This window comes from Chamaea fasciata, unplaced genomic scaffold, assembly GCF_029207755.1.
Source record: "Chamaea fasciata isolate MVZ Bird 193981 ecotype frontalis unplaced genomic scaffold, bChaFas1.0.hap1 SCAF_4, whole genome shotgun sequence".
Taxonomy (NCBI): Eukaryota; Metazoa; Chordata; class Aves; order Passeriformes; family Sylviidae; genus Chamaea; species Chamaea fasciata.
This window is the reverse complement of record NW_027094089.1, coordinates 12,332,355-12,385,599: the sequence shown is the minus strand read 5'-3', so window position 1 is coordinate 12,385,599 and position 53,245 is coordinate 12,332,355. Positions and strand designations below refer to the sequence as shown.

At 37.7% G+C, this 53,245-nt stretch overlaps 2 protein-coding genes across 2 annotated transcripts; one reads left to right on the top strand and one right to left on the bottom strand.

Annotated features, from left to right (window-relative positions):
- Positions 1-3,192: 3,192 nt before the first annotated feature.
- On the bottom strand, positions 3,193-31,096 carry PLGRKT (plasminogen receptor with a C-terminal lysine). Its single transcript, XM_066182288.1, has 4 exons — positions 30,922-31,096; positions 11,005-11,135; positions 9,947-10,056; positions 3,193-5,739 (listed from the first exon to the last, which is right to left on the bottom strand). The coding sequence occupies exons 1-4, from the start codon at positions 30,988-30,990 to the stop codon at positions 5,618-5,620; spliced, it is 432 nt and encodes a 143-aa protein (XP_066038385.1). The 5' UTR covers positions 30,991-31,096; the 3' UTR covers positions 3,193-5,617.
- A 9,162-nt stretch (positions 31,097-40,258) lies between these two features.
- LOC136288089 (programmed cell death 1 ligand 1-like) lies at positions 40,259-46,709 on the top strand. Its single transcript, XM_066180854.1, has 6 exons — positions 40,259-40,321; positions 40,977-41,327; positions 41,765-42,046; positions 43,244-43,354; positions 44,932-44,982; positions 46,630-46,709. The coding sequence occupies exons 1-6, from the start codon at positions 40,267-40,269 to the stop codon at positions 46,707-46,709; spliced, it is 930 nt and encodes a 309-aa protein (XP_066036951.1). The 5' UTR covers positions 40,259-40,266.
- Positions 46,710-53,245: the final 6,536 nt, after the last annotated feature.

Here is a 53,245-nt window from a genome sequence, read left to right as displayed (position 1 = left end):
AAGGACCACAGTTCAGCTCATGGGGGTACCCTCTCTCTAGCTGGGGGACTTTGGGCTCTGGGGCCTGTGACTCACACCAATGCCACATGGGAATGGTTCCTCTTCATCTCCTCTCTCACCTCTTTTATCTTTTCTTTGAGTTCCTTCACCACGGCAGAGACATGAGCCTGCATTGGGCCATTGATCACACTTTCATAACTCCTGAGCTTGTTGGCTACAGACCCCACTGTCTCTCGGTTGGCATCAGGATTGATTGTGGCAATGAATATGGCATAGTCACGTGATCCATGGGTTGCCAGTGTCCACAACACGTGCCCTGTGCATCTAACCTTGTCAGGGTCATTATCATGCTGTCTGCTCCTCCCAAAGAGTACCTCTAATACTGCCACTTCTCTCAGCCTTTGGATCCCCTCTTCAAGGGTCTTCCAGTCCATGTTATGATGGTGCTATGGCACTTTGTCTCTGTGGACAAACCTCTCCCTTATACTCATTAAAAGCCGCCCCCAGAGGGAAAGGGGGCCCGGCTCTCTTACAAATACCTGATTTATGCCTGAGTCTTGGGTCAAGGGTCCCAAATTCCTTGCCTCACTACCATCGAGTTGTACACCTGTATCCATAAGGGCCCAGACCTGAAGCAGCCAGGCTGTATAAGCCTCACCTCCCCGTCGTGCAATATCTTTGTGTAGGTTATGGAGACTTTCATATGACAGGGACTCGGTGATGATCTCAACCTCTGTTTCCCCTGCGGGTTGTGAGGGTCCTCCTTTCTTATCCTTATTACCTGGGGCCTCTGATTTTATCTTAGACTTCCTTGTTTCCATAGGGGCGACTGCTGCTGGCTGTGGCTGCCCCTGTGGTTCAGCTGGAACCTGCACGGTTGTAACATCTGTGGGTTCTATTGCTGCACCATCAGACTCTCCCTTTACAGGGGAAGGAGAGGGTTTTCCACCAGCTGGGGAAGTGTATTCCTTCAGCACCCGGTCCATCTCATGTATCTCCTTCACCAGAATCCCCACCCTGTCCGGGTGGTTAATTTCTGAGGTGGGCTGCAGGGCAGGGTCAGACTGCATGGCAGTATCCCTAGTCTCTGGGGTAGGTGTCTGTGCGGTGATCCAAGTCAGCCTCACCTTATCTCTGAAAACTATTGAATAGGCTATGACTATTAGCAACACTTGGATTAGCAACACTTGGGTAGTATCTAGAGAGAACTTAAACCCTTCAAAAGCTGGTGGGGTAGGCACAAAGAACTGGTTGAAGGGCTGGGAGAAAACTTCCCCTGCTGTCATTTCTTCACAGAAAGTACCATTCTAAAGTAATCCCAAAAATGTACACTTAGTGTGTGATAGCCATGTATCCATGTGCCTGCTTTCCAGAGGAAGTTAAAAATCCATGAATGCCTCACCTTATCCACCCATAAAACAAACTGGATCACAGCCACCGTAGCCTTAGTTATAGGACCCATGTTTAGATAAGGGCCTGCAAATGGAAGGAATACAGCCACAACCACATGCCATCCAAACCAGGGTGAGACCACACGATGCTGCCTAATGAGGTTTTTATATCCAACACACACAAAAGAAAGTACCAGGTTAGTTAAGAATCGCTATTTCCCTTGCCCTTTCTTTTCTCAGTGCCCTCAAGCCCCATACTTGGGTGCCAAAATCTGCCTTGGTTTTGGTAGGACAGGTTTCTGCCAGGTAAAAGCTGGAATTTCCTTTGGAATGGACAGTGTACCTCCCCCCCCCCCCGCCTTTTTTTTTTCTTTTCCAATTATAAATTTACAATCAAAGGCTCTTAGGCAAAGATTTGGGAAATAGGAATAGCAGTTCTTTACTAGTATGTACTACAAAGCAAACAAACAAAAAAACCCCCACCAAACAACTACAGCATTAATAACAAAAGAAAACAGTACCAAGAACCTTGAGGGCTTTGTTTCACAAAACCCAGGGCAGTTTGGTTTTGGTGTCCCTGCAGGATCCTCAGAGCACCAAGCTGAAACAGTGGAAAGTCTCGGGCTGGTAGCTGGGATGGCAGGGTGTCCCGGCAGGCAGGGGCAGGATGTCCCGGCAGCGCAGGGGGTGCAGGGTCACACTGTAGCAAGAGGAGCAGCGCTGAAGAAGCCGAAGGCGAGGCAGGGCCGGCCCAGCCTCCACGGGTGGCAGAGAAAACTCAGGACTCAGGCTGAACCGGTGATAGTAGATTTCCCAGGACTGGATCCCTTTGGCCACAGTGAAACTCTTCCAGCCAGCAACAGCCCAGCCATTCTCTCTCCCCGAATGCTGAAAAATGAACAGCCCACAGCTGCCTCAAGCTCTGTCCTTTACCTGCATTATCTCCTCATTCCAACTTTGTCCACCTCTTTGTTTTGGTTAAGTACTCTCAAGTATCCAACACTTGGTCTCCTTGGTAACTTATGAGGAAAAATTTCTTTAGAGAAAGAAGGAACAAACCTAACCCCCAACAAGAGGATACAATTTGGAAAACAGCATGTCTTAAGAAAGCTTATAATTAAAAAATTAAGAAATTCATTCATTTTTGCATAATGAAGTCCAAGGCTAATTAAGAAAATAAATAATAATGTCGAAACAATCTTATTTGTATACATCCACATAAGTACTTTCCTCTTCTTTTAAAAGCAGTAACCTGCAGTCAGCAATAAAATAACTCTAAAGCATGTAGAAAGGGGTTGTGACTTTCAGCTTTCCTTATTGTTAGGAAGGGGCCCAGACTGGACTCTCCAAAGTGACTTTGCTTGTTTCTCCTCAATACTCCTATACATACACTATCACAGCCAGATAAACAAGAGTGAGGTGGAGACACTTGTGGCTTGCAGGCAGCATGCACTTCCTTGGGCTCTGTACATAAGACATATCCATAATTAGAACACAAACAGCTTAATTTTGACATCCTAATCATGACTGACTTCTCACTTTTCCAGAACAATCCTGCTCCAAATGATACTGATTCAGGATATATGGCTATCAAACATTATAACCAGAAAAACCCAACAGAATTAAGGTGATAAGAGTAGTGCCTTCAAGCCAGAACAAGCTCCCCCTGGAGTTGCTCTCATTTTCTTCCCCAGTGATTCATGGAAAAAAGACAATTGTTGTGATATATTATAGTAAGTCTATGATATATTGAAGTAAGCCTCTAAGCTGAGGCCAGTTGAGCACAAATGACAGAAAGGAGCAGGATGTTTTAGGTGCTTTATTTATTTCTATAACAAGTACAATGATTATGGGCAACTTGTGCTGGAAACATGTATTTCCTCAAAGTGAACCTTGTCACTGATAAGGTCCTGTTTTCTTTCATTGTCCTCTGAAGGAAGTAATACCATTCAATTATTCTGTATCTGTCACTATGTGACAGATATAACTGCACACAGCACATTGAACATTTTGATTAATACGCTGGCAGTAGAATAACTAACTCTGCAACAAAGAACGAGCATCTTCAAAACAAAACCATACATTTTTCACAAAAAAAAAAAAAAAAAAAAAAAAAAGAAAAAAGAAAAAAAAAGAAAAAAAAAGGTAAAGCAAACAGTAAAAATAAGGGCAATAAAGGTGAGTAACCCTTAACTCCTTGATGATTTTTGACACATTCTATGTAGCCCATTTAAATCTCTTTCTGGGTTAGACTGTCTTGCTTAGAGGCTTTTCCTATTTTAATAAATTTGGTAAATTTTACTGATACTGTGTAATACTGAATTAAACTCACCCCATTTCTGTCACATTTTAGTGTGGAGTCTTGCAAGAGATTAATGTTATTGATCTAAATCCAAACTTTGGGAGAAAAAAATCCAATTTATTTTGGATGGAGTAATATATAGCTACCCTATTATCCCCTAAAACTCCTACCTGCACCACTATTTTGCTCCCTTAACATTGGCTTTTGATGAAACACAACAGCCAGGAATCTGTCACAAACACAGAGATATTGATTCCTAATTCACAGCGGATATGAATACAGTATTTCCTAATTTTCTAGATTTATAAGTAAAACTGTCATATGGTCTATTAAACCATTCTCTTGTGGAAATATCTTTCATAGGATTAAAATGTGCTCAAAGTCACAGATGGAGACATAGAAATACCCAAAAAGACTGGTTCAATTCTTTTTCTTTTCTGGAAGCAAAGGTTTCAATAGATGACAGATACCAAAACATACAAGACTTGTTCAAAATTAAAGGAAGGTGGACTTCAGAACCTGGAGGAAACATACCAAATGCTCTGTTATTCAAAACAAAATGAGAAAGTGGAGTACTTATGTTCATTTTATTACACTGTCTATGAAAACACACCACATTTGAAATCACTTACAGACTGTATGCATTGTTAACATGAAGAGGACAGAACCAATTACAGAAGTTACTGAGTGCAGAAGTGAATGCATTTTCAGAAGCCAAACTTGGAAACTGCTGTTTATTTCTTCTGTATTGCAAAGATTTTGTTTCACTATATATTTGCCTTAGTGTAACAATATTCTAAGTTTCGTTAAGTAGTCTTCAAAATCATATTTGGGGCATTATCTCCCGCTGGAATTTAATTTTTAAGTCAACAAACTGCCAGTACAGACTTTGGCTTACTTCATTTTTGAATGCTTTTTGACCATTTGTTTTTCACTCCACAACTAGATTAATGCTAGAAGAATTTCCATCCAAACCACAAAATCATCTGTTTGAAAACAAGATTTCTAATACAGAAAGATTATTTTTTTCCAAGTATGACATCAGAATATTAAAGTATACTAAAACTATATGCTCAGTCTATGCTAAAGGCATGCAAAAAATCACTCAGTTTTTCAGTGCTTGTAAGGCCACTTGGATCTACTCATTACAAAAACATACATTAATAATTTTGCTTGCTGTTAGCCTAAGTTAATATTCATCTTAGTGGTGAAACTCTGATTTCAATTATCAAAAACCAAATTATCCTGAGTTTCAGAATGTCAAACAAGCATGAAAAAGATTCAGGAAATAGCTACATAATTTGTTTCCTCTTTTTCAGAAACTATCTCTGCTCATAATTTAACGTAGTTTTCTCTAAGAGCAAAACACACAGTTAGCAAGTTATGTGTTTACTTCTGCACCTACTTCTGATAAAAGCTGTTTATTCCAGAATTTGAAGCAGAGATGGTGAGTTCACTGCCTAAAGAACAGCAAATAAAAAGTGTCTTATTTGTCACAGAAATTGACCGCCTGCTCCTGACTTGAAATTGAACTGTGTATCCTGAAATATATTTGAAATTGGTATATATTTATTTGTACAATTTATACATCTATGCAAACTTTTAACTACCAGTTACCATATCTTTATTGATTATACTGAGTTTGGTCAGTACCAGACATTTTTACTGCAGGTGAAAGTTATTTTCAGACTGAACAGACAATGCAAATCTAACATTTCATTATAAACAAGGAAAATATACTACATAATAATGAATATTTTAAGAGATACATATAACATGAAACCAATTGCTTTAGAAAGTACTAATTTTTAAAAAATTACTTAAATTTTGATTTTATAAGAGCTCATAATCTTATCAAATGTTTAATAATTTATTTGTGTTGAAATGCAGTATTATAATCACATTTCAGAAATATAGCTTCTTCTTATTTTTCTATGAAGAAATTGCTCTGAGATATTCTGATTTTCTCCAAATCTTCAAGTGTGAGAGGTCCTTTTGGCAATTCTAGCAAAGTGCTGTGTGTGTCAAGTATGTTCTCTGCTTCACCTTAAAAAAAGAAGAAAAAAAAGTTAATTTCCATGGCATTACAGCTAGGAAGCAAAGGAAGGGGAAAAAACAAACTTAAGAAATTGATTTAGCCATTCCTGTTTGGACCACATGAGCAAAACAGGAAGTCAAAGCTATATAATTTACACTCAAGCTGATGTCAATATACCAGCAAAGTTGTCTCTAAGGAATTTTGGACTGGTGGGGTAAATCGGAATCTGAGAAGAAAGTGGATCAGACATACACATAAGCTTCAACAAGTAAACTTGTACACAGTGTCACAGATGTACCATATTTGGGCACAAATTTCCTTCGTGCCTCAGGACTAGCCTAAAGGGTGCAAGAATGTGGGCAGCACAGGACTTGAAGAAGCTTTGGTCAAAACACACTGCTCACAAAAAGATTTGCTAAGACAGTTACCTAAACATGAAGCATAGCAGGGAAAAGTTTTTGAGTGCAGAATGCTCTGAGTAAGGCTGGAATGAAAACATCCAGGACAGAGAATCCAAAAAACAAAGATACAGACTGAATATCATACATAGGTTGTGGTGGTCTGATTGTGATATAAGAAGAGATAAAGATTAGGCAAAGAATGCATTTGTTTTGGCTGATGCCATTTGGCACAATGCCAACAATCTTGTTTATCTATGCCTTAAGTCCCAGCTTGATGATCCTTTTAGCAGTGGTCTGAAACTGTATTTATGCGTTATCAGCCTGACCAAATATTGCCATGCAGTCAAGACTGTGGTCATTCTACAAAATAGGTCAGAGTGCTGACATCTCCCAGTTGTAATTTTTATAGTACTACAGTGCCTGGGACCATTGGTAATATTCAGCACTGGTTACCACTCCCACAATGTCAGTCAGCCGCATATCGCATCTGATTTTGAAATAGAAAGAGACCTTGAGGATAGAATTGTAGATAGGCAAATCTCTGTGTCTGTCTCTCACATGTACTAGAGGACATTGCCCCACTCACTGTACAGGACACAAGGCCCAGCTACCTAAATCTTGGAAAAGGTAGCCAGAGTTCCGTTGCTTAGTGGAGAAGTTCTGTGCAAGTAGAGGCTGGCCATAAAATCCATCCCCACCTCTAATAATTTGTGTGAAAAACACCAGCAGTGTGTGCCTGGACTGGGAGGAAAAGCAAAACTGCAAGGCCAAGAACACAGACAGCAGGTCCATGACTGATTCTTTGTGTCCTCAGAGGTTTAGAACACTTAGTTTGATGGCTGTTCTGTAACACTGCCATACCGAAAATACTAGGTCCTGACACATGGCCCTGGAAACTTAGGGCCTTCCAACAGCACATGCAGAACTCATAACAGGTATTTTCCCTTGTCTTCAGTTTTGGATTTTAATTAGTCCAAGCTATAAAGCAGGAAAAAATACCATTCCAATATTTCAAAATATTTCAAAATGGAAGAATACTAAAATAATGAGATAATTTTTGGTCAAGTAGGCTAGAGACAGAAGAAAACTTAATTGTAAATAAGAACAGAGACAAGATGCCTAATGAAAGAGAAACAATGAAACCATTCAGGGGTATAAAACAATTCCAAAGGATGAAGGGCAGCAGAAGCAGGCCTATGTGATAAAGGTGGTTCAGATACAAGGTTCACCATGCAGCACAGAAATAATTGCAGATTATCTTAGGAGAGGGAATTGGCTATGAGGCTGATGATAGGTATACTCTGGAAGAAAGACCAGTTAAAGAACAGTAAAGGGAATGGTTCATTATTACACTGAAAGATTAGGCATGGCATGCAACAACAGAACAGAGAGACGACAAGCAGAGAGGTGGTTGCGAAGGCATGGGAGTGAACACGGGGACCAGTTGAGTACTGAGAATAAGCATTTTGGCTGCAGGTCAATTGTGTCATAAAACCTTCTCTTCAACTACGTAATTTTAACCTTAAAATAAAAATGAACTCCTGAACCTGATTTCCAGACCAGATTCATTCAGGCTATTCCACTTCCTTTTAATCTAGTGCTGATATTGGTAATTAGTTCAATTTCCTTCTCTTACTTTCCTTTATCCTATCCTGTAAGTAAGATCTGTAGACCCAAACCTCTCATGTCTTTTTACAAAGCTAAACAAATTAATCACTTTTTTTTTTCTCTTGCAAGGCAGCTTGTCATTCCCTAATAGCTCTTCAGTATAATTTCAGATTCCGTTTACAGAAATGATCCAAATTACATGTAAATTTCCACTGAAGTTATTATTTTCCTGCACCTTCCCATCTGTACTCTGTTTGTACTAAGGATTTGAAATATGCATCCCCAGAGATATTCAAAGACCTTTTGGATATTCTCCTGGGCAATTGGGTATAGATGATCCTATATGAGTAGGGGGCTTGGACCAGAAAACATTCAGAGATCCATTCCAACCTCAATCATGCTGTGATACTGGAAAACCTCACTTGATGTTTCTAGACTTTGCTCAACTCACAATTTAATCACACTATTGGATTATACTCATTCTGTGATCATCAGCATTCAAGTTTTCCCTTTTTCTACCATTTCCATCTGGTGAGCTCTGGTGGTAGAAATCCCTATTAGTCCCTATTTTTTTTATGACATTATGAAATTGAATCCCATTTTGTTGTCTCATTTCTTAAAACCATCAGTTCTTCTTAAACTAGAGTTTATTTCTTCTCTGTTGATAAACTTAATCAAGTTTGTCACCCAAAGATTTGATTAGGATAACCTACTCATAATTTCAACTATAAAACAAATGAAGATCCAGACCAAATCTTGAGGAATATTGTTACTAACGCTGCTGAAGTCTAACCTTCCTTTTCAAACACAAAATTTTTAAATTTCTTTACTCTGATGCTTACCTAATTTCCTTGTCTTTCATGCTAACTTAATCTTTAGGTAATACCACATCAAATGCTTTCATGAGTTTATAATGGACCTACCAAATTCCTTTAGGAAAAAAAAAATATTTTTCTAGAAAAGACAGAGTTAGTTTGGTATATTCAATTTTATTTTCTATTTGGCTTCACAGTTTCTTTTCTGCAAAACATTTTCACAAGTCTTGCATACTGCTGAAGTTCTCTTAACACAGCTCAAGTGATGAAGATGACTTTTCCTATTTGGAAAGCAGTAGGATACTACACTGCCCCTCTTCAACCTATACAGGACCACATAGTACACAGTAAACATGTTACATACAAATCCTAAATTCCAAGTGGTAATTCTGCTCTGTATGTAATAATCTCCTTTTCAACACTTTGATTTCCAAGAACTGCCATTTCTTCCCTATGCTTAGCTGACTCTTCCTATTAAAATCCAAAGAAGTTTGTTTAATGCTGTTGAGGATATGTTCATAGATATACATTCCTGCATCACCTAAATGTATTTGCACCTGCATGAAGCAGGAACAACAGCAGATTTTGTCTAATTAATCTACCACTATTTTCAATGAAGCATACAGAGTTATGAAACCTAAGTGTTAGATCTGGAGGCCTAAGAGCTGAAACAGATTTTTATTTTGTTTCAACATGGTTTGTGCCAGTAGTAGACAAGACAAGCAAGCTAGTTAACTAAGACAATTTGTGAAGTTAACAAGGCATGGCCCAGTGCTGTTTTCACTTACAGGCAACACTCACTGAGCCAGTCTACTCCACTAGGAATCACACTTAACATAAATGCATCTCCACAAACTTCAATACAATGTATATCACTTAATCACATAGATAAGGGACAACTACGAGGCAAGGCATCCCTTTCTGGGACTCACTTTTCTTCAGTCTTAGCAGGACACTGCAGTCATCACCTGATGACTGTGTTTGGTCATGAAGATGTAAGGCCATGATTCACGTCTGTATTCCTTTATTTTATAATCCCTAACCCTTTCCCCAAAAAACAGCATTGGAGTGGAAAACAGAAAGAAATCAATAGATCTGTCATTTCTCCCAAATATGCAATTCTTACATCAGCTGTATTTATAACCTTAGCATTCAAATATTTTGAAATAAGAGGAGAAAATGACAGTCTTAACTGAAAAGAAATGTTGTAAAAGTACAGTGAGTACCCTTGACTAGCAAAATATCTGATTTTAACAGAAGGAAAAAAAAAGAGACATAATATTTCTGTCAAAAAAGACCCACAAATATCTATTACAAGTTTTCTCCCAGCCATTTAAAAAACATAACAGGTATCTGAAGCTTGGTTCTACATGAGAACAGGACAGACTTACCTTTGATCCTTTGCAAGAGTGTTCCATAGCCCATTTCATAATGATAGGAAAATACAAAGCTTAGGGGAAGTATTGGCAGTAAAACTGCTGGGTTCTTTCTTTTTATTGCTCTGTGCAAGAAAAAAAAAAATTATTTGGATATTCAGCACATCAGTACTGTTAATTTAGGCTGACCTTGACTGTCTAGGACTTGTGTATCCTTCTAAAATCTCCAATCAAAGAGCAGGCCCTAATTTCGCCAGAAACATCTGTCTTTCTCAACCCAAGAGTATTTTAAACATGCAATAGTGATTTTTGAATACATCTAACAAATATGGGATGGTCTAACTCATTTAGCATGCACATGCAGTCACATATACCCAGCCACTTGCAACATGTAACAATGTAGATTCTACGTTCATTTCCAAATGCATCTGAGTCTACAGAGAACTCATAAGCATACGCATAAGCATAAAGGCATAAGGTGCATTTAATCTTCACTATGTACACAAAACCACAAATATTTCCTACATCCCCTCTAAACATGTTACAGCACAAGAAAAACATATTGTCAACCACAAGTACTGTAGGGCAAGTTCTTTCCCATGCAATACAGCTTTATTAGGCAGGCTTCTTTTTCCGTTGGGTCAGTAGATTCCAATTTAACTGAATAGACTTCAGAATATGTCCACTTGTTCACTACATTAAAAAAATTCAGACGTAGGATATATTACTCACTAACAGTTCATTAAATCTCAGCACAGACAAGAAAATTGCATGGTTTTTAAATACTCTCTCCTCTTCCACACACAACTTTTATTTCACACTGGACTTTTGGTACTTCAGATATATCATTTTATTGTCAGCTCATGTCTCTGCTTTTAAATAAATCTGCAGTTCAGACATAACCAAAACACATTCAGAAGCTGACAGAATTAAGACTCCATTTGTCATTTGATCAACCTCGGAGCAATTACTAAATAAAAATAACTACTTGTTGTCATGCAAAAGCAAAATCCAGCAAAACAGAAATATATAATGTAATATATTTATATTTTGTTAAGTAATAAACTTCATACCCAGTTGTTAAAACAACAGCAGCAAGTCCAAAAAATGTCCCAAAATATTTGAGAAATTCTCTTGTCCAAGCAATCTGCATGGCTGTTTGTCTCTCTCTCATCAGGTTCTGCAGTATTAGTTGCCTTTCCAGCTAAAGAAGGGAGACAGGTTAAACAAAATTAAATCATCCATTTATCTTAAAGATTTACTCAATCTCTCAGAGGCCTATAAATCCAAAACACTAACTAAGAAAGCAATTTTTCATGGCTTTTGATTGAGAATGGTCTTCTTCCATAATAGTTTATACCAAGAAAGCATTTAGGCCAATTAGCAAATGCTTTTATGCAGAATCTTTCTAATTGTGCTTTTCAAGGTCCAGACAAACAAAATTGCACTGTTAGGTTTTGAGAGGTACCCAAGTCTCAGCAGGACTCTCTAGATTCTCTGACCTTCACATTTCCATGGTGACCCAGAGAGTACCTGCTTTCCCAAATAATTCTTCTTAATTCTAATTTAGTTGTAGTAATTTTAGAGTCAATCTTGTAACCTCTTTGCTCTTTGAGGATTTCCTCTTCCTCATGATTCATCATAAAGCTAATAACTCTTCTACAAGACCACAGTTACAAATATATAAAAACACTATGAAGACAACAGATCTTTTATAGATACTGAATATATATCAAAAGTCCGTAAGGAAATACTTCTGTAACTAAAATAAAAAAATAATAATGCAAGAAGCACAATCTAGTCAATATATTCACATGTCCAACTAGAACTTTCTAGAAGAAAGAAAGAAGAATAATAAAAATCAGACTATTAGATTTAATTTTTTTAAAAATTTAATTACAGACCCCATCTAAACTTACTGGTATATTTTCATTAAGTAAGATAAATTCAGTATTTATCAAAAGTTCCTCTCAACTGTACAGAACTCAAAAAAATAATTTCCTTCTTAAAGTGATGAAAATAAAAAAAAGAATTGTGACTGTCATGGGTTTTGTAAAGAGCATATTATTCTATTCCATCTGGGTGGAGCAGAATTGCTTATCTTTGCTCAAATGGGTCAGTGTCCCTTATCAGATGGTGGACTGCTACTTATCTGTCTTCATTGTTTCACTACTTCCATGGAAATATCTTCTGCTAATGGACCATTAAGAGCTCATCAATGATATTACACATTACACTGCACTATTGTAAGCTGCTCCACACAGGGAGGAGGAGCCAAACCATCTTAACCTACATAAAAAGCAGCCACAGTCCCACCAGGTATCCAGTTTTTTCCACCGGATCCCTGGAGGAAGACCGGATCCATCTCACCCTTACTGGACCCTTTTTCTTCAACGGGACCATCTCTACTCCAACAGAACCACATCTGCCACTCCAGGAGAGCTTACTTTGGACTGCTTCCAACACCCTGACCAACAGGGTGTCAGGTTGCATTTCTGACTCTGTCAGGGTTTTCTAGGATTTCTTGTTTGTTTGCTTGCTTATTCTTCTGTACTACAACATCTGTATTTTTATATCCCTAGTAAAGAACTGCTATACCTATTCCCAAAATCTTTGCCTGGCAGCCTTTTAATTGCAAATTTATAACAATTTGGAAAAGGGGGGAGGGGCTTACATTTCAAGGGAGACTCCAACCCTCCCTGGCAGACACCTGTCTATCTAAACCAAGACAGTGACAAAAACAAGCAGTCTGAAACCAGAATGAAGAAGTTAGTTAACAGAGCAAGGTGTCTTCTCCACAGCAATGTTTATAACTCATCTTGTGGGGAAAAACTGAGTAGCTGGGTTTGTATGTCTAGGCCAGCTAACCAAGTTGGATGAAAAGTTCAACAAGGTACAGGAAACAGAATACCAGCTGCCTAAAAGAGTGTATTCTAGGGAAAAAAGAACAAAGAGTGAATTCACAAAGTTCTCTTTTAATGAATCTCCAAAAGTAAGTAAATATGTTCTTTCTCCTACTTTCTAATTCAAGAATAATTTAAAGGATTTGTAATTACTTAAGGTTTCCACCCATTTATTCATCTCCATTACTATTGATTCAGCCTGAACAGAACAATTTCTGTTAAATTGTTACTAATTATTTCGTCAGACTATGTTGATCTTGCTATCTTATTTACAAGTTCATTCAGTAACTAGATAGGTAGAAATAATTTTGAGACAGCATAATGAAAAAAGGACAGATCTAATTACATATAATTGTACACAGTAGGAAAAACAACATTCACTAAAGTCTCACAGTACTATTTAATTTGTTTGTCTTTCTTCAAGACTTACATTGCAACTGTTGTTCTCACAAAAAATATCAACAGGCTTTACCTTTCTGATAGCCATAATTTTCAGACTGCTTTGTTTTGCTGGATTTTTTTTTTTTCAGAAGAAGTAATTATATAATGGCTGACAAACCACTTAATAAAATATCAAAATAATTAGATTTTATTTTGTCACCTACAAGACAGTTGGAAATTCTAAAATAAACAAGTACACTGCCCATTAATTAGACCCATTTTGCTCCCAAATATCCTAAGCCTGGTAAATTGCTGAGGGCTGACATGATAAGATAAAATAATGACATGTAATATCCATTTAATGACTTTATTTTCATCTTCAGTGTGATTATAGATGTAGTTTCCACATATGTAAAAACTATTAAGGGATCCTTTGTTTGCCTGTCAGCACAGATAAGGGCCTTTATCTTGGCCATTCCAAGATGCACAGTATTACCCTAAATGAGCTTCAATTTGAAAAAGCACATGGTAAGGAAGTGGGACAAGGATATGCTGATGAAATATAGGTCTTGCTAAATGGGAACAATGGAGAAGAAGAAAAACAGACAGTTTAACATGCCCAGTGTTTAGAAAGAAGTAAGCATGGCATTAAAAAAGGCTGCGAGTTCAAACTTACAAAAGCAAACTAAAGTATCCTAACATGATTTCTATAAAAACAAATACACACATTCACAAACTCCCCCCCAAAAAACCCCAACAAAAATTCCCTCAAACTTGTTATACTTTGACAGCTCTTTAAAACCCAAGTGCTGGAAGAAAAAGATAAGCCACAAACAATAAAGTCAAAGAAACACCATGCTGCAGGAGACTGTCATATCAAATTCCAGAAGCCCAAGGGTACTTTCATGTATATCTACAAGTAGTTCATATAAATAACCTACTATAATTGAAAACAACTTGTTTTCTATATTATAGACAGCAGCCAGATAACATTATCAAACATTTCTTATATTCTTTTCTAACTAGATCTTTTTTCTTTGACTTGAGAGAAACAACCTTCAACTTTCTCCATCCAAAAACAAGTGGAGGAATGAAATGTATAGAAAAATACCCACAATTCCCTTCCTTTGAGCAAACTTCTTCCATGCAGATGTAAAATTTTAACCAGATGAACCATAATACTGTATTTAAGTTAATTTCTTAGAACAACAACAAAAAAGAGATGTGTTGGAGGGAAGCTTTATAATTATGGCATCTTAGAGATGAACATTCTCTGTGTACAAGGGGAAATGTGACAGCCAAAAAACAATGGTTTCAGAGGAATACTAATCCACAGAAGGCAGTAAAAAGCAGGTCTAGTGACATCTGGCTAAAAGGATAATTTCATTCTTGCTATTACTGAATTTTCATGATATTACAGTGAATAGTTCACAAGACCTATTTTGTCCATACACTTACAACGTAGCATCAAGAAAGCCCTGAGATATGTTTGGGGATCCTAAGTATGCTACAGTACTGATGCAGAGATTTGTAAACCATTTTTTATTTAGTCGTAATTTATACAGAGAAAACTGAGTAACAGGACATGAGCACATGCTCCAAAACCCCTTTGAACCTACGTCATTTTATGATAAACCCAGGACAACCTCTCCCAAATGCCAGAAGTTCCCTTTGTTCTGTAGTCCTTTATTGCAAAAAAAAATCTTTATTCATGCTTTCCATTTCCAAGATCAGTGTTGTTACATGCCATAGTTTCATCTTGCAAAACAAAAGACGAGAGTACTGTAGCTGTTAGGATTACAACAGGAATCTGAGTAATGAAGAGAGATTTAGTCTAAGTGTTCCAGGGCAATTCCACTGGATTTCAAACTCTCCTTAAGGAAAAACTGAGCAACAATTATGGCCAAAGTTGTCCAACTAGATACTGTTTCATCACACAATTTAAACTTACCAGAATAACTGTAGAAAAACCAGTTTGGAGCACACGTGAGCTCTTTTCAGGGAGCTCTGTAGACACTGTGTAGCACACAGGAGGGAACACCTCTCTGGCACATTCTGACAAAGCAGACAAAAGGCAGGGCACCTGCTTGCCCTGTGCCATCAAAAACTGCTTTAGCATGTCCAAACCTGACATCTGATCAGTTAAATAGGTTTAAAAGCAATGCTTGACTGTAAAAGAGTGTATACCTTTAAATGGATTTTGGATGATCTAAGTGTCAATATTAAAGACCTACATGGGCACTCAGACAACTCCTCTGAACTAGTCTTTTGAAAATTCAAACAATACATGGGCAATATGCTTATGCTTATCCATTTAACATGCCTATCTTAGATGAATATCTGGAGCTTGGGTAGTTTTGAATGACCAAGATATCCTGACATGCTGGCTTTACACTGGTGAATAACTGATGCTGTAGATCGTAACAACAGTGTCTTAAACAAAAATCTTAAACAGAAGTGTCTAAACAACAGACCTTAAAGCAAAACTAATGCCTTAAGCAACTGCCTTAAGTTGACACTAAACAAGTCAGGATTTGAAAACATACGCATACAGGAAAAGACTCAGGAGTCTACCACAAAAAAATGACTCAGAATTAGATGAAAGAAAACCAAATCCTGTTTGACTGCATTTCAAATCAATATCCCATTTTCAGCTGTTAATTTCCCAGTAATTGTGTCGTATTTTCCTCAGCATGTGTTCTATTGAAAATGTCAGTCACACTGGGATAGTAAAAGACTTTTGATCTATTAACATGCAGATTTTATGAAAAACACCAAGTCCCACTCTCTTAGGACTTAGTTTACAATAATTTTTAAAATCACTTCTTTTCTCATTATGGCAGAACAGAAGTAAGAATTAAGAACAGTGCTATTCATTTTTACTGCAAAAGATTTTATAGAAGTTTATAGGTAATAAGACAAAAAAAAGGATATCATTCAGACTTAGTAGAGATGGGCTGTAGTTTATTTAGAAAAGTCTTACTGATGGGAGAAGTTGATTATTGAGAAAACAAGCCACAGGTGCACATCACACATATCAGGTGAACAACCATTCACCATCCAAGTGCCATGTTTTAGGGAATAAATGCTACTTCATTTTAAGTACATAAATGGCCCATATAGCCATAAGAACTTCAGTAGGAATGATTTACATGACTATACTTGCACTAAAAACTACAGATAAAGGGTCTCAAGTGCAGCTTTAGCACAGGAAGAGGAGAGATAATGTAATTTTCTTAGCCAGGTTGCTGTGCATAGCACAAGAGAACTGAAGCTGTGATGTGGATGCATGGGTGCACATCCAAACATGCATTTCAATTACTTGTATCCTATAACAGTCAGACCATGATTTTATAGACAGAGTTAATATCATAATAAAAAGAGTGACAATAGCAACTTCTATATTGGCAAAAAATATTGATTGCATAATTTTAAAAATTAAGTATAGTATTCCAAAATAAACACGTACTATTAGCAAGTGACATTTTAAATTTTATAACACTCAAAAGGACCCAATTAGAAATAACTTTCCCATTTTTTCTTTAAATACAGCTAGTAGTTTCTCAACACTGTGTGAGCAACTGTAAGGGCTGATTGGGATTTTGAAGTCTGCCACATAGAAACTGTTATAGTAAAAGGAAATCAATATTACAAAATGAATCATGACAGATGAAGAGAAGTGAGGCACAGAGGGAAAAGGTCAGTTACCGTGAAACTGATAATGCTAATAAACTAGTCAGTGGTAGCCATCCTTATCATTTCTACTGATTATTCTTCAGAATGCCATAATGATGTCAAAACACATAAAAGAGCATTTATACCATCATTTCACAGATAAAAATCCAGTGGGAGAAAATTCTCATCTGAAATAATTTAATCGACTTTGACGATTTGCAAAAAAAAAAAACAAAAAAAAACCTGTCTGGATTACAAGCCACATCTTCACTAGACTAGAAATTTCTCATACTTTAGACTCTTAGTTTGTTTTCTCTCTTCCAAGTTCAGATGCTGTAGATGAAATGGATGCTACTTTGGTTTTGTACCTGCAAATGGGATGGAATGTGATGTACAAATACTAAATAGAAAAGAAGAGCAAAGCCAGTACGAAATGCTCTCTTCTTCACAGTCCATATGTTTTAGACATCATTTCACTGGTGTATTTTGTGTGAGCCTATGTGTCTATGGGGAGGAAGACACAGTAATCACCACTCAATAAAGAGTCAGTCTGCAACCCAATATGCCTAATGGCTGTCCTGGGAGATACGCTCTTTTACCCAACCTGTCTAATATATGGGGCTGGACAAACACTTAGCTTGAGAGCAGTCATGGCAGTAAGCCTATAGAGAACGTATTTCATGCCAACATCATTAAGACATAATTCTACTAACATCCTTGTAAACAGATATTTGGACAGGAAAGGAATAATCTACCTTATAAGAAATAATCAGACAAACACCATCTCTGCTTAAGTTCTGAAACTTAGTACCTAAAAACCCCTGAAACTTGAAGAAACTTTTGGAATACCCTTACACTCATGTTAAAAGAGCTCTCCAGGTCTGTCACAGGTTAACACATCTGTTACAGGCCATGGCTATTCTGCCTATAATAGGTTATTATCACTTACAATTTTTCAATGTACAGACACTCTGAAAGTGTTCTTTTTAAAATTACTAACTTCTAACTTCTGAGCACTCAGACCGGCAATGAAAAATAAGGCTTAATTTTTTTTTAAAAAAAGTGACAATAACACATAGAAAAATCCAGAGACCCCTTCCAAAACATGTATGAAAGTTAGTGTGCAGATAGTACAGCTACATGTGGCATTTCATCAGCAGATGAAAGATTAAAAGCTTGTGAAACTTTTCCTTGGTGTCATTCTTCCTAATGAATGGGTAAAACCAGACACTGCTGCAAATGGTTGTTTGGCAAAAATAATCAAAAAACAGAATAGTGATACCTATCTCCACACCTCCACTGTAAGCCACCAGAGTGCAATACAGAGATGACAACTTAAAATAATTACACAGTGTCTGCTTGGTTCTATGACCAGCATGACCACAGACATCTCAGGAAATGGGCCTCTAGATCACACAGTTAAAATAAATCAGACCTAAATGTTTTATCCTGCTGCTTCAAAACTTGCTTGCAGATATTTTTCACATCAAGTACACAGAGCAATTAAAATTATTAGCACTGCAAGAAATTGCACTCTTGCAAAAGAAAATTCAATCTTTAAAGCTTCCCCACAACAAGTCAGCTTATGAATTATTTACAAGCAAAAGAGTTATCAGGAAAAGAAAAGGGTCTCACAATACTATCACCACAAGCCAGAATATAAACTGCACTGAAAATAAATCACAAAGAATCACAAAATATTCTGATTTGGAAGGGTTCCACCAGGATCAAGTCCCAGCCCTAACTGAATGGTCAGGGATCAAACCCATGACCTTGAAGTTATGAGCACCAAATCCCTTATATTCCCTTTGTTGTCAATAAGGTACTGAAATTACACTCTGTATGAAGAGAAAATAATATCAAAAGCCCTTAAATCCATGTGAGATTTTGTGCTGCACAAACAAGAGACTCAATCTAATGGGCAAACCTTAGAGGTAAAATTTCTCGGCAGTAAGCCAGCATTCTTATTTTTCTCCTAGGTGGCTTTTAGGCAACAAACACGCAGCAGATGCAGAAGGGCATCCACCACCTGTATTTAATAATCTTATCTACAAGAGTAAGTGAAGTTTAAAGGTGCTGTTAACAGCATTCAGAATTCTCAGAAGTTTTATACAGGCTTTATAGAGACAAACCAAAGTCATTGAACAGCCAGTTATGTAAAAAGCAAGTATCAATGCTGTAGGAATAGTAAAATAGATCAAGACATATTAAACAAAGAGTTAATGTTACAGTATCAAGTAATTTCAATATCTGGCTAATAAATTAATAAAAGCTCAGGGTTTTTTTCAAACTTAACATTCAGGAAATAGTATTTCATAGAAAGCAAGTAAAAGACCAAATTTTACTTTATTGGACTTAACAAAAGACTAAAATGACAGCTTTGGTCTACTAAGAGGAAAGGACTTAGGGAAAATTTGTTGTGTCACAGGAACCAGCTTCACAAGACATTTTTTCTTTGAAGTCAGTTAAATTCTTCCAACAAACTGAGATTAAATATATAAGGTAAACTGGAGTTGCACCTCCAAGCAAGACAAAATTTGCAAGCTGCATTCACAATGATATGTATTTGTCACAGATATTGCCCCCCAAAAATATAATTGATTCTACTGAATAAATTAATTAATATTTGTCTCACTATTAATGCAGGAACCAGTCTGTTTTGCGTCTTTTGCTGGTAGTCATTGCATGTTAGAAATAGCTATTAAAATCTGCTCTTTGTTAACCACTTCATTTATTTCTTTACAGTGATCAGGCAGAGTATACAATCTGACAGCTAATACCAACCAAACTGGCTTTTTTCCTGCAAGACAGATGGTTCTAATCTTCCTTAGTACAGATATAATTTATCTTGTTCTGTTCCATTTGATGCGCAGAAACTAATAAGGATATAGAATTGTTACCAGAGAGCATTTATTTCCCAGAATTAAGCCCAGATCACCTAAGGGGCAATACAATTTATGTAATGCTTCAAGACAAATGCATTAGTGATGTCACAAGTGCTACTACTATCTTGTCAATAGAAAACAAATCTAGCTATTTCCCACCCCAAAGGGAAACAGATGGTAGTAATCTGGAAAAGCAAAGCTTGCTTACATTTTACTTCATGAGAAAGAAAGGGAACAATTGTTTTCATTTTAACAGAACTAAAAAAAAAAGTCCTTTTGACTAAATTTCACTGAAAACTTTGGGGAGGAAAAGGTTAGGGATTTCCAAAATCCTGAAGAAAATGACTCAGTGTCTGAGACATTACGAGAAATTAAATTTTGTCAGGTATCATCATAGAGGTGGTTGATCTTCTCCTAACAAAGATAAAGTGACAAATCTGTAGATGGAAAAATGTCATCACACAAAATTTTATTAGGCCAGGAAGGACTGCAGAACCCTGTGTCAGTACTTTCCCTTTTTTTATCAATGAAAGTGAAGAAACAAGAAAAATTTTTTCTTGTTCAAAAACTCATTGGCATTTTAACATTAGCCATTTTTCCTGCTGAGAGTCAAAACATAGCACACATATGCATTTCAAGCACCACTTCATTTTAAGATCTATTGATAGTATTTTGACTGAGTAATGGGTTAATTGAATTTATTAGGGGGAAAAAAACCCCAAAACAACAGAACCCCAAAATTGTATTTGTAAATAATCATCATCATATTTAAATAAAAGTGATGTCATCTCCCCCTGCCCTTACTCATATTTTCTCATACTCTCTATTCCATTCCTACTTTTAGCTCATTACTCAAAGAGAGTCCCAGGATAAAGGACCATGTGCAAGATGTGGGTCCCTACCAAGAACAAACAACTGGTGTGTGAGATGCAGGGCCAGGAGTTGGACATGATGATCCTGAAGGCTCCCTTTCACTCAGCAGGTTCTATGATTCTATGAATTCCTTTCACCTTAATAAGATGGAGTTAAGACTTAGCCTACTAGGTATCAAAAAGACATTAATTAATGTTTTGGGTTTTCAAAAGTTTCAGTTTTTCCTCATGCAATTTCCACTAACATTTTGCATTTGTCTTTAAGAATGTGGCTCAGTGTACAGTTTCTAATAAAACCCCTACTGACCTATCTTAATAGCATCTGTACATTCTCAACAAAATTTTAATTTTAAGGAATTTAAAACAAAATGAAGAGATAAGGTCAGAGGAGACCCATGAGCTGTCTGATAAATCAGGTTTTCTTCATGTCTCCTTCACAAAATTCTCAGTATCCGTAGTAAAGGAAGTCCAGCAAAATGCTATGTGTAGAACTCATGAGTCAGATCAAATATCAGAAAACCAATAACTAAACAAAGGTGTACATTTGTACAAAAACATTATCTTCTTAAATATGCAGATACAAATCCTGCTTGTACTTTATTTCTGCTAAATGTGTAATCTCATTTTTCACTTTAAGATGTGTTTAAAATGCTTCAGATGCCTCTTTTACTATACATCCTGTCACATACTACCATAGCAACCTCAGTTGGATATTTCTTAAGAAGTAAGAACTTCAAAAACCACTAGAGGGTTACCAATATTATCAAACAGATTACAATAAGAAACAAAACTCCTCCTGGAAGGTTCAAACTTATTTCTCACTGGGCAAATACAAATGTTGTGACTTCTTTGTACATTTTCAAAGAAACATTTAGATGAAAAGCAAACACCAATAATAAACAGTTGTATAACTGAAGTTACAACACCTAGTTTTGAGATACATGAGTGTCTGGATATAAACTGAAATGTTGCAGTCCTCTTCCATCTCTTATAATAAGTCTATATTTTTTTACTGGTTTTATGTCTTTATTTCAGAAAAAATGGATATAATTTATCCAAAAGATATGGTCAATTAATAAGCATGCTACAGGTTACTTCTACACTTTTATTTCAGATTTAAGGACAAATTCTTGAACGTGAAGAGAAAACTGCCCTGTTACTTTCATTTATTGCCATTCAAAGCAAACCTCTTAAGGCAATACAACCCTGGCAGGTAGGTAATGTAATCATGCTATGCTCTGCCTCTAACCAAGAGCTGACAGCGTAGAGGAAAGAAAACAAATGATATTAAGCTGCATTTATCTATGCTTTCAGTGAGTTTTTGATATTTTTTTCTCAAAACAGATAGTTTCATCACATACCTTTTGTAACATTAAATTACATTCCAATGATATTCATATTTACACATTAGTATATGTGATTAAATAATCTCCGAAACCATTTTCTTACAAAACTGAGAGCTTCAGTGCCATTTGTGGATGTAGAAAACACTCAATAGCAGTTTCACTTCAAGCTGATTTGTGAATGCATGTGATATGACTTGTGCATACAGTGTAAAATGCACACACGTTTCTCCACAGGCAAGAGCTGAAGAAGAGATGAAAGCACAGAACACTTGAAAGCCATTTTCAGAAGTAGAAATCTTATGATTTATAATTTGAACGAACTAAGTAAAAATGTTTTTTTCTGCAAAAGACAAATACATTTGGCATTTCCGTGTTGTGTCAAAAGAAAATTTCACTTACAGAAGAAAATGCTGCATAATTTGTTTCTATGAAAAGGCAGACTATGCCTTCCTGCACTAGAGGATGAGTTTCGCTAGCAATGTTTTATACTATCTGCCCACTTACTCCACAAATTTAGCTAACCGAGGAAGAAATGCCTTTAGTTTTTATTCCCTTTATTAATTTGCATCACTGCCAAAACTTCAAAAGAAGCTGTTAAAACAAAGCAGGGAAAAACAAATGACAGAAAAAGAAAAAAAAAAAAAGAAGAAAAGAAACAAAAAGAAAAAAAGAAAAAAAAAAGAAAAAAAGAAAAAAGAAAAAAAGAAAAAAGAAAAAAGAAAAAAGAAAAAAGAAAAAAGAAAAAAGAAAAAAGAAAAAAGAAAAAAGAAAAAAGAAAAAAGAAAAAAGAAAAAAGAAAAAAAGAGAAAAGAAAAAAGAAAAAAGAAAAAGAAAAAAGAAAAAAAGAAAAAAAGAAAAAAGAAAAAAAAAAAGAAAAAAGAAAAAAGAAAAAAAGGAAAAAAAAAAAGAAAAAAAGAAAAAAAGAAAAAAGGGAAAGGGAAAGAATATCCACTGAGGCACAGAACTATGGAGGATTTTCCATACCACCATCCAGTCCTCATTAGAATCGGGTAACGTAGTTTTATCACGGCTCAAAAAACCCTGGGATGATGTTAGGGACCCCAAAAGAAAGAAAAGATTTAAGTAGCCAAGGAAAGATTGCCATGGATTTTCAGGGGGAAAAAAATACTACCATAGCATTGTGAAAACACAGAAAAATAAGCCCTTACTTTTCCAGTTTTACTTGATCTTGACTTTTTTTAAACCAAGGAGTGTAGAATCTTTTCCATGCCCACACAGGGAGCATACAGGGAGCAAGTCTATAAACTCGCAAAGACTAAGTGCTATGAAAGCAGGTCTATTACTGTTTCCTGGCTATCCAATATTACCTGGGGAGAAGAATGCACTTTAGAGTCTGACATAGTACAATAGGGAGAGAAGAGGGATGGCAGCAGACTGGGATTGAGACTATCCAGAGATTCATGTTGTAGATAGGTTATTAATAAAACACTTTTATTATTGGTAAATAGAAGATCTGTCAGAAGTATATTATTTTTCTAGCCTCTTTATTTTCTTACAAGTTTAGTGGCCCCCATCCAAGATAATTATGGAGGAGTGCGTCTGACTCCTGAAAGCAATGATGCATTCCCACTGAGAAGTCTATCTTCTGGTCTGGCAAGAAATTTTCTTTCTGGGAAGGAAAAAAAACCCCAAAAGTCTACCAAAAACCCCTCCAAAACACTCTGAACTGCAACCCCAAAACAACAATAAAACAATGCCCTAAGCACTAACTAGTCTCTTTTCTTTCCAGCACTTTCAGTGATTCTCCTGTATAACTTATTCTTAAAAGTTACACTTTTCACGAATTTTAATCCTCCAGTCTGACCCTGAAAGACTAGCAGAGCTGACCTGCTGTAATCTCAAAGTAATACTTTTTAAATGTGTTTTTCTTAAATAACAGTTTTAACTTTTTACTGGAATTTCTAATTTCAACTGACTTATGTATGTGCTAATGCTGGATACATATGCTACAAACAGTGAAGGGGAAAAGTACCTGCTAATACAGCAAGATACATTACAAAACTTCCAAACTATACAGGAGATTGAACAATTCTTTTTCAGGTAGATGATTCCCACAAACAAGATTTCTGCTTTGTTTTTGCAATTTGACAGGCAGGGCACACAGAGGCTTTAATTCCCTTCTCCATCCCTTGTGATGTTATTTCTGTATCATTATCACTTAACATACATCTAAAGTCTGTCTGACAGCTGTCAGTTAAAAGTTAGACCAAGTCATATCTTGTTTCAACAGATTGCTGCTGTGCATATGGTGCTCAGTACGAGTGCAGACATCAAGCAGTAACTGCTGATAATTCTCAGTCTGGGAAGCAAGAGAGGTAAGAAAATCCTGCCTCACAGGATCCACAAAATACAGTGAGCCACAGCCTGCTTCCGTGGGAGTTAGAGCATCATGAAATAACTTGGGTTCAACCCCAGCAGTCCTGCTCAGAACAGGATCAGCTGTGCAATCAGACCAGGAGACCAGGCTGCTGAGGGCCTGTATCCTGCCAGGTCTTGAAAACCTCCAAGGATGGAAGCATCACTGAGCCTCTGCTCCATTGCTGGATTGGCCTTGCAGGGGAAAAGGTTTCTCCTTACACTCAGTCTGAACTGCTCCTCAAATCCTGTTCAATGTATAGCCATTACCTCTTGCACTTTCTGCCTCTGCTTTCTTGATTACTCACGGTTGGAGGGGGGCGGCCCTTGGATCCTGCACCCCAGAAGGCATTCCATCCCAGGCTAAGTAAGCACAGCTCACTTGGCCTCCTTCCAAGAAGCACTCCAGCCCTCGGCCATCATGATGGTCTGCTGCAAAAACTGCTCTTTTTCACCTACATTATTCTTGCACTGGAGAACAAGGGGGGCAAAAAGTGGATGCAGCATTCAAATGCATTTAACAAAGCACTGAACAGAAGAGAACAGAAAATTTTGTCAACCTACTGGCTTCACTAGAGCTTATAAAGCCCTCATTTGTCGTTTTGACTCTCTCTTCTGTCAGGGTACACTGCTGATTTACGTCCTAGTTGCTGTCTTCCAGTGTCCCCTGCATCTCTACCAAATTGCTCCCATTTTTCAACTCCCAGTCTGTGTTGTGGCCAAGGACACTTAGCTGACACTTAAATCATGTCAGCTTTCCTGAACTCCTTTATCCTTCAAAGCTCATATGGAACTTTGCTTACCAGCTTCCCAAGCAAGATGAAATCCTCTCTCCCAATGTCCAGAGTCTGCAACTCATCTTTCTACAATCAAGTGTGCCTCTAATATTACAGCTATCTGTTATTCGTAAATAACAAATTCAGCTGCGAATGATGGCCCTTGGGTGGCCCATCTAGTGCATACACACCTGTATCAAGCAGTTATTCCTCACATTTTGCAGAAATGTACTCAATTGCATATGTCCTCCTATTTATGGCACTTTCAGCAGATTTTAGGGAGACCACAGTCTCATGAGAATCAGTTAGTAATCCAGAGGCTTTCTTCAGTTGTTAAAAGAACAATTTGTTGTTTCTTCATGTATTTTGACACTTTGATTGGCAACCTGCAGCATGCTTCCTCAACAGTGTCAAGTTTTGCGGACTCTGCTTTGACCTTGACTCACAAGCTACACTTTCTCATCATTGGTATTGCTACTTATTGTCTTTCCTGCCCGTCTTACCTGAAGACCTAGTACCTGTCAGATATTTCAAGTTTCATGAGCTGTCCTACCACATCTCAGTTATTCCCATGATGTTGCAGTACTGTGACCAGAGACAGCTCTTGTTCCTCCTGCTTGTTTCTCAGGTTGTGTACTTCTGAGCTTGAGCATGTACAGGCTTCCTTTTACCAGAATCACCAACACTGCAGAAAATCCCAGCACACTGTCTCATAAAAGCTTCTGCAAGGACTAGATACATTCTAGACTTCCTTATTTAACATCTGCTGCAACATCAAAATGCTCTTATTGTGCTGCTGTAATAGAAACAATTTTTTTTAGGATGGCAGAATGTGATTTGTTTTTTGATTTGGAGAAAAGGTTTTTCATTTTCTGGGGTTTGGGGCTTTTTTTCAAAACCAGAGTAAAGTGCTCTGCAACAGCTTAGAGAATTCTTTGTGCTGTATTTACTACCCTATTTTCTTCATTTCACTAGGCAGGCCACTATGCAACACAATTTTCTCTTCCATTCCCTGACTGAATCAGTGCTTCTCTCCTCACTGCTTTTTTGTAAAGTTTTCCCAGAAATGCTTAGGTGAAAACTTCAATGGCTTGACAACATCAAGAGATGCACTTAAACCTTAGGTTTGATACATAAAAGTATTAAAACAAATCAGTCTTTCCACCCATCCCTTTCCACCAATCATCCTGTAATAGAGAAAAGAATGATACAACAAAATTACTAGTCTTCAATTCAGATCTTATTAATGATGCAGCTAATATGAGAAAGGGTAAAAAGGCCAGTCAATAAAGGATTCAGTGTATCACCAATTATTTGTGGAGTTCCAATGAAAAAATTCTTCTAATCAAGTAATAGAACCCTTATACAGTGAGATATAACTGAGAACAGTTATGAAGGATTTTAAATGCTACTTGGATTTAAATTTTTTAGTTATATGGACTGGGAACCACTGCTTACTATGCATTATTATTCTTATACACATCAAGATATCTTCATGTAATTCTACTCTTATAATACCACCGGAAAAATAACCAAAAACACTGCTATTAGAACAAAATCTCAGCTTCCTCCTCTGTAGGGTTACCTTTCAAGCAGTGCAGACAGGTATATACAGGAAAACTGTAACATGAATTGGTTTCCCCTGCGTAGAGTTACCCAAGGAAAGAAAGGAAAAGCAACTTTTTAGAGCCAAAAGCAGTGTTACCTCTATAAAAATAACTGCAGGACATAAACTAAAATCTAACTGGTGGAGTGGGGTGGAGTGTCAGGGGAGGGAATGGCATAATACTGACATGGGGTTCTGTTCAAAACTAAAGAAAGCACTTTTGATTCCTCTGCATGCGTTAGGAAACCTGGTTAAAGTCTGGCAGGAGAGCTTAGGCTTTTCTATGTCCGCATCCTAAATAAAAAACCTTTTAAATTGTGCTTAGAATATTTTACACATCACTGCAAAAATACTACTCTGAGATACAAAGTTAGGCTCTGCTTTATGCAATCGTAGAATCAAATTCATTAACAGAAAATAAAAATTTTAATCTGTACTGTGCTGTGACTTTCTACCATGATTTTGCTTCCTATCAGTCTAATTAACACTACACAGTATCCAAAATTGTTTTAGTCTTTTTTATATTATTTGAAGACAATGTTCTCCTATTATGTACTAACCAAACTTCAGCCTATTTCATCAAAATAAAATCTTTAGGAAGCATCACAGTATGTGAAGTCAGACAATTTCTTGTTAAAAAGCAACCTGTCAGGGTTCTTGACACCTGGTTCTACACAGAAAGGTCACTGTCTTCAAATACTAATAAGAACTATTTAAGGTGTTCTAATCCATACTGAAGAAAGCATAATCAGCCACAAATATTTCTGCATTCCTACTTGCCACTTACAGATATGTATCTTTTCCAGGCTGCCTTGTACATCTTAAAATGGCTTTCTTAGTAAATAGAGTTATTGCAATAGCTTTCTTAAGGTGTACATTTGGGATGTTAAATAAAAAAAAAAAAAAAAAAAAAGAGGACAAGGAATAAAAGCCTCTCTAGAACAGAAAGTACAGAACATAGCACTTTGACTAAAGAAATACATGAAATTCCCACATTTAATTGTGTTAAGAGGACACACAGAGCTCATTAAAAAAAAAAATCAGCTATAACTGCTCTATAGCCTGGAGCAGAGACCTCCTCCAACCCATTCAGCCTCACTAAAAGCACTTTGCAAGGCCATACACCAGTCCTGAACTGTAGATCTGATATATTAAAGTGTTTGAAGATAATTTTGCAAACTACATTTTAAGGAGCAGGCTCATGATAAAAATGAAGCCTCAACAAACTTCCATCACAAACAGTCTCCACTTGACACAGATTGGTATTTCATTCTGGAGCCACACAAAGACAATACAAACAACTTCAAACAATACAATAGTCCTTCAACATCAAGGCAAATAGTTGAGTTTTTATTATTCTTCCAAAAAGCATTAAGATGCAATTTACAAGGCCACAATCCCTTCTTTTCAGTGTTATCCCAAGAAAGAAAAAACAAAGTTATAAAGAAAAACTCCATGCACAACATCTTTTAATATTGTCTTATTCTGAAGTAGTCAAGCTGGTTTGGCTGTCCAGCACATATCAGAATGACTCTAAAACTGACTGAGGTTTAGCATGCACCAAGGTTTGGGATCTGGAGGGGCCTTTACCAACTTCTATCATGTTATTTTCGTCTTATTTCTGCAACAGTCTCTTTCCAACCTACAATCTTCCACATGAAATAAGTCAATCACTAAATAGCTTGGGATTTTCTCTCTACTAAGAGGAAAGCATACACCTATTTGGGGTTTTTTTTTTTGCTCTTAAAAAAGTGTTCTGTCACAGAAATTAATAGTACAAAAAAATCTTGTTCCAAGCACCTTACAGTAATGTTACGACACTTGTTCATCTGCAAAGGAGCAGGAGAAGCTTTACAGGTTCTTACTGTCTTACCAATATCTACTGTGTTTCATTCCAGGTCTACCCAAACAGTAACTAGTTCATTTCTGTTCACTGTCACACCATCACTGCTAGCAAGGAAGGCATTCTAGGTGAAACAATTTTGATGACTTCTTGAACTGCATCAATTGGCTTGGAGTGATAATTGAACCCTGTTCCTTTAACATCTTAATCATGGGACACTTTAAGAACACTCAGAAGCTATGAAAACCTCCAAGAAGTTTTGATCCCACATGTTGCTTTAAGGTCAATTTACATTTAAGCAATTTTTAATATCTTATAGTAAGTACATTATATTACTTCTAGTGTAAGCTTCTATTTCAATCAGAAATATGATGGTTTTCAGAGAAAGATGGGTGAATTGATAGCATCCAAGTCCCAGTGTTTCACCATAAGAATATATAAATGCTTTAAGTTAATCTATTTCATTCTGGTCCTAGGATGACCTAACTTCTCCAAGTATATCCACTTACAATTTCTGTCTAAAGCAAATAAATCAGGCTGTACCATTTTCTACAAATAGCCTGAAAGTCTAGCAATAAACTCCACGTCACAGGTTTTAGTCACATATGGAAAGACAAATGACAATCTTTCCTCTTCCCTACACTCTCCCCAAGCTTGAAGCAGGACTACATTCTTACATCCCAAAATGACATAACATTTAGTTCTCCCCCTGTCCCCACTGAATCTTTTTACACCCAATTCAACTGTACATTTCCAGCGTTTTCAAAACATAGGGGTTTTCCAACACATCAGGTGTGCCTGCAAACACAGTAGGAATCAGATATGATCAGGTGTTTATAGTGCTAGAAAGAAATGTACTATTTTGACCATAATAATTGTCAAAAATTAGAAATACAATGCAGGGGAAGTTCCTCAAGAACCATTTTCAAAAATTTTATATGTAATTTTGAAAGCATATTTTTGTAACTACCCTCAAAGTTTGTTTTATATAGAACTAGCTAAAGGAAATATTAGCATTTGAAGTCTGCAGCTACCTACAAATGTTAGCTTGAATTCAAGCTCTTCCCTCACTTCTATATGCCCAATAGAGAAGAAGTTTGTGAAGCAAGCTTCCACTTTCACTATCAATCCATCAAACTGAAAACCTTCCTGTTATTTGGATTTCCAAAAACCTTGGGGGTGGGAGGAGCACCTCTGTGCAAGAGGAAAAAAAAATTTGTACACAAAACTTGTGGTTGCATCTAAGAAACGTGTAACACAGCGCAGAAAGAAAATTATGTCTATAAACCATGCAAAAGGTTGCTTTTCTTTGAACAGTTAAGAGTTACCCACTGTTGTATTATATCCTCTTTCCTCATGCCATCTTTCTTAGACATATTTCCAAGGTCACCTTCAGAGTCCGGTTTACACGTGAGCATACAAAACCTACTATACGCACACTGCCTTATAAACTAGAATATGCCATCTACTGGCAGTTTAGTAAACTGAAAGTTCATCCATCACCACTTTAAACATTCTGAAAAGTTAATGTTTTAATTTTTTAGAATGTTTAAAGTGTGTTCAATTTAAATGCCAAACGAAAAGAACAAACTCCAGCTAAAATCCATCAGATTACTTAGCACTTAGCATATAAATATTATGTGTAAGTTACAAGATATTAAACAACAAATCAGAAAGCTAGTGCTATACTGTACGTCTACTCAGCACAACTTTCTGAACCCTAAGCAAAATGGTTTCCTTTTTATCTGCTGCTATTTTCTTATTTTATGAGAGGGAATAAAACATTCCCATACCCTAGTCTGAGGTTTCTAGAACAACAAATAGCTGCAGTTGTCTGATTGAAAGATTGAAAGATATGACTTTAAAGAAAAGTGTTTGAAAGACTTTTTTATAGTGGAAGATTTGAAACATATTTAACTCATGTATTTTAAGAGTATAAGATCCATGTTTCAGCAACTCCATTAAAGCACGTTCGCTTTAACACATATGTGTTTCTTAACGCTGCAGTGTTACAGTGCAGTAACACAGCTCAACTTCAACATAAAAGTACTTTTCAAAGCAGGTTTCCAAAGTTGTTTTTAGAGTCTGGCTACTTTAATGATGGTTTCCACTTCTACATTTTGTTAAGACAGACTGTTGAGGAAGTCCTCTGACACAGCTGAACCTGCTGCACTAGGTAACCACACCGGAACTGGTGAATCACGTAAATGGAGCACCTTTAACCCTGGGAAGCACAAAGCTCAGCAGGTGAAAGTGCCAGCCCAGCCCTGAGCAGGCAGCGAGCCGCGGGAGAGCTTCCCCCGCACCGCCGCCGGCCTCTCTGTTACCTGGAGCCGCATAAACTCCTGCTGCCCTTTCAGGCTGTCGTTCATGGCCTTCGAGAAGACGAACCCCATCGCACCCTGCAGCGCAAAAGACACCAGATAGGGGCTGCCGGCGAGCCGGGAGAATTGCGTGAGGATGAGGAGAACCGCCCCTGGGAGGAGCCTGCCCTGGGTCCCGCCCCCTCCTCCTCTCCTCCCCTTCGGCTTGAGAAACCATCTCAAGAAATTTGAGGAAACTCATTCCATTTGAATAGACAGACAGGCCCTGGTAGGCTCAGCACTCGAGTGTGATGTATCTAAGCAACACATGTAAATCAACAAGGAAAATAATTAAAAACGCCTTTGTCACTTAACACTTGTATCTTGCTCTGCTTTTCATCATGTGTAAGAATGTTTTCATGGCATCACCATCCATAATTACAGGCTGGCTTTGAAATCCAAAAAATTAAAATTTTCATTCTTAAAAATATTGAATCAGAAATTATGCTCTGTCAGTTGCCATTTAAAACAGTGATACAAATAAGTGCTAGAATTACAGAATAACAGAATACTCTGAGTTGGAAGAGACCCACACGGATCATTGAGTCTGACTCTAGAGAGAATGGCCCAAATGACGATCAAACCTACAACCCTGATTATATTAGCACCATGCTCTAATATCCAGGCTTCTTTTGGCACTAAAAAGTAACTCATTCAGTCTTCCAGTTTGAGTCTGTGAGGATACACAACACTTGAAACACCACCTCATAGTGCAATTTGACATCTTGTCTTACCACAGAATTAATGTTTTTCCAGAAACAGTCTACTCATTCAATGTGCTGACATCTTGACCTGAAAACGTTGTTTTTGCCAATACTTATTTTCTAAATTCAGGCATTTTTCAAATAGTTTTATTTTAAAAGAATACTGAGAAGACAGCTGTCTTCACATTTTTCCTCTCCTCCCCCCCTTTTTTTTTTATTACTGGTACAGCAAAAATGAGAGAAAAGTAAGGAAAAAACAATGATTTCTCTGTTGTGGAAACTTGTTTACCATTTTTACTTGAAGTAAAGGACTCGAAGTAAAGAACTTCTAAGAACTTGAACGATTTTAGTTATATTTTGAAAATGCCTATGACTTTTTGAAGTATTTAACAAGAATCTAATTTCTCCTCTGGATCTCTGATGCCGCAGAGATCCGGGGGAGAAATTTCTTGGGTATACTCCAGCTCCACGCAAGATGGCACTACTGCACTGACAGCTACTGACAGGTATTACTTTAACTAGACTTCATCAGAGAGAATTGTAGTTGATGGGTGTCTCACTGATAAATTTGCGAGAATATGATGTTCTTTCAAAGCAGGTTACCAGAGATACCATCCATCTTCACCCACTGAGCCCCTTGCAACCAAGCAAAACCTTTTGGTCTGTCCAAACCTTTTCTTGAGGAGAAAAGCGTTTCAGAGTGTAGTAGACCTCTATACTGCAGCTCTAGCAGACCTCTGTATTACAGAGGTCTGCTTTCTGTGGAGAGGTTAACACGATGTGGTAGCAGATTTCAATAGCACAGGAATAGATAAGGGACAGGTGAAGAGGCAGAACTGTGGCTTATTGCTAGGGAAATGAAGTAAGTATCTAGGATTTAAGAAGTAGCATAGAGAATGGAGGCTAGTTTCCATAGGACATAAGAAGCCACTGTGATTAATGCCTGTGAAAGGGAGGCTGGTTTTCAGCAATATCAGACTGCAAACACTGCCAGTCTGATATAGCTGAAACAGGGGCTGCAGCTCTTGCCTCTCTGTTGGTACCACTTGCAGGTCCAGATATGAGCTGAATTATGTGACTTCACTGATACTGTCAATATTCATGGCACCACACCGGGGGACATAGCCTCTCCTGTTTCAATTCCCAGTCTGTTAGGTCATGGTATGGAGAGCACAGAAAAAAATCAGACAGCATCATATATTGCATGGTGCTCTTAGATTGTCAGCATTTCTGAAGGCAGGCAGTGTTTCTCTAATCCAGAAAGCTACAGGTATTGCTGCCATTACAAAAGACCCATGCACAGTCATAAAGACATTTGATAGTAACACAAATATGGCAGCCATTAGAAAGGCACTTATGTCTCCCTTGCTTTTATCATTTTTTAAAGAATAATATTTAAATTATGTGTTTTCTCCACAAACAGCTGGTCCAAAAATAATTGAACCTTGGAAATGCTAAATGTGATACCTAACAAAAAAAACTGAGTCAACTAAAAATGGAATTAATTATCATTTGTGCCAATGCAGATATTTATTGGATAATTTATTTGCGATTTTTACATGATGAGGAAGAAAGAGAAAAATAGAATCAGAACCAGAAGAAATATTTGAAAGAAATCAAATGTTCTTTCTCCTATCTTTATATGTAGTCCACTTGGATGCACCAGTTTGAATTTTACCATAATGATTTGGATGTTAAGCAATTCATTATTTTCTTCAATTATATAATCCAGATTGAGAAGGAAACATACCATGCTAGAAATAGCCTGTAAAACTAGTATCTGGAAAATAGGTTATATCTGTATCAGTCTGCCTGATTGATTTCATTGAACTTGAAAGATCATCTACAAAATAAATTCCAAAATCTATCAATCAAAAAAGTTAGTTTGAAAGAAGTACAGATCAATGTCCTGAATTTGTAGTATTTAGCAAGCCAATTTTCTTGTTTCACCATAGTGTATTTACTTAAGTTAGAAGTGTACTGACTGTAAACATAGATGAATATAAGACATTTTAACCCCATAATAACTAATTATTTAACTTGTGACAATAACCTTTTAGGGTTTATTTTAGATTTTAGCAATGAATGTTCAGCAAAACAATCTCATTTTCTAATACTCTGTGTTAATGAAGAAAGATTATTGCAACTTTGGAGATTTTTACCTATTTTTTTGTTTTACTATTTGACTTCTGAAAATAGGAGTTGTGTGAAGGAAAATTCTAGCAGCTACACAGAGCTAAGATAAACCTGTAGCTTTGACACAGCATTTTTTGTTTGTTGTAGGGGAAGTTCCCATGTTATCTGATCTTCTTAGTTAACTTAAAGCATTTATCATAAACTAGAAGCTTCCACTTCATTCTGGGAATATTTTTGTAGTCATTTTTTGCTCTTACTGGAAAGAAACTTCACAGCTTGGTTTACGATTATTTTGTCTGGTTTTATGACTGTTTTGTAAGTCGTGTACACCACATAGCCACGTAAGTAAATTCGCCATTTACAAATGTCATGTTTAGTGCTAAACTATATGAAGCTTATTAAAATATGAGCTTCCTCTGAGTCCTTTATTTGGGCTGCTACCTGCTTTGAGCCCACTGTGCTCCTCTGTGCTTGTGGAGGTGGGTCTCCGTTGGGCTGATATCCCCTGGGAAGGGCCTGGAAGCAGCAACGACAGCAGTCATTGTCTCTCTGGGGGTATGTGTGAGGGGTGTGCAGAGGAGTTTTTATTGCATTACCTAATATCTATTTCCTTCTTTCTGAGGGACTCATGTTATATGGTTTTGGAAGATTTGAACATGATTAAACTGATGGTTGTTAGACACCTTCATATAAATATGCTGTATCAACAGAAACCCCAATGGATTCCAGGAAGTGATTCCTGTGGTTTCTCAACCACCTAATAGCTTATGGCCCATAAAACCATTAGCCACATATTGCAGGCGACAGTACCAGATGCTTAGGGCAAAGAGAGCATAGAGGTTTGGGTGTCCTTCCCCTCCTTCAGCACACATCTCTGAGATGTGTATGCTACCACGGATCGCAATTTTGTATTTGATTTGTATTTCACTCTGTAAATATACTCATTAGTAAACCATTCTCACAATGGCTCCTTGGTTAACAATGTCCTGAGTAATATTCCTATTTCAGGGTTGCTTTCTTGCAGAAAAAATATGGCTGAGATCTTGTTAGGGTTATGTTTCATAACATCAGAAATATTATTGCCGCAAAGAAGCTATACACAACATTGTATTTCCAGATTGTATTTTCACATAATTAAATTGGAGGTTTGTCTCCCAGAAAGCTCCTTAAGTGGCAGGGAATAGAGCTATTTAAATAAATTGCTTCTACATCTCTGGAGAAGCAGGATATAGCTCCTAGAATTTATGGATATCCTGGATGCAGTGTCATAATTTTCAGTCCTTTAACATCAGTCATTCTCCACATGAGTATGTATCAGCCATGTAAGCCATTCGTTTAGCAAGTGAACAGAGATTTCACCACGTTAAAAAAAAAAAATAAGAAAAAAGGAAAGGAAAGGAAAGGAAAGGAAAGGAAAGGAAAGGAAAGGAAAGGAAAGGAAAGGAAAGGAAAGGAAAGGAAAGGAAAGGAAAGGAAAGGAAAGGAAAGGAAAGGAAAGGAAAGGAAAGGAAAGGAAAGGAAAGGAAAGGAAAGGAAAGGAAAGGAAAGGAAAAGAAAGGAAAGGAAAGGAAAAGGAAAGGAAAGGAAAGGAAAGGAAAGGAAAGGAAAGGAAAGGAAAGGAAAGGAAAGGAAAGGAAAGGAAAGGAAAGGAAAGGAAAGGAAAAGAGAAAAGAAAAGAAAAGAAAAGAAAAGAAAAGAAAAGAAAAGAAAAGAAAAGAAAAGAAAAGAAAAGAAAAGAAAAGAAAAGAAAAGAAAAGAAAAGAAAAGAAAAGAAAAGAAAAAGGAGTGTAAAATAAAATACAGGATAAGGAAAAGGCAAGGGAAGCAGGATGGGGTAGGGGAGGTACTGATGCCGCTTTTGGTTTTGTTTTCTAGAGCTCTCGGCTTTCTTTTCGGAAAAGACAAGTTGCCTGGAGAACTCACTGTTCCGCCACAGCTGAAGCGCTGGGAAACGTAGGGCTTAGGAGCACGGCCCTGGGGGTTTTCGGGACGGGTTTCCGCGAAGGGCCGCGGCCGGGAGCAGTTCCCGGCATCGCCACGGCCGGCGCACCAGCAGCGGCGGGGGCCGCGGCCGGGCTGCGACACACCTGATCCGACAGAGGCCGGGCCGAGCTGGGGCGGGACACGCTCCGCACAGCCTCGGCGCCCGCGGAGACACCCCCCGGCAGAGAGGAGCCCCCAGGCAGGGAGGAGCCCCCGAACAAAGAGGAACCCCCAGGCAGGAAGGAGCCTCCAGACAGGGAGGAGCCCCCAGGCAGGGAGGAGCTTCCAGACAGGGAGAAGCTGGACAGCAGCTCTGCGGGACGCGGGGCTGCCGGCAGCGGAGACACATCCCGGTGCTGCACCGATCTCATCCCGCGCTGAGGCGACCACGGCGTCGGCGGCCGCCCGAGCCTGCCCGGGTGCGTTCTCCCTGAAGACATCTGCTGTCCTCGAGAATGCCCGGTGACAGGCAGGACTGAGATAGGTGTCTGGGAATTTTGTTGTAAAACAGGTGAAAAAACCTTAAAACTCAAACCCCACCACGGCAGTATAGAACTGTGCAGTAAAATGTGTTTGTGTGCATGTAGATGTGTATGTGTGTATATATATAGGAGTATGTGTGTATATACAACAAAATTAAACAATAAGAACAAAAAGAAACTCAACAAAACAAACCCCCTCTTGTCCTGGTCTTTTATTTGCTGCTAAACATTTATATGGAAAATGTAACCCTGTGACCTCGGAGCAAGAGACAAAAAAAGGCAGAAACTTCCTGACATTGACAGGTCACTGCATCATCGGCTTCTCTGATCTCACAGTATTTTATAAATGTGTTTCAGTTTCTTTCTGTTGCACCTTTTTCTTTTCTAAGACAATATAATTTAGCCTATTTTTAAGAGCAGCAAAAAAACCCCAGTGGAAATTAACATTTATCTGTCTCACCTACTGAAGATATCCACCCCCTCAATCTCCTAAGGTTGTTACAACCTAAGTGTTACATTCAGCTATTCTATATACCACTGTTTCCACATTCATCTCACACATCAAGTAAAAACATTAATCAGTTTTGTACATTATGTGGTTTTTCTTCCATGACAGATACAGTGAGCGGGCTGTCAAGTGGAAAGAAGAAAACACTGAAAATTTTTAGAGTGATCATTTCACAGTAATTTAACTCTTCTGAGAATTTCAACCCTTTTCTGAGGTATGTGAAGACGGCTCAAGAGAATGAATTTACACTGCAACATGTTTAGAGTTGTATTTTGTGCTGTTGACCCGGTTCTCCCACTACAGTCTACAAGTTAATGTGAGTACCTAATTTTGCTTCTAACACTTGAGGGGGGTTCTGTATTCTTAAATGACTTCTAGAATCAAGAAAATTAAAAAGACAGTGCTCTCTATTTTTTGCTAACGTAGCACACAGGATTAAGAACTCTTACTACACAGTAGCAAGGCAAGGGGCTTTCATTGTGTGCAAATCTTTGGAAGAGAATATCTGTCTTTACAAGAGGAGGGTAGAAAAGGCTTTTCCTGTTATTCCTATATTATTTCCATTCCTATTACCTTTACAGACATCAAAAACCTGTGTAGAAAATTCTAGTTGATGTTAGCAGCTGTTTGGCACTGTTTGAGATTAATAATCTAGGGACCCTGACTCTGTGTAGATTGCTGACCACTTGCAGTTGGTGTTCCTGGTACTCATATATAGCTTTGACTGGATTATATGTTTCTTAAAACGCCCATGGCATTTTATGTTCTAATTTTTGCAACATTTATGTCTTTGGTTACACTGAACCACTGTTAGCAATACAGAATTTTCCCTACTGGGGAACTTTCCAATAATGGGGAAGTTTCCTTAAGAAGTAGGTGTAGTTACGTAAACATTTAAGTGGTCACATGAAGTCTTTTGACAAATAGTTCTGTTTTTTCTGTCTTTTTCATTTGATTGTGGCACAAACATGCAGCAGCAGTACTGAGGAGCAATTTGCACAGTGAATATATTTTGCTTTTAAAAAACTATTTGCAACAGATGTTGGAAGCTGGCAGGAGGACAGAAGGGGCATTGTGGTAGGTTTTTTAAGAAAAACAGCAAGCAGGTAGCAAGGTCTCTAACTGATCCAGAGGATCCTTCTGCTCAGAGTAAAACAGAATGTTCTATAATGGTTATTGCAGTGGTTTTCTTTTTGCATGCGCACCTGGATTTGACCTGGACCTACATTTTTTCCCTCTGAAACTGAAAAATTGAATACAGCAGCAAACTTTCTCAGTCTTGAGGAAATTTGTAAGTATTAGTCATACTTCTTTTGTGTGTTGTAAAGCTTCTTTTCCTCTACAATGGGAGAAAGCATGCTAATAAATTTCAGCAATTGCAGGACATAAACATGGGTCTTAGGACTATAAAAGCTAAGTTGTCATCTGTCTTCCAGGAGTTAATTAGGACACCTCTCTTGGAGATCATGCTAACATTCAGTTTTCCTATCAAAAAGGTGGATAGGTGCAGGCAGGAGTGTGGGTATCTTACAGTATCCTGACTGTGGTGCACATATTGTTTGTCCCAAGCAGTGTACTAGTTCAGGTAGTCTGCTTTGTTCTGAGCAGTTTACAGTCTCTACTTCAAAACCAAAAAAACCCAAAAAAAACCCAACACCACCCCCCCCCCCCAAAAAAAAAAACCCAACCCAAACAACAACAACAACAAAAGCCACAAAAAAACATATTTTGACTCTGAGTGTTCTGCAACTCTGGTCATTCTGACATGGGGAGTGCACAATACCCAGTCAGTCTCAGTGGCAGGCTTGTCTTGAGAATAAGGGTGATTATGGCACATTTGTGAGATTGATATATCTCTATCTGGTTTGAGAAGCTTTACTTTGGAGCTTAGCTGGTGGTCTGGAGCAGGAAAATCATGATGGAGGCATTCCAATGCATACATGTTCAGAGAAGCTCCTGGGGACCCACAGTATTGGCCTGCAATTTTCTAGTGCTTTCAAGAACATCACTTCTGGCTAAGGAACAAGTCCGGTACCCAACCATTTTATGAAGCCTAGGATTTATCAATTAATCAGGTCTTTCACCCTAAGAACCTTTGTATTTTTCCTGCACTTTTTTTTAGATCATGTCTACATTGTTAACAATGTAGTAGATTGCCTTCCTTTCTCAGCTCCATATGCGTTGCTTGCTGCAAATCAGCTGTTGGGACCAGGTAGCAGCAATCCGAGGAAGAAATAGCTTAAATCAAATTGTTATAAGGAGTCTAGTTCCCTTAAGCCACAGCACTGTAAAGGCACATGTGTCTTATGAATTCAGAACAGTATTGTTTTTTCACTATCATCTTAAAGTTGACCATCAGAGAAAGAAGGACAAAACATTTTACAAAAATCGTGAAGAATGGCAGTCAAGATAGAATTTCATCAGTTAGGAAGTGTTGTGGGTAACACAGTTGTCTAATTTCTAATACAAATTCTGAAACTACCACTAGAAAACAGCTAAAAGCAATCCTTTCTTATTTTTGTGTATGTTTGGCTATTCAAAATTAGGACTTTTTTTAGAAAAAAAATTACCATTTTCTGTATTCATGAAAGATATCTGTTAGGGTGTTTGAATTTTTCTTAACAGTAATTTGAAAAATGATGGCACTACTGGGTATTACTATTGTTCTGACTTGAAATACAGATTTAAAAGCAGTGGGTGTGTGAAGATTAAATGTATGAGTTGATATTAATAAGCACTTTAAAATCTTTAAATGTTGGGTAGGACTATAAATCCTATGTCAATAAAGAGGGGAAAAACTTCTGACAGAAAAGGGAAATTACTTTTGTATTTAGAGGTAAAGCAGCAGGTATTCAAGGCAATAGGTTCTGCTTGTAGACTGGCTGGCTTTGTCACTGTTTTACAAAGGCACTATTCTGTGAATAGTTGATAAATAGTTGTTATTGTGTAAATACATGTTATGAGATTAACTACTGCATGAATTGTTTTCACAATAAATGTAACTTTGTGAGCCTTCTGATAAGTACTGTGGGACCAGGGTTAAAAAGCCGGGTGTATTCACTGTATGTTAAACTAAAGCAGACAGGTGGGGAAGAACCACGTTCTATTTCCTGCACTGACTGAGTATAGAAAATTCTTTCATTCTCCTATTAAGGGCAACATTCCCTGCTACAGTTACAGGAACAATTGGGTATTTGTGAATACTTATTTACAAATCAACAGATAATGATAAAGTATCTGTTTAGCTATAGCCAAGAACAGATGTTTAATGCAAATAAAGTAAAATTTTTTTCTGGACCCACCCATGCAGGAAGATTTTTGCCTGATTATCTACTGGGTGCAGTTTCATCCTGTTTTTAAATAAGGTGGAATTCAGTGTCTTCTGTCCAGTTCTTTGTGTGGACTGACTATAAAGTGTATTTGACAGTGCAAGTAAGAAAATGAGTATGTGTTTATATTTGTCTCTTATTTTATCATTTTAGGTTCAATCTACATCATGGGAAGGCCTTTGTTTTTGTATACATTTTTATTCTACTGGCATTTCCTAAATGGTAAGAAGCCAAGTCGTGAAAAGCAGTAGAACTGTTTTAGTATGTTTTCTTTCCATGTATAGGCACAGAAATGTTAATTTCCCCAGTTTTCCTTCAGCTGCTAGAATTTTAGGTTTTTCATTGATATTTTAAGTAAAAAGGTCTAAGTATGGCTTTACATTAAACCAGATGCATTTATTTTGATATGGGGCCAGGTTAAAATCCCTATCAGTGTTCCAGCAGAGGCACCATTTCCAGTAAGGAACTATTTGGCATTACACAAAAAGTTTTCTAGGCTCTGTCAAACCTGGGAATTGTTGTGTATTCTTTAACATTGTGGGTAAAAACAATTGGCATTTATACAAAAAGAACATTCCCATTGGAGGCACTAACACTTGCCTGTTACCACAGCAGTGTTGTCAAAGCAACAGCTGAGTGGCTGTGCATATACAGTTCACTGTTTCTAGTACAGCATCACAGTGCGTGTGTGTGCACAAGTGTGTGCATACAGCAGAGGTCTTGTGTTTTGTCACACACTTGGACAAGTACATACCAAAATGCTTAACTTTTCAGATACTTTGGTCCTTAAAATTTCCTATCAATATGGTAAGACATGACTTCAAAGATTAGGTGTATTATTGAAAAACTAACTTTTCTTCCAAATTTTGTTTTTCAGCTCTATTCACTGTTGAAGCTCCTCAGTCACTCTGCACTGTGGAACGTGGCAACAATGTGACCATGGAATGCACATTTCCAGTGAATGGGAAATTAGAGTTTAGAGATTTAAGTGTCAGCTGGGAAAAGAAAGATGAGTTGAAGCAGGTTTATGAACTTAACAAAGGAAAGGAAGACCTCAAAAATCAGCACAGTGACTTTAGGGGAAGAATAAAATTGTTGAAAGAGAATCTGACCTTGGGACAGTCTCTCCTTCAGATCAGTGATGTGAAGCTCAGAGATGCAGGGGTTTACCGCTGTGTTATTATCTATGGGGGAGCCGACTACAAGACAATCCATCTGAAAGTTAAGGGTGCGTGTGCTACCAGAGGTTCAATACTCTGATACTTTTTAAAGATTTCAGAGGAGACCCTGAAGTAAGACATATCTGGATTAGCAGTTAAAGAAACATCATCGGAGACAAGGAGCTGTCCGATGGTGCTTGCGCAGCTGTATAACTTGGCACAGCTGTTTAGGTTGAATCTGTGTTCTGTTCTTTAAGTCCCCAATGACATGTAAGGAATGGGGTTGCAAAATCATGTAGACAGTACAAAGCCTATTGAGCTTTCTAAACCACATGAAAATTGTCATAAATCCTGTACCTTAGTTACAGACACATTAGTGTTACTTTTCCTGTCAAAATCCAAGCTGAAGTTTGACCCTGGGGCTGGTGAAAAAGGTCTCTTGCATTTAATACAGGTTGTTCTTCTAGTTTCCTATTGCTAATGATTTTTTTTCCCGATTGTTTAGCTCCTTACAGAATTATAAACCAAAGAGTGGTGAGCACAGAACACAATGAATGGAAGTTGACATGTCAGTCAGAAGGATATCCAGAAGCTGAAGTGATATGGCAAAACAGAAACTACGAAGATTTGACTGATAAGGCAAACACAAGATTTGAAACTGGAAGTGACCAGTTGTACCACGTGACAAGTACCCTTACAATCAAAAGTGGAATTGATGAGATTTTTTACTGTATATTCTGGAATAAAGAGCTGCAAGAAAACACATCTGCCATTTTACACATAGCAGGTAACACTTCTAAATTTCATTTATGGTAATACACTTCAAGGTGCTAATGTGATTTTATCCCAGCCAAATCAGCCATGATTTGTTAATCTTTCCTAATTTTGAAGAGGCTAGAAAGAAATACCTGTGTGATTAAGTTTTGTTATTTATGTACACTTTCACATGCTAACATGTTCATCATGAATGTATGATCAGAATTCAAAGACAGCAATTTTGTCTGGTCTGCAGGTATGTGGAAATTGAGTCTAAATGTCAAAAAAGTTCCATTTTTGGAAGACATGCAGCTCAGCACCTGGATATTAAATCCTCCCATATAAATTAAAACATCTGCCAAGAATATTCTATTTTGTTGATAATTACTGTCACATAAACTTGAACAATATGGTCTTTTCCTGTCACTACAGCCTTTGCTTTGAGCATATTTAAAGTTAACTAATTGTACACAGATTTTTTTTTTGCTCATAAAGTCTGAATTGAAGGAAAACTCATAAATGGGCAGGACCAATACAATTCCTAATAGACCTTTTAACTGGGCAGCTCCTCTGCTGCTTTTGCTTTTGATTGTTCTTTTCTGCATTGTAGCCTGATCCATTTTCAACCAGACTGGAGATCTGATCCAACTCAAAAATAGCGTTTCTCTTTGTCAGACTGTCACTTTGTCAGGTCATTTCCCAGGTCCAGTTCATCACCTAGTTTTAAAAACACCTGTGAGGGCACACTTTTTGGGCCTGGCAAGGGCTTGAAACAGGAAGGTTAGAGTGAGAAAGCCAAGTCAATCTTTCAATGGGCAAGTTTGATTTTAACAAGAAAAATACCTGGGATTCAAGGAGACCATTTACCATTTGCATTTAGAGCTTTACCAAATGAAAGGAACTCTGTCCTCTTTTCCAATTAGCTTTTTTTCTGTAATCCTGATGGGAAACTAAACCAGATGTAACACTCTGACAAGCAGAATTCTGATGAGATTAAAAGCACTATCACATGATGCAGAGAACAAAGACAAATATTAATATGTTCTTCCCCTCCCTTTATTTGAAAAAAAGTTAAGTGCACCATTAGCACCTAACCTTAGATACAATCTATAATGTTGTTATCATGTCTTAACTGCTCATAGCAAAAATAATAGAGTGAAAATAAAAGGCAAAGGGAGGATCTTATGCAATTCTGTAATGTCTTATCCTCAACTTGTTTTTCTTGAAGATTCAACTGATGGCATTCTCCAGACTGAGAGTAGACGCTTTGTTGGAGCAGCTCTCATTGCTACTGCTTTTGTTGGATCAGGTCTTCTATTTCTGCTCTGCATAAGAAAAGGTATGCAAATTATTTATTTCAGAGTATCTCTGTTATTATCAATCTGCTCTGTTAATTCATCCTCGCTGAGTGGAATGAGACAATTTTTTACCACATTGTTTATTTCTCTTTGCTGGACTTAGGTAGATATTAGCAAGTTGACAGAGTGAAATAGGTTATCAGCCCCTCACAAACCACTTACTCATGCATGTCCGTTAATTTTTCTTATAGATAAGGATGTATAGCAGTAAGATTAGTGTCTAACCTATTCCAGTAGGAAAGCACTTTTTTTTAACCTACTGGAAATTGAAGATTCCTGTTGTGACCTCCCCTTTGACTGGGGACCAGAAAGCTGGTAGCAGACAGGGTACTGGAGGTCTTTTAGTGGTTGTTTTTCTGTATTCTCTGAAAATTTTCACTGAACTGTGAGCACCTGTTTTTTAAGAGAATATTCTCACTCAGTCTTCATACCATTTAATTGATTTCCTTACTCAGTTTTGAGCTTTCTCAGTTCATTTCACAAATTAATATTAGACATTATCAACATCACATTATGTTGAAAAGCTAAAGCATTGGCAGTAATTTATTTTCACTTGCTAGCTAACAAAGAGAAACTTGGAGAAATAATTTTTAGGTTATCTGAGTATGAAAAGAATATAGTTAGCACCCAAAATAAAGAAAAAAAGGGGTTTAAACTTGTTATTTAAACTGAAAGAATTACTCTTAATTTCTTTTTCATTCACAGGTTGGGTGGGGGAGCAGGGTGGCTATGAAAATGTCCTGAGAGAAGTTTTCATAAGCTTAACAGGCTCGCAGGTGATTCTAACAGGCTGCAAAAAAGTCTGTAGGTAATCCTGCAGGTGTAAGAATATACTTGCCCTAAGAACATGATAGGAATAGGAGCAGAACATGAAAGTGGAAGAAGGGATAGCAAAATCCTTGACTGCTCAAAAGAATCCCACTGGGGATTTCAGTGAAGGTCAGAAGTTTCCTAGGTTGCCTGAGTAATATTTATTGTTTGTGTGTATGTGATAATGTATATCACATTAGATTTCATGTCTATCTACATATACACACATACATGTGTGAGTGGTGTGTATGTGGTAAATTACAAGTTGATTCAAAAGCTAAACTAGTGACAATAGGTTTTTGTCTTAAACCCCAAGCTGTCCTGAGTTACCGGAGAAGTGATTTTCTCAGAACAGAATCTTCTTAGAATGTCAGCATTTTTCCCCTCAAAAAGCACTGAGAAGATGATCTGTTTTTTGTTCCCTGTTTTCTGATATGTTCAAATTCTGTATGAAGAGATGCAATGGGAAACCATTTGAACAAGTATATTCCAGTGATGTTAGTGTATAGTATCAATGAAGTTCTGGCTTAGAAAAAAAAAAAAACAACAAAGTTGCAAAGGAAACCAACAGACTGGGAGCAATGAAGAATTTATTTTAAAGTCTTTGAAGAAATCTAGTGTTTTGAAAACAAATGATTACACTGTGCTAAATGTGCCCCTCCTACCAATGTGTTTAAGCTCCTCATTAGCTCTAAAGCAAGTATTTTGGGTGGTTCTTTAAATTTCTTTCTCTTTTGTTTTCTTTCAGCTAGAGAAAATATGAGCAACAGGACACCTGTGGCGAGTTCATCAATAGCAAGTATGTACATATGACTTAAATCTAGCAAAGTGTGATTCTTGTGAAAATAATTGCTTGAGAATTAACTTTGTAATGGTGACAACCAAATGGCGATTAAATTCGATTTTGATTTTCCTTTCTACATTTCTGTCTTGGTTTAGATAGACAGGTATTTGCCAGGGAAGGCTGGAGTCTCCCTTGAAATGTAAGCCCCTCCCCCCTTTTCCAAATTGTTATAAATTTGCAATTAAAAGGCTGTCAGGCAAAGATTTTGGGAATAGGTATAGCAGTTCTTTACTAGGGATATAAAAATACAAATGTAGTACAGAAGAATAAGCAAGCAAATAAACAAACAAAAAACCCTAGAAAACCCTGGCAGAGTCAGAAATACAACCTGACACTCTGTTGGTCAGGGTGTTGGAAGCAGTCTAAAGTAAGCTCTCCTGGAGTGGTAGATGTGGTTCTGTTGGAGTAGAGATGGTCCCGTTGAAGAAAAAGGGTCCAGTAATGGTGAGATGGATCCGGTCTTTCTCCAGGGATCCGGTGGAAAACTGGATACCTGGTGGCACTGTGGCTCCTTTTTATCTAGGTTAAGATGGTTTGGCTCCTCCTCCCTGTGTGGAGCATCTTGCAATAGTATGATGTAATGTGTCATGTCATTGGTGAGCTTTTAACGGTCCATTAGCAGAAGATATCCCCATGGGGGTAGTGGAACAATGAAGTAACACTCCACCATCTGATAAGCGACACTGACCCATTTGGGCAAAGAAATGCAATTCTGCTCCACCCAGTTTCAACACATGGAATAGAATAACATGTTCTTTACAAAACCCAAGACAATTTCATTTACGTAACACCTATAAATTACAATTGAAGAGTGGATTTTCATGACTGTGTCATCCTTTTGAAAGGAAAATGTGGAAGAAAAGTGTATTTGTTCCAGGAACTGATGCACTCCTGATAAGCACAAGAAAAGGACAGAGCAGCATGCTGTGTTTTGGAAAGCCTGCAATAGGGACCAGGCTCCCTGGAATAGAATACCTCAGAATGGCATCACATCCTGATGTGCAAATTAGTGCTGCAATATGAACTGCATTGACACATTCCTCTGTTTTCTCCAGTATCATAGCATGCATTTGAGGGTCTTTGTCCCAACATTCATGACAGAGAGTTTGGCCCCATTGAGAGAAACACAGGGAAGCTTTAGTTTCTGTGTTGTGATATTGATGTTATTTACTATAAGCAAATCTCAGTGGAAGGCCAGTACCACCATGGCAGGTAGTACTGAAGGAACTGAAGAGAAGAGTGAAGAGACGTAATATTTACACTAGGAGAGAAGAGATTAAAATCCTTTTGCTGCCTCTCAGGATGATTAATGGTTGATTTATTTTTAATTTGTTGTATGGTTTTTTTGGAGACCACCACAAATTAAATTGTTGTGTGAAAATTAGTTCATGCTAGCCACTGGTGTTTTTTGTAAGGAAAACTCTCTTGAGAATTCTTACCCAAATGGACATGGATTTGGTGTTAATCTCATCCCTTGCTCTGCACTCAAGTCACTCTAGATCCTGTGTGGCCTGAGGTGGCAGTTTCTAACACAGATTTACCACTATAGAAAAAGTTAAAGCTATACTCACTGCTGTGCGTATGTATGTCCTTTGCTTACAGGGCTGTCAAAAGATAAGGATATACATGACTGCAGAGATGCTTCTTTTGAAGACAGAGAGCTGAAATGTAAGTATAAATGACAAAGGAAAAATCAGTAGCAAATTGCACACAGCATAAATCATCCCTGGTCACTGGAGCACTGATTCAAGGCTGGTTTATTTAGCCTATTGTTTCAACAGACAGAAACTTCAAGAGAAATACAGCCTCTCATTCTGTGTCTTACAAACTCACCATCGTAGAATCACAGAGTCACAGAATCACTAGGTTGGAAGAGACCTCCAAGATTATCAAGTCCAACCCAGCCCTAACCTCAACTAAACCATGGCAATTGTAACTCATTGTGTACTGTTTGTTACATAAAATAATGAATCTGTTTTTTAAAATAGAAAGTAAAGATATAAGGAAAGGAAAATGTGATGTGGAGATATATAACAACCCAAACCAGTTGTTTTTTCCAGAACTTGCATTTTTGCTATAGAAAGAGTTGTTCATACACACCTCTAAGGGTGGTGATTGCAATGAGGGAGGAGACAGGAACCCATCACAGCCACCTGAGCAGGTCCCAAGCTATGTGATTCTGTCTCAACAAAGCAAGAAAATATATGATCAAATATCTCAAATCTATGAAACAACCCGTGGTGTGGAACAGGAGGGTGGAATTACTGAGGTTTTTCTCTCACTTTCTTGCTGACTTCTTGCATTAATTGCATCCCAAATCCCTCCCTGCTACACTTTACTACATTAAACTTACAGGTAAGCCTGCTGGTCCTGCAGGTATAGATCTTCAAGTCAAAGAGTAAGGGCCTGGGGATATGCCACTAGATTATTGACAAATGGAAGACTAAATGTATTTGAAAGAATTTTAAAAGGTTTTAAAAGAAAGGGGGACCCAAGCAACAGCAATCTTACAGTATTTGCTAAAAAGCACTTCCTACAAGTATGTTTGAACTACCACTTTATTTCCTCCCATGATCTTTTAATTAATTTAATTTTAGATCTCAAATTTTGACAATGAAGGAGACATTTTGGTACCTCCAAACTCTAGGAAAGGGGCCCAAAGCTATGAATTGTTCTGTGCCTACATAATTTTGTAATTTTTTCTTATAATTCTTCCTGTTACAGATATGCAAATTGAGAAGACCTAGTGAGAGCAGGGGAAGATTATTTTCCTCTGTTGTGAAGATTTGACAGCTCAAATGTTCTGTGCTCTATTCAAGGGGATATTAATCTTTTTGTATTTATTGTTTGATGGCAATCTTCTATATTGTTGTAACACAGGAAAAAATGAAGTTAATGAAGTTAAAATAATTATTATAGCATAGAAAATTTCTGAATGCAGGCTTCTGTATATGAGACTAGATACTGAGGTATTTATTTAAATATTGAAATTTCCACCTTCTCAAGTTTAGGCAAATGTGTCTTTTAAAGACACATTTAGTTGAAAATATCTTTCAGGTAAAGCACTTTAGGTCCAAGACCATCATGAATTTCATTGCTAGTTTTTGATAGGTCCTCTTCTGAACCTTTTTTTCTTCCTTCTTCACCTGAGCTCTCAATTTCCTGCATAAAACTGGTTTTCCATCTTTTGAAGAATCTTTTAAATACTTTGATCTTCATAGAAGATGATGGAGCAACAAGACAAGATGCCATACATACAGGGCATTTTCAGTCCTTAAAATACCAGATTTTTCAGGCAGCTAAGCCTGAAAAAGATGATTTAAAACTCCTGGCAAATATAGCTTGGAAATTAAATATTACTGAGCTTTTTGATATCTTTCTTTGAAAAGCATTTTGGGCATTTAATTTCCTCATGATATAGCTGGCACTACTTGGTTACTGCTCATTGCTCTTCTGATTTACAGTTTGGGAATGATAGAATTCTTTGGACATTTAAGAAGAACAGCCCTTGTTTTAGATGGCCATTTTGGATGGTCTTCTTTGGAATGGAGAAAGGAAAATCTACTTACTTCTAGGACATGAAATACATGCACATGTGATTACACAGAAATGCTGAAGAAACCTGTTCCTAGATCCCATTCCTCAAGTTATTGTTATGTAACATTTTGCTAAGTGCATAGCTTTTGGCGGTGGGGGATTAGGCACACATGAAAATAATTTATTACAGCGGTATTCACAATTCTATTTTTTTAATAAACCACATTTTGTTTTTCTTGTGTTTTTTTCCTGCTTTCCTTAACCCGTCAGCAAATAGCACAAACTCCATTTGCATATTTCTGAGAAAAAACAGTATCTAAGATTTAGCTGAAGGAGAGAGTCTACAGCCATGACCTCCCTCTAACGGCTCCCATAAAGAACAGATGGCAGACAACTGGAATCTCACTGGGCTCAGGTTTTATTTTTCAGTTGAAAATAAATTATTTATTGTGCAGTCCTAAGAATGTGGACACAGTCCTCATTCATGAATGCCAAGGCTTCACTGCTGGCAGTATTCAAACTAATGTACAGCTGTGTTTAATAACCTCAGAAAGCTGTCCTATGTAGTAGAATAGAGGAATGTGTTTCAGAATGATAATGGGGTTGGCCAACGTCAGTTAAGTAAAATAGTTGCTACAAAGTGATTTCCCTAATTCATTGCAGACCTTGTGTATTCTGATACTGATTCTTCCCATTTGACTCTTCAAGGTTACTATGTGAACTTGAATATCTCCTCCTGCTTTCCAACATGCTTTTTGAATCTGGGTGTCATTGAAGGTGATAGCCAAATTTTAATTATCTACAGAGTGGTTTTTGAAATAACAGGGCCATTTGTAGACAAAGTACTGACTCAGCACAAAAATGTAGAATCACATAATCACATAAACAATTCCCTTTCCAGACAAGATGACTTCTTCACTTTCTACTTCCTGTTTGAGGCTGGACAAGTTGTGTGCATATGACAGTAAAAGTGAAGAACTCTCCTCTTGTTAGTTCTTATAAGCCTTTACAGGGCAGTGCTGTTAACGGTGCTTGCTTAGTGTTATGGAACTGAAGTTAAAAAACTCTACTAGACAGCAGACATTGTTACATTTCTCTTTCCCCAGCAGGAGAAAGGGCAAGTTACTTTGAAAGTCCTGTATATCAGATAGATAAAGAAATGAGGGGATAAAAATATAAATTCTGCAGCTGACCCCTAACTTTTAAAATTACAATGCTTGAATCCCTAGGTAGTTGATGGGAAGCAAATATTTTGCTACCTCCCTAAAAAAGCAAGACGTGATGTGGGAAACAGATTTGTAAAGAATTCTCAACGCCTGACAGAAGGCTCACATAGTCCTGTACACCTGTATGCAAACTCTGAGAGAAGGTGTGCTAACTTAGAAAGGCTATGGAATAGACAGACATTGTTGAGAGAGAAATTGAACTACAAACAAGTTTCAAATTATGACCTTGCAAATAGACTAGATATTTTGGAGAAATAGAACTATGAAAGATGTATTGTAGCAAGATACACGTGGGGTATTTTAATAGATGATTGCCCTAGAAGCGTTAGCAGCATTGTGTGGCAAAAGCTGATAGGCCAAAAAGTGCTTATAATGTATTGTAATTAGGAAATAATTTGGCTTCTGATTGTAATGGCATGAATTGTAACATTTGTACCATCTCACCTTTCTCATGAGACTGAAAATGGAATAAAATCTTTTAAAATGCCTCTCAGGAGCCCCGTCTCTGGGTCAGAAAAAGGGTTTTCCCAGCACATGTGGTGACTAACAGGTAAGGTGAAAAGACATTCCCTCACTAAATAAGCTGTATTTTATACCTCTCTGAAATACAAAGCTGAACTTGTCTAATCTTATTTTAGAAGTTAAGCTTTTAGTATAATCTAAGTTTTGTGGCTTCGCTTTTATGAATACAGGGATACAGGCCCACATAATTATGATTTAATGCCGTAAGTCTTTTCAGATCAAGTATTTGCTGCTCATTACAGAGGGAGAATACACACCAAAGTGAAAATAGAACAAATTTAGCTCATGAGAACTAAATAAGTGGAAATCCTTCTGTTTTGGTTTGGGAAGACAGGTATTATCTGCCAGGTAAAAGCTGGAGTTTCCTTTGGAATGGAGAGTGTAAACCCCCCCCCCCCCTTTTTTTTTTTCCAAATATAAATTTACAATCAGAGGCTCTTAGACAAAGATTTGGGAAATAGGAGTAGCAGTTCTTTACTAGTATGTATTACAAAACAAACAAAAACAACCTTAAACAACTACAGCATTAATAACAAAAGAAAACAGTACCAAGAACCTTGAGGGCTTTGTTTCACAAAACCCAGGGCAGTTTGGTTTCTGTGTCCCTGCAGGATCCTCAGAGCACCAAGCTGAAACAGTGGAAAAGTCCCGGGCTGGTAGCTGGGATGGCAGGCTGTCCCGGCAGGCAGGGGCAGGATGTCCCGGCAGTGCAGGGGGTGCAGGGTCACACTGTAGCAAGAGGAGCAGCGCCGAAGAAGCCAAAGGCGAGGCAGGGCCTGGCCCAGCTCCCGCGGGTGGCAGAGAAAGCTCAGGATTCAGGCTGAACCGGTGATAGTAGATTTCCCAGGATTGGATCTCTTGGGCCACAGTGAAACTCTTCCAGCCAGCAACAGCCCAGCCATTCTCTCTCCCCGAATGCTGAAAAAAGAACAGCCCACAGCTGCCTCAAGCTCTGTCTTTTACCTGCATTATCTCCTCATTCCAACTTTGTCCACCTCTTTGTTTTGGTTAAGTACTCTCAAGTATCCAACACTTGGTCTCCTTGGTAACACATGGGGAAAAATTCTTTAGAGAAAGAAGGAACAAACCTAACCCCCTGTTGGAGTCCAGGGGATTCTTTTGGGTGCCCTGGGAGGCTACAGACCTCGGCAGAGAGGTCTGGGACCCGAGCAAGAGGGTTTGAGATCTGTACAGGGGGCTCTGGAATCTGTACAGGGGGGTTGTAGACCCTGGCACAGAGCCCAGAGAGACACCGTCTTTGACTTCAGACCATGGAAAAAAGCTTCTAAGACTGAGAGAAGAATTACAAGTCACAAAGGTGTGACAGACAGTAGTGTAGTGTGTCACAGGTTGGAAAATTTTGTAGTTTTAGGATTCTTAGTATGTAGGTGCATGGAGAACAAGATGGAGGATTTAGGGTGTTGCCCTGAGTTCTTCCTTCTTCTCCCCTGGCCTCCATCTTCTGGTGACAGTGGCACAAAGTAGTTAAAGGAGATTGGGTCAGAGTAGGGTTGACCCCTTTAGTATAGGTATTAGGCATTGGCACATATTTGTAAATAATATACACGTAGTTATCTGTATAAAAGGCAGTGACCTTCCATCGCGGGGGGAGTCGTCCTGTGTCCGAGCAGCTGTGAACATCTCAGCCGGGCACAGAGAAAATTGTAAGACAAAAAAATAATAAACAATGCGAGAAACCAAAGAGAAAAAGACCTTGAAGACTCCGCTTTTTTCTCACGTCTGGCTCGGGGCCTTCAGAGGGCAAAAAAGGCCCACTCAAACCACCACCTGAATCTCAGGAAAAGAAAAACAACCTGAGAATTGCCATCCCTGGGTGGGCATTCCAGTGGAGAAGAAACCTGAGAACCCCCAACACCTTCCTATCCTAACATAAAAAATGCCGTTAAGCACTATACATGTAGTAACGTTTTTTCCTTCAGTTAAAAATATCTGCATGCCACTTCAGTGTTTTCAGGTATCTGGATGATAAAATACAGCAGGAAGCAGGAGCAGACTTAGGTTCAGTAGGCTGCATTTTACTTCCTAGTAGCCAGGCATTATTAGATTTCCAAAGGTGCTCAGAGAAGCCTGGTTCATGTGCACAATCAAAATTGGCTAATTATTGGTACTTCAGTTTAGGACTCATTTATTTGACAAATGTAACTGTAAACCAGTGTGGTGGCTTGCTTTGTGATGTGGCATTTAATTTTGTGGAATATGAATTAAATTACAATTACAATTCCATTAAAGAGATAATAATATGAAAAATAGAATCATTGCTATTGACTGCACAGCTTTTCACAGAGCAGAACTGCAGGACCTTCAAGCGTATCCCTTTTCCCCTTTGGCCAAAAAAGTATCATTCAAGCATGGGCTAGCCAGGAAACAACAGATATATTAACAGTGGAATTTCTGATTTTGCAGACGTTAACAGTAGGACTTCTGGTTTTTCAGCATCTTCTCCCAGATTCCCTGTTTCTCTCTCTCTCTCTCTCCATATTTCTCTGGTCCCACAAATATATGATTGTCCCAGGCAAGGGTTCATGTGATGCCCAAGGCAAGTCACTGACTTTTGGGAAATTTCACTGAGCTATCTCCTTGTTCCAAAATGGGAACACATGAAGAAAATATATTGTAGGCAGGACTGGCTCAGAATGAGTAGAAGATGGTGATGGCGACCATGAAGTAACATTGGTGTTTCTTTTCTGTCATCCAAATCATTGACTTCTGCCAAAGAAGTCATAGGAGCTTTTCTGGGAAAAGGTGAAACAACCCATGAATTACTTTGTGTTACGGGGCTACGCATGATAAGCTTATGGAGGAAAAATAAAGTAATGTAACAGTGGTTTTGTTAAACTAGTTTGCTCTGTACTAGGCAGCAGGAGACATAATTTCATAAATCACTCTGGAACTGCGAGGTAGGCAATCATCAT

Coding starts and splice junctions, on each gene's coding strand:
- LOC136288089 (XM_066180854.1), top strand. CDS start 40,267: ATGGGAAGGCCTTTGTTTTTGTATACATTTTTATTCTACTGGCATTTC. Junction 40,322..40,976: donor CTACTGGCATTTCCTAAATG/GTAAGAAGCCAA, acceptor TTTGTTTTTCAG/CTCTATTCACTGTTGAAGCT. Junction 41,328..41,764: donor AATCCATCTGAAAGTTAAGG/GTGCGTGTGCTA, acceptor CCGATTGTTTAG/CTCCTTACAGAATTATAAAC.
- PLGRKT (XM_066182288.1), bottom strand. CDS start 30,990: ATGGGGTTCGTCTTCTCGAAGGCCATGAACGACAGCCTGAAAGGGCAG. Junction 11,136..30,921: donor AGGAGTTTATGCGGCTCCAG/GTAACAGAGAGG, acceptor TCCCTTCTTTAG/CTGGAAAGGCAACTAATACT. Junction 10,057..11,004: donor GCTGTTGTTTTAACAACTGG/GTATGAAGTTTA, acceptor TTTCTTGCACAG/AGCAATAAAAAGAAAGAACC.